Consider the following 72,089-nt stretch of genomic DNA (forward strand, 5'->3'; position numbering starts at 1 on the left):
TCCACTTTCTTAGGGTCCACTTTGATTCCATCTGCTCCTACAATAAAGCCTAAGAACAATTCTTTCACTATGAACTCACATTTTTAGGGCTTGGCGTATAACTGATGCTGCCGCAGTTTCTCAAAAACTCCGCGTAAGTGTTGCTTGTGCTCTTCTAAGGTCTTGCTGTAGACTAGTAGGTCATCTATGTAGATAATGACAAAGATATCTATCTCCAGTCTAAAAATTCCATCCATGAGGCCACAAAATGTGCCTGGCCCATTGCTTAGGCCGAACCCTAAGACTAACCACTCAAAACTACCATATCAGGTACAAAAGGCTGTTTTTGGGATATCTTCTTCGGCTATGCGGATTTGGTGGTATCCTAATCTAAGATCAATCGACTGAAGTACTTGGCCCCGTGCAGTCTATCTAAGAGGTCTTCCACTAGGGGCATAGGGTATTTGTTTTTTATGGTGATTTTGTTAAGAGCCCTATAATCTACACAGAGTCTAAGTGCCCCATTCTTCTTCTTTACAAACAACACTGGGGCACCAAAGGGGGATTTGCTAGGGCGGATGAATCCTTGTTCTTCTAGTTCATGTAGTTGCTTCTTCAATTCCATGAGCTCAGTGTGGTTCATGCGATAGGGAGCTCGGGCCGGTGGGGCAAACCCTGGAATCAGCTCAATCTTGTGATCCACATCTCGCCTGGGTGGTCGACCCTTGGGTAGCTCTGCTGGCATTACATCTTTGAATTCTTCAAGTATTTCTGCCACCTCTGTGTTCCTATTCTGTTGTTTGGGTTTCTTCCCATTTTCTTCTTCTTCAATTGGTCGGATCATACTCAGATAGACCATATCTCCTTGCTTGACTGATTTTTCGACTTGCTTTGCACTGCATGTCATGATACGTGGCCTGATCACGGTCCCTTGGACCGGTGCTTTTTGGATCTGGTCATTTGGTTGGTTTGCAGTTGGTTTTACTGTTTGGCATGATACTCCTGGCTTATTCTCCTTCATTTGCACCTTGATTGGGGTCCTGCCAGGTAGCTGTATTCTTTCGCATGGCACTCTGACGCCTTCTCCTTGCATATCTAGCATCATTTCATTCACACCCTTAGCAAACATTGCAATGACATACTTGTCATAGAATTCTAAGCCCAATATCACTTCAAAATCATCCATGGGGATTACTAAGAAGTTGTGTTTCGCTTTCCACTTGTCGGCTTCCACTTGGACTGCAAAGACTTGTTTTACTTCCTTGGCTTCTCCTTGTGCGAATGTTACTGTTAATCCTTCTGGGGCCTTTGATAGCTTCAATCCATGTTTTGTTGCACACTCTGGTGTCATGAAGTTGTGTGTTGCTCCTGTGTCCACCATGATAGGTTGGTTTCCTTCACCCATTCGGCCTTTGATGTATAGATGGTGGACTTCCACTACCCTGGCTGCCATGCATTGGGGTCAGGCACTAACTGACCCTACCCTTGGGTGGTCCATGCTTTCTTCACTCCCATTTGAAATTTCCTGGATACGCGGTGGTTGTAGTTCTTCTCCTCCTTATGCACAAGTTGCATTCACCCTTGATCCACTCGATGAAGCTGTATCTTCTATTGGGCATCTGTTTTGGTAGTGTGGGACCCCCGCATTTGAAGCATCTGATGCCGGTGGAAGGGCCTAGGGGTCTCCACCATGATGTATTTGATCCTGCAGGCCCATATGATGTGCTAGGGGTTGGCCTGTAGTGATTGTTTCCCCATCTTCCTGCTGCTCCTCTTGGTATGCATTGGGGTCAGGCACTAACTGACCCTACCCTTGGGTGGTCCATGCTTTCTTCACTCCCATTTGTAATTTCCTGGATACGCGGTGGTTGTAGTTCTTCTCCTCCTTATGCACAAGTTGCATTCACCCTTGATCCACTCGATGAAGCTGTATCTTCTATTGGGCATCTGTTTTGGTAGTGTGGGACCCCCGCATTTGAAGCATCTGATGCCGGTGGAAGGGCCTGGGGGTCTCCACCATGATGTATTTGATCCTGCGGGCCCATATGATGTGCTAGGGGTTGGCCTGTAGTGATTGTTTCCCCATCTTCCTGCTGCTCCTCTTGGTACTAATGCGGTTTGTGATACGGCCGTGGTGGTAGTGGTGTTTTGGCTCCTTGTATCTGTGAATGCCCCTCTAGGAGCATTGGGCCTCTGGTTCCATGAGTTGTTGTTGTTGAAGGTGTTGTTGAAGTTGTTGAACTTGTTTTTATTCCCTTGTGCTGTTCCTTTGCCTTCCAGGTCCACCAGTCGTTCGGCCATTCTCATGGCTTCTGCTAAGCTTGTTGGCTCCTGTCTCTCCACATCTCTTCTAGCCCATTCTTGCATCCCAAACAAAAATCCATGTAGCTTAGTGTCTGTATCCATGTTTGGTAGCTGCAGCATGATTTGCCTATATTTGCTGACATATTCTTTCATCTTTCCCTCTGTTTGCTTGAGGTTCCTTCATTCATCTCTCACTTTGAATTTCTCCAGCTTTGGAATAAACTAGTCCTTCAATTCTTCTTGGAGTTCTTCCCACGAACAGATTGTGTGGCCTTGCTCTTGTTCTAGTAGGTACCAACTGGCACTGTCCTCCTCCAAGTAAATGGCTGCCACCTCCGCCTTCCTGTCTTCGGTAATTCGTGAATACTTTAAGTACATGTCCGCCTCTGCGATCCATTTCTTCAGAACCAACCCATCTCTCTCTCCCTTGTACTTGGCAGGTTGGGGCATCTTGAATTTTCCATAATCATCTTCTGAACTACTGCTATCTTCCTCTTCTTTGCGATGGTGCTTCTTCTCCTTCTTCTTGTTTTTCTTTTTGCTTCCTAATTCTACTACTTTCTCCTTCTCCTTCCTTGTATCTTGCGCCCTCCTAGATGTCTCCTCTCTACCCGTTCTATCCATCTCCTCTTGCATTCGGTGTCTTTTCTCCTCTTCTTGTTGTTGAATCACCCATTCTCTATAACCCTGCTCTACTTCTAGTTTTTTCCTCCTTTCTTCCTCCTCTTCTTTCATCTGCATGTTCCTCCATATTGATTCTAGCATGCCTGACGTACCATCTAATTGTCTTTCTAGTCCGGCCACCTTCTCCTCTTGGGCCACTCTCCATTCTTGCCCCCTACTCTTCTTCCTCTCCTCCAGTGTTGGGAGGGTGACGTTCTCCCTTTCATCCTCCATGTGATTGGTGGTGGTGTCGGCGCAGGGAAGCCGTGTTTCGCCTGTGGTAGTGTGGGTCGTGCCGCGGGGAAGCCGCGTCACGTCTTCAAACGGTTGGATGTCGAGGTTGGGGCGTCACGCCGGGGTGACGCGTCGGGGGGTGTCGCGACGCGACGTGGGGCGACACGACACGGGGCGTCGCGCTGTGGGTCGTTACGACTTCGATCTCTTCGGGGCACTGGATCTTTTCTCCTGCTTCCATGAGCACTCCTTCACTCCGAGCAAGAGTTGCTCTGATACCAAGTGTGATAAACCTACACTCGTTACGCACTCAACATGACACAGAAAGGTAACACGATATGAGCTCAAGGTATACTCTTGTATTATTCAATCCAAAAAGCGGGACAACATAGACACATCCCAGGACTACACCCTCGTGACGCCGCACATAAGAGGATTCACCACTAGGCATAAGAAATCACACGTAGAGTGGAAACAAGGCAGGGCTTTGAGTCACTACTACTCCCTATATAGGTGCAATCGGTAGCAACGGCATGGTATAGCTACAAAGCCCTTACACCCCCTTCCCCCCCCCACCAAGTGTGATAAACATGCACTCGTTATGCACTCAACACGACACAGAAAGGTAACACGATATGAGCTCAAGGTATACTCTTGTATTATTCAATCCAAAAAGCGGGACAACATAGACACATCCTAGGACTACACCCTCGTGATGCCGCACATAAGAGGGTTCACCACTAGGCATAGGGAATCATACGTAGAGTGGAAACAAGGCAGGGCTTTGAGTCACTACTACTCCCTATATAGGTGCAATCAGTAGCAACGGCATGGTATAGCTACAAAGCCCTTACACCCCCCCTGGTGCCTCCCCCATGAGAACCCCCCCTAAGAAAAAAAAATTTCAACTTTTTTTACTCCCTCTCTTCCCTAGCCAACTGCATGGCGGAGAGAGAGAGACAGAGAGAGAGAGAAATGAAGAAGGGGGGGCATGCAGCCCCTCAAGGTGGCGGGTGGCATCGTCTTCCCTCCGCCTATAAAGGGAGCCTTTCCTCCCCTCCCTCGACAACGGATACTGAGCGCCCCCTGGTAGTCCGCAGAAGCTTCCCCCCCCCCCTCCGAATCGACGTAGCATTACCCCCCCAGTGTCACGGGGCAGTAGCGGGCCCCCTGTGGCCTTTGTCAAAGTACTCTTTCCCCCCCCCCCCCCCCCCGCCCCCCCATGTACAGTGTGAGAAGAGGGAGAGAAGAAGAGAAGGAGAAGAGGAGGGAGAAGAGAAGAAGAGGAAGGGAGAGAAAGAAGGAGGAGAAGAGAAGAAGAAGAGGGAGCAAGGGAAGGAGAAGAAGAGAGAGAGAGAGAAGAAGAGAAGAAGGGAGAGAAAGAAGGGGAAGAAGAGGGAGAGAGAAGGAGAAGAAGAAGAAGGAGAAGAGGAAGAGAGAGAGAGGAGGAGAAGAGAAGAAGAGAGAGAGAGAAGAAGAAGAGAAAGAGGAGAAGGAGAGAAGAAGAGAAGGAGAGAGAGAGAGAGGGGAGGAGAAGAAGAGAAAAAGAAGAAGAGAGAGAAGGAGAAGAGAGAAGAAGAAGAGAAAGAAGAAGAAGAAGAGGAGAGGAAGAGAAGGAGAAGAAGGGTAGAAGAAGAAGAAGAACATGAAGGGAGAGAGAGAAGGAGAAGAAGAGGGAGAGAGAGGAGAAGAAGAAGAAGGTGAGAAAGAAGAGAACTTGAAGGGACATTGACCGTCCCCCCTCAAAAATGGTGTCCTCTAACCCTTCCGCTATTCTTGTTGCTTTTTGTTCATGGTTTCTCTTCTATACTTAAAGTGCATTATTATGAAAACTCAAGTGCATGAGTTGCATGAAATATTGACTAGCCTAGTACATGAAATATTGTCACACGAAATCTTGCAAATACGGGATGATTGCATGGGCATCAAAGGGGACAAATAGAATGGAATCTACATGGATTGACGCACATGAAATGATAAGGTTTTCATGTGCAAGGATGATAGAGTATATTAAAGTAATAGTTAGATCATGCACATGTCGATATATGTTATCTTGCACACACAATGGGATTGCTCGATAAACATTGTTAGAACAGTAGTTCTAAAAGAAATTCCGTTTAGAGATCCTTGTCCAAACTCTAGCTGATAGATGAAGATTGGATAACCTATGGCTAATCAGGTTGAAATCTCGTTAATGTACTCTTGGTGATGTACTAGCAATATGGGTTAACACTTGGTGACCTGTGATATTAGATAGCTACTCTAGGAATTGGGTTGATCTTCTACCCTAAATAGGTAGCCATGGATCTAGAAGGAACTTGTTAAATCGACCTTGTGAAGCCCTAACCCAAGGGGGAGAGTGAACTTTAGGGTAGTTGATTCATGCTAAGCATGTTGCTTGGAATTGGTGAAATGGTTTTAACAAAGGTTGATCTTGTTAAAAGATGGATTGTTGACCCAAGTTATGCTTGGCTGTTTGAAAAGGTTGTAAAAGTGTTTTGATACATCCAAGTTAAATTCTGGTTGTGCATGCAATGGGATTGCGATGCCTTGAAGCAAGAGGTTGTGCATTCAACTATTTGTTAATGTGGTTTTGGATGTTAACCCAAGTGGGGTGTGGTTGATGATTTCATGGCCGGATTTGTGATGATTGATTGCCATGGGAACAAAAGGGATGTTTTCCCTAGTAAATGTTATTAACCTGGTTGCTTTAGCTGTGGTTGATTTCCTAAAGGGATAATTAAGGAAGGATGGCGCTAGCTACCCCCCCCCCCCCCCCCCCCCCCGCGTGAATCGCCAAACCCTAACCAAGGGGGTTATGAATCCGCACCAGGAATGTGGACCGAACCCGCCGCGAGAGGTCTCTCCATGGAAATTACTTGGCGTAGGAGGACGCTTGGGTGCTAGTGGGGGCTCTGGCCATAAATCCCAATGCCTCCGGGCCCTACACAAGTATTCTACGTGACTCGAGATGGGATCTCGAGGCCTTGATACTAGTTACAAGGCGGAATCTTGGTAGGATAAACCTTCGGGTTTTATTGCCAGGAGATGGAAGGATTTTTCTGGGAGGCAGAAAGGAACACTTAATTCTCATGTATGGGCGGGAGACAAACATTAATCTTAAGATAAGTTAAGGAAGTGTTTGATCTTGTTTTATCTTATCTTCGTGTATGTGCCCTAAATTACGTAAAGGAATCTGTGACTAACGTGTTAATTAAGAAAGCTGCTTTTATGTGTTAAACATAACGTGGTAAGTAATTAGATAACTAAAACAACCCCCGAGGAAAGAGTGATGGATGCGACCAATGGGTCTATCCTACGGAAGGGTGGTCTCGGTTAGCCGAGAGCTTTCCTCAAAGGAAATGTTAACGAGAAATGTTAAGAACAAGTCGGTCTATGACCTTAGACAATGTTAGGGGACTGGAATGGGACTATGCCCTACGGGCAGAGAGGTCGAGTGATGCATCCCTCTCGTTTCCTATTCTCTTTGAACCAAGTGCGGTATGAGTCTGCTTGGGTCCACTTGTGTCTACACAAGGTGGAGCGGTTGTCTGTCGACTGACGCTAGAAGGCTGTTAGGAAGACTTGACTGCTACGAACCCGGACTTCAGGTCAATCTCAGTGGGAATGGCCAGATAAGTTCCGTTGTGGGGCAGACTCGAGAGACCCTAGTTGGCAAACCCCGTGTCATTCCTTGGGAATGCTGGGCGGCGTCTTCTAGATATATCTCTCGATGGATTGCTAAGACGTGTCCCGTGATTTGAGGAGCGGGCACGTTGCAATTGAATCACACGTCCAACTAGCTCTAACCAGTAAATTTCAAAGCTCTAATGAGTAAAACAAATCATTATTACCTAAGCATGCCCAATGGAGCAATGTAATGAGTACTAATATAGTGAAGCAAATTTGAAACGTTCTCTTGGATCCTAGACACGCTTACCTTAATGAAGAATCTAAGGGCCGTATCTTACTACTATATTATTTTACTATAAGTTCGAAAAACCTTGAACATCCAAAGGGCTTCCCCAAACTATCCCCTTTTTCAGACCTTCCTTTTTTAATCAAAATCCCCTTCCCTTCTCTTTTTCTCATGTGCAATATCTCATTTTCTCTTTCTCTTCCCTTTTTTCATTAAAGCCTTCCACCTTCCCCTCTCTCTCACTTACAATCTCTCTCTTTCTTTTTCCCATCCCTTTTTTTATTAAATTCTTCCCCCTCCCCCTCCCCCTCTCTCTCTCTCATGTGTAGAGCCTAGTTTTTTTTCTCTCTCCTTCCTTTAATTAAATCAAACTTCTTTTTAAATCAAAAGTTTTTTTCTCTTTCTCTCACTCACTCTTTCATAATTAGATTAAACTTTTCTTTAATTAAACAATTTAAAAGTTTTTTTAATGTAAAGTTTTTTGAACATAGTTTTTCACACAATTTGAGAGAGAGAGAGAGAGAGAGAGAGAGAGAGAGAGAGAGAGAGAGAGAAAAGAATAAAAAGAAGAATGATAAAAAGAAATAAACACAGAGAGAAGGGGGAGAAATAGGAAAGAGAATAGTCTTTTTTAAATTAAACATTTTTCTTCTCCCTCTTTCCCCTTTCTCTCATGCGTAGGGTCTAGGTTCTTTCTCTCTCCGTGTTAGAATAAACTTTTTAATGTAAACGTTTTGTTTAATTAAAATAAGAAGAGAGAGAGAGAGAGAGAGAGAGAGAGAGAGAGAGAGAGAGAGAGAGAGAGAGAGAGAGCAAAAAAAAGAAGAGATGGAGGGAGAGAGAGGGGGAACAAAGAAAAAGAGAATTATAGAGAGAGAAAATATAAAATTTAAGAGAGAGAGAGAGGAAAAGAAAAAATGAAAAGAGAGGAGAGAGGGGGAGAGAGACGGAGAGAAGAAAATAATAAGAAGAAGAGAAATAATTTGAACACAGTGAGAATTATAGAGAGAGGAAATATAAAATTTAAAAGAAAGAAAGAGAATTATAAAGAGAGGAAATATAAAAATTAGAGAGAGAGAGAGAGAGAGAGAGAGAGAGAGAGAGAGAGAGAGAGAGAGAGAAGAAAAGAAAAAAGGAAAAGAGAGGAGAGAGGGGGAGAGAGACAGAGATAAGAAAATGAGAGAGAGAAAATAAGAATAAGAATTATAGAGAAAGAATTTGAACATAGACAGAAAATTATAGAGAAATGAAAGAAAATTTAAAAGAAAAAGGAAAAAAAAACTTTCTTTATACACACACACACACACACACACACACACAAAGCAAAAAAGGAAGAAAAGGAGAGGGAGGGAGAGAGGGGAAATAGAGAGAAAGAGAATTATAGAGAGAGAAAAGATAAAATTAAAAAAAAATAAAAAAAGAAAAAAGAGGAAAGAGAAGGAAAGGAGAGGAGAGGGGAGAGAGAAAGAAAAAGAATAAGAAGAAGAAAGAGGAAAAGAGGAAGAGAGATGGGAAAAAAGAGAAAAGAGATTTTTTTTTAAAATTTAAATATTTTGAGAGAGAGAGAGAGAGAGGATAAAATTTAAAAGAGAGAGAATGAGAGAAGAAAAATATAAAATTTAAAAGGGAGAGAAGAAAAAAAAGAAAATTAAGAGAAAAGGGAGAAGAAGAAAAGGGGGCGGAGAGAGAGAGAGGAGAATAAGAGAGAGAATATAAACATAAAGAGAGAATTATGTATAGGGAAAATATAAAATTTACATACTTTAAGAGAGACTGAAGAGAGAGAGAGAGAGAGAGAACATATAGAGAGAATTATAGAGGGAGAAAAGATAAAATTTAAAAAGAGAGAGAATAAAAAATAGAGGTAAAAGAGAAAAGAGAGAGAGAGAGAAGAAAAACGCAAAGAGAAGAAAAAGAAAGAGAGAGAGAAAAAATAATTAAAAAGAGAATAAAAAGAGAGAGAGAAGAAGAAGAAAAAAAAGAGAGGAAAGGGAGAGAGAAAGAAAAGAGAGGAGAGAGGGGGGAGAATAAAAAGAGAGAGAAAGAGAGAAAAAAAGCGAGGAGAGAAAAAAAGAGAGAGATTAGGAGAAGAAAAATAAACTAAAATAAAAGACACAGAGAGAGAGAGAAAAGGTATAGAGAATTTAAGAAAGAGAAAAAAACAGAGAAAAAAAAAAGAGAAAGATGAGAAATGGATTGTTAAGCGAAATTGCCATGTCGCTTTAAAGCAACGAAGCTAACACAAAGCGGCCTAGTGTAAAAAAAATTGGGATGGGAAAAAAAGGAGGGGTTGGTCTTCGCAAATTACGTGTTCCTCCACATGTCCCCCTTCGGATTGCCGTCAAATTCACCTAAAAGAATTAATCTAGATCGATGATAATGATAATAACCAAATATAAAAATGCGGATCTGTGGGCTCGCTCTCCGCCCTCTCGTCTCGCTCGCTCGCGTTTTGTCTCTCTTCTCCCATCGTCAATCATCAGTGCTCCATCCAGTGCACAGTGCGCGCACTTTCCTAGGGCTTCATTCCGTTCCCCAACCTGTCCCTGCCAGGGTCCTCTTCCCGAGCTTGGATCGCCATATTTGCCTTCTCCGCCACTCGCATTCCTGCGGCGCCTCTTCAAAATCGTCCTGCATGCCTGTTCCCGTCCCTTTAGAGGTTCCGTTCGATCGCCATCGGTCTTCTTAAAAGGCACACTCACTATCTATGGAGCCCGCCTCTGGAGCACCTGTCACTGCAGTACTGGTAAGTCAACTAACTTCACTCTCTCTGTCTCTCTCTTTTGTCTCTATTTTTTCAACGCATGATTAAGCAACAATATTTGATGAATGCGAATCGAGGATGCAGCCATGACACAATTTCGAAGCGTGTATCAGGTCGGGGAAGCCTTTGCCAAGCAGTATTATAATGTGCTTGAGCTCCATCCTCAGCACGTGCACCGGTTTTACATGGATTCAAGCCGCCTCACCCGTGCTGAATTTGGTTCTCAGGGACCTTCCACCATAATGGCAAGCACTCAAGCTGTAAGACAAAATCCTCTCTTCTGTTGCTTTTCGTTTGACTAGATTATTCAGCAGCATTTGAGCTTTTGCAATTGTAATTTCCCTTTTCTCTGACAGGAGATACACAAGGTGATAGTATCCTTGGCCAATAGCAATTTCCGGATAGAGATCAAGACCCTTGATGCACAGGATTCTTTTGGTGGCTCTGTTTTTGTTCTGGTCACTGGTATAATGTACAGGGACAACAGCATTCAGAACTTCGTGCAGAGCTTTTTCCTGGCTCCTCAGGAGAGAGGCTATTATGTTCTCAATGACATATTCAGATTCTTGGATGCTGATCCTCAATCTGTGCCATCAGAGCACAATGCGGGTAATGGCGTGCACAGCATGTTGGAAGGACTGCACATATCGCAAGATGCAGGTTGGGATCTATGACTAAGATCTAAGATCACCACCAGTCTTCTGATTTTTAGGCCAAGGCTTCAGAGGCTCCTATTATTTTGCCAGGAGCTTTTTAGAATCTTGACCAGGTTCCATTTCATTTATGTAGATAATGAAGCCCTAAGTCATGGAGCTACTATCCATGATGAAGCAGTGGTGAGCGATTATATGCATGGTTATTCTGATCATGATATATACAGTGATCTCAAGGAGGCTGCTATAGATGACAGGGGCCTTCATCAGCAAGAAGAGACATTTGCACCTGAGAGACTTGCGCCCAGGGAGCAGGTTTTTACCAGTGAGGATCTTCAGGTTGGAAGTTTGGAAGATGCCTCAGCTGAAAAAAGATCATATGCCTCTATTGTAAGCGCATTTCTAAAATGTGGTGCAGACTTGATACTGGATTTGCCGGCCATACATGTCCTGTACTAATTATTTGTTGCTCTGTAGTTACGGTCTGCAAAGGAATCAAACATGAGAAGTTCACAAGTTCCAGCCTCAAATCCTGTTCATCAGCAGGTAGAGCAACAAGTTCTATCATACCAGCTGAGTAACTACTCTGCTCAAGTTTCTGGGCGATCCTCAGAGGAACCTGTACTGGCTGACAATGAAGGTGATTGAGGCTCTTGATTAGGATATGATAAGTTGACATTTCTAGATAGTCACAACTGTCAGGTGATTGGGGCTCTAGGTTAAGAGATTATAAGTTGACATTTCTAAATAGTCAAAATGGTTGATTTTGAATGCTCTATTTTTATACAGGTGAGATCAAGTCTGTTTACATTAGGAATTTGCCTACAAGCATCACAGAGTCTGAACTTGAAGATGAGCTGAGAAAATTTGGTTCCATAAGATCAAACGGTATCATATTAAGGGCTCACAAGGTCAGGTGCTGCAATTTGGTTAAAGGTCAGGCGTGTACAACGATTATTGTGATAGTGAGTCTGAACAGTAAATGATGTCCTTTCTCTCTGCCAGGAAGGTGGTTCCTATGCTTTTGTAGAATTCGAGAATGCGGACTCAGCACTAAGTGCTATAAAGGTTTGTTATTTATTTGAGGGGTTACTGTATGCAGCAAAAACATTTATGATTTTTTTGTGAATATAAAGTTGGCATATATTAAATTCATACTTCATGGTCATTTGATTAGCAATGCACATACTTGTTAGAGGTCAAGACTGAAGGCAGTAAGGATTTTTGATGACTCTCTCCCTTTTTTGTTTCTTTAAAGCATTGAATTTCATGGAAGTATTGATTCTCCTAGACAAATTTAAGTTGGTTACCATAAACTCACAGCTGCTGATGAAAGCTAAGTAGAGTTATAAAGCTTGGCATTGCACGTGCTTTTAAGAGAAAAATCCTTGTTTACTGTCTCTATTTCTCCTTTGTAGAACTTTTATATCTGTGACTGGTTTATACTTAAGCATTGCCTTTGTGAAGGCCAAGGAAGGAGCAATGGATGTAAACTTGCGATTTTGCAGGTGGTGGCTGATGAGAGCATACTAGACCAGGGCTAGTTTAATGCTCAATGATCTCATGTAGTCAAAGTGCTAGTTGAGTGCATTTGAGTGGTTCGACATAGGCTGTGTACAAGAGTGACTTTCTTCAGGTTAGGTGTTGCTTGAGTAGAGTGAATGATTAGGAGAATTATTTTTTAATTGAATTAATATCCAAAATGCACTCTATTGTGGTAGACTCTTGACATATTACGCATAGTGTATGAAGGTTTGGCTAAAGAATTAGAACACTTCATACTTAAATCCAATTGTTCTGTAGATTTGAGGGTGAAAAAGTGAAGGTGTGGTGGACATCCATATTTTAAAACCCTCTCATCTTTGCAAAAGTAGAGACAAGGTGGAAAAATATATTTCTCAAGAGTTTAAACTACATGGTATTTTCTAATGAACTACCCCTCAGATTAATCTTTTGCTTTGAAAAGGGTGAATTCCTAGTGCTGTCATGGTTAGTGTGGTATTATTAATAGCACTTAGTTGACTTACAATGAAATAATTGAAAAGAAAATCAATATGTAAACACAAGAACACAACAATAGGGTGATAAGGTTGTGCTCCTTGTCACAAGACAGTTTCTCCAAATTAACTAAAATGAATAGATGTCAATATTGGATAGAAATAGAAGGTACAAGCCCATCCCACCACAATAAATCATTGTTTGCAAATTATTATGGAGCTTCTTGATGAAGTTGCAAATTGCTAAGGAAGTTTTTTGATGAAGTCTTTTACAAAGAAACTTCTGGATGAAGTCACTTGTAAAAAAACTTGGTGAGTCATTGGCTGCGTGACCATTGGCACCGGCTTCTCTCTCCACTAAGGCATGCACTAGATTTGCAAGTGATGAATGATGGGCTATGAAGGAGGAGCTTGAATAAATAGCCAAAAGAATGTTATAAATGGGTGTAGGTTAGCCAACATTTAATATTGATTGGTTGGCCATAAAATGCTAGAAATGTCGAAATAAATGCATATAAAAAGTTAGATGAAATGCTAAATATTGTGGGATATGTCTAGCCCACTTTGGTATGTATAGACTCACACATGAGTTGATAATAGTGCTAATACCCTCGCTGGGATCGTGGGTGATCTGATACAATAAAATGGTTCAATGATAATGACTCATTATAGTGCATATAATAGAGAACCACTAGAATAGAACCATAGATATCCAACTAGTGGGTGATGAAGCCACCACCAAGGTGCCTCGGAGAGAAACTAATGTCAATGTTAATTGTACTAGCTCCTGAAAACAGAGAACCTTAGTATGTCTATGTTTGTTATCAATGTCTTGTAGTAGCATACAAAACTTATCTTGCCAAAAAAGCCTTTGAACATATAAGACCATGGATTTCCCGCCTTTGGTTAATTCACCAAAGTATCCCCTCCTTGGAGCTTAGACTAGGATCCTATCCCGCTCGTTGTCAAATACTAGCCCATCATGAACTTGGATGTAAATTCTAGCTCTAGGGTTTAAACATGCCAGACTTCGGTTGATGCATCAGGGATACCCTTTGGAATCTTTGCACTTGTATACTTGTATAGATGAGGCATGAGTGCCCCATCTTACCACCCTCTTACACTTCCCCTCTAGCATTGGAGAGTTGAGGGATGACCACATTACCTATACTAGAAAGCAAGAGAGGAAGAAGCTACCAAGCCCTTTCCTTGATCTGAAGAAGCGGATCCCTTCCATGCTGTAGACTTCTCCTTAGTTTGAGGATCGGAGTTGGAGTCCGAGGAAGAGGATGACTCATTGAAGGAGTCCACATCCTACTACTTTTTCTTCTTCTCCTTCTTCCGTGAAGCTCTTGACTCCTTGTAGTCCTTTTGCAAGTGGTCCTCCTTGCCATTGTGGTAATACTGGGTCTTCAACATCTTCTTGTTGCCCCTCTTGAAGGCGCGAGAGCCTTACGAGAACCTCCACAATGAAAGAGAAGTCTCCCTTGGAGACACAAACATGCCTTTGCGAAGATATGCTAGGGTTTGCATCGAGAAAACACATGTACTACCAAGATTGAAACACAAAGACTTAGAGACAAAGCAAAACTCAAACCCTAAATGCAAAATGCAAAAACTCAAAACTCAAACTCAAAGACAAACATTGAGAGAAGGAACTTTGAAGTGAATGAATACTGTAAATGAATGTAAAAGTATACAGAATGCCCAAGGGCAGAGCAATGTAGTGTCGGAGAGTGATGTCCACCAAAGACGAATCCCAAGTGTTGTGACCACTAGTTGGAGTGTCGGAGTGCAGGAAATACGAAACACTGATTAGTAGAGTGTCAAGGAGCTGAGGCCGAGTGTTGGAGGGTGGAAAACACCAAATGTTATCATCAGAGTGTTAGAGAAGAAACTTTGAAGTGAATGAATGCTGTAAATGAATGTGACGCCCATCGAAGATGGATCCCAAGTGCTATGACAACCCCAATCGCGAAGTGCTATGACAACCAATCGGAGTGTGAGAAATACCAAACACTAATTACTAGAGTGTTAGGGAACTGAGGCGACAACATGAGAGGTGGTTGCTGATATAGACGTCCTACTGGATAGCAAAAACGTAGGTATTGCAGCACTCCTTAGTGGAAGAGATGGGGCAGCAGCCCGTCGCTTGGCACTAGATGTTGAAAACACAAGTTGATTAGGTGCTATGATGATGTAGCAAATGGAGACCTCCAAACAGCAAGGTGATGGCTGAAAACAGGCCGCCTAGGGTTGGATAGTGATGGGCTCCTGCCAGTGATGGCTGGACAACTGATGGTAAGTGGCTGATCGCTGAAATCTGCACAGTAGAGTGAGAAACTTGCATGACAGGATAAGGCTAAATGTTGGATAGGCTGTCTATTTATATATGTTGAAGGCTGGCCCAAAAAATCAGGGTATTGGGTGACCATTGAAACTCTCTCGAACTGTGTGCTAAGTTTGCATTTTTCATTAATTAAGTGTGTTTCAGAGTTGTTTAAAAATGCTAATTAGTTATAAAGCATGTTTTAGCTCAACCCCCCTCTTAGGCCCAAAATCGAGTCTAAAAGGGAAAATTGGTAATGTTTATCCTAAGGCGTCCCCAAAGCAGCTAGGGCATCGTACAAAGGGTGTAGGCTAGTTCCCCAGTGGCCTACCAAGACTACAGAGGCAATGGTTATTTAACCAAGGGAGTCTAAGTAGTCACCCCATAGAGGATAGGGCATTAGACAATGGGTGCTCATTGGTTGACTAGTGGCCTATCAAGCCGTGCAAAGGCGAATGGAACCGCATTAAGATTTTTTTTTTTTGTTTTTCTTTTTGGGGTGGAAAGTTAACTTTAGGAGTGGTGGTCGATTAAGTAACAATGACTCAAAAGATGGAAGTAGGGATGGTACACTCAACACATCACAAAACAATACAAGCTTATCTAATCACTGAAGAATGTCGATGATGAGGGAAAGGTGATGAAGTATCATGTGAAGAAGAATGGTGGTGTAATCCACCAGTGAAAACAACTTGGGATTTGTCTAGCCCTTGTGGGAAAATTGTTCACTTGCCCAAGCGCCCTAGCACAAAGATGATGAAATCATGCAATGCATAGGTGAGGGTACAATGGGGGGGGGGGAGGGAGGTTGATGTTGAAGACAAGTGTTGAAACATATAGAATACCAAGGAGGGTAGGAACCTCCTATCAACCTAGATGCCGATGTCGAAGAAGAAAAAGGAGCTTGAGGATGTCAGTTTTTATATGGTGCTAAGAACACGTGGAGGAAGAGGACGAATCATCCCTACCGGAAAAGCAATGATAGAAGTTATTGCCATGATAGCATCAAGAGAGATGTTGTATGATCTGTTGTGGGAGAGGAAGCCTCCATGTTGGTACAAGAGCGAAACTCCAAGTAGATGGAACCATGAAAGGAACGATGCGCATCTTGTGTCTCCAGCTCAGAAAGGACTGGTGCAAGCTTGCATGTTAGTCCTAGATTGAAATACAATACCTTGCAAAAGAGATCAAAATCTGCAAGCACATATGTGAGTAGTGAAATGCTCTAGAAAACAAAATTGAAAATAAAATAAAAGAAAGCAAAGCTAAGTGTAATGCAATGAGTATGTAAGTATACAACGGAAGTCTAAAAATAGAAAGGCTAAGTGTGTGGCTATCATTGTGTACGACGAGGTGAAGTGGTCCTAGAAAGTGAAGTGGATGTTCTTAGAATGGATGCGTAAAGTGCAATAGGTGAGTCACTAGTAGACCAATTAGCCAATCCTTTAGGAGTAGTGAAGGAGATAGGTTGCTCATGCTGTTTGTATGCCATTTATCTAGTAGCCGTTGGGATAGTGGAGTAGATGCGTAGCAACAAGAGGCGTAGTCCCACTAGATTGGTTCTCTAGAGTGGAGGCAGTCATAACAATGTGCTGTGGTTTTCTAGGAGGAAGACCTTGGGCCTTGGTACGATACTCCTGGTCCACATGGCCCAACCTCTGGTAGTGTGTACAAAACCTATTTTTCTTAGGAATTTGTTGCTAAGGGGTTGTGTTTCTTTGTTTCCATTAGAGGAAGTGGTGTCACCCTTGTTTTGGCTTGCCTTCGTATCTTGTGAGTTCTTGCTAGTGTTGGTTTTTCCTCTTGAAGAAGAGGTGACCACCCCTTGTCTCTATGAATGGATGTGTGTGGAGAACTTCTTGTGGACTTGATCATGCACCCTCGTGTAACATAAGAATTGACACTCCAACTTGTAGAAGGTGGGCAATCGAGGTAGTGAGATAATGTGTTGGATAAAATGGAAGTATTTGCCGAGTGAGTCGTTTAAGAAGAATGCGACTTGATTGTCATTTGCTGTCGATATTCGGTCAACTTGACTTTCAAATAATCCCCTTAATGGAAAACTTGTGAAGCTCAAAATTGATATTGATACATCGAGTTTAATCTTGAGCTACATTGCGGTCAATGAGATGACTTTGATACTCAGATGCGAGGGGAAAATGTTGTAATTGAGAGTGGAATTGAGAAAGCAACCCTTGCATTAACTCAACATTGGTTGTGGCATTGTGGGCTCTCCATTGATGGATGTGATTAAGGTGAGCTAATCAAGGGTTTGGCATTAACAACGAGGTCCTAAAGTCCTTGAGATTCGAGCACTTGTTGCATGAAGTTCGACCAAGTGGTGAAATTCAACCCATTAAAACGTGTCTTATCCATGACGGCATTTTTGGCTGTTGCAACAGGAGGTAGTGCTAGGAGATGGAGGTGTGTAATGAGGAGAAATAGAAGAGGGTTTTGGCTCATACGACTCAAAAGGGTTATACAAATTTGACACAAGGAGATGGATTGGTAGATGTGTCGAATGTCGTGGTCCCTCCAAGATTAGAGAGATGGCTAGTCTTACCAATTGGCCTAGATGGAACAGTAGCACTCATTGGAGGAGTGTAAACTTCGTGAACTACATGTGATGTGCAAGTACTCCTCAAACTCATCATCTGTAAGATGACCAAAACCAGAAGAATTTGGTAAAGGTGAAGGTGTGTCTATACCTCCTTCTCAAGACCATAATGCCTTCTCAGAGCCTCCAATGATGAAGAAGTTTGATAGGGTGCCATAGGATCTAAAGAAGAAGGTGCTTGGGACATTATGAGTTAGAATCAAGTTGTGTGTGAGTCTCACACAAAGACTAGCCTCCACAATCACCGTAGGATATTCTTTAGAAGAGCACTGGTTTTGATACCATGTGAAGATATACTAGGGTTTGCACTGAGAAAACACAATATGTACGACCAAGACTAAAACATAAAGACTTAGATAGAGACAAGCAAAACTCAAACTCTAAATGCAAAACGCAAAACATAAAAACTCAAAACTCAAACATAGATATAAACATAGAGAGAAGAAACTTTGAAGTGAATGAATGCTGTAAATGAATGTAAGAGTGTACAGAATGCCCAAGGGCAGAGCAATGTAGTGTCAGAGAGTGACGTTCATCGGAGATGGACCCCAAGTGTTGTGACCACAAGTCGGAGTGTCGGAGTGCAGGAAACACCAAATGTTGATCACCAGAGTGTCAAGGAACTGAGGCGACAATAGAAGAGGTGTTTGCTGATGTAGACGGCCTATTGGACAACAAAAGCACATGTATAGTCGCTTGGTGGGAGAGATGGCAGCAGTTTGTTGCTTGGCACCAAATGCTGAAAATGCAAGCTGATTAGGTGCTATGATGACACAAACAGATGGAGACCTCGAAACAGCAAGGTGATGGCTGAAAACAAGCCGCCTAGGGCTGTATAGTGATGGTTTGCAGTCGGTGATGGTTGGACAGCAAATGATAGGTGGTTGATGGTTGAAATCTGCACGGTAGAGTGAGAAATCTGCACAAAAGGATAAGGCTGAATGGTGGGCAGCCTGTCTATTTATAGATGTTGAAGGGTGCCCCAAAAACTAGGGTATTGGGGGCCCACTAAAACTCTCTTGAACCGTGCACCAAATTTGTGTTTTTCATTAATTAAGCATTTTTTGGGGCTGTTTAAAAATGCTAATTAGCTGTAAAGCTTTTTAGCTCAATAGCCTCATGCTCAAGCAACATTGAGGACATATGTATGACGCTCACAAGTGTAGATGATGTTTGTGCCTTCAAAGCGTTGGCCACTCCATCAAACTCCGGGGGAGCTTGTAGAGCATCGTTTCCACAAGATATCTCTAGAAGGGTAGATTGCATGTGTCAAAGCTGGCCTTGTACTTGTGTAACATGGAGCAAAAATGACTGAATATTGTCCTTTGACTCGAACTTCATCTGTTGGAGGTGTCCATAGAGTGTTGTTGCACGCATGGTGGAACGCGCCTCCTACATTTGTAGCTTTGACCATACTTTTGGAGATGTCTTGTAGGAGGTATCTGCCAATAGAACTTCTTTAGAAATGCATCAAAGAAGATCAGAATAGGCACGTTCATCATCGGGATCCCATGCTAGCATAGTTTCCTCATGATTGTCCTCATCAAAATCTTCTGGAATTGGAAAAGGACATTGAGGATGTGGAATAGCTCCACAAACAATGTACTATAATCGCTTTTGCATGAACCAAGTTTTCATAACAGCACTCCAAGTTAGATAGTGAGGGCCATGTAACTTATCATTAGTAGAAGTGCACAGAGGAGCTATTTGGAGAGGATAGGAAGAGAAGATAGAGGATAGAAGGTGGAGAGAGAGAGAGGGGACAGCCAAACCAACAGCAAAGACTGCACAAAATGAGAGTTCACATGCAGTATTCACAAGCTGATCACACAAAATTGACTGGATTGTCAAAAGGTAGTAGATGATGTTGCCCAGCCTCCAAGAGCGACAGATGCGGAAAATGCAGCAGGTACAAGTAAAAAATGCCAGTTAGACAACATTAAATGCAGGCAACCTGCTGATGACCTGCATTAAATGCAGCAAATGGGGAAATGCAAGCGGATGGGGCAAAAACGCAGTTTCCAGAGGTTGACAGATAGGGCGATGGCTGCAGTGGGTAGTTGCTGGATTAGTAGGAGGTAGAGGAAGTCCTGAAATCAGCAGAAGCAAATAGTAGAAACACAAATCCTGAAATTTGATATCATGTCAGAAGTGATGCAGCAATGGAAGCATAAACAAGTGCTGAAATAAATTGCTGAACACAAGACAGAAGAGAAAGAAAGAGGGAACACAGAAGAACACTGCAAATGAAGAGAACTCATAGATGTGTTCGGGAAATGGAATCCATATACCAAACACGAGACAGTCATGTATAATAGTGGGTCAATGGCTACATGGGCATTGGCATCGGCTTCTCTCTCCACCAAGGTATGCACTGGATTTGCAAGTTATGAATGATGGGCTTTGGAGGAGCCTAAATAAATAGGCCAAAAGAATGCCATAAATGGTTGCAGGTAAGCCAACATTTAATGCTGGTTGGCTAGCCATAAAATGCTAGAAATGGCAAAATAAAGGCATATAAAATGTTAGATAAAATCCTAAATAATTTCGGATGTACCCATCTCACTCTGGCATGCAGACTCACACATGAATTGACAATATTGCTAGTAGGAGCAAATACAAATTGAAATGGGACATTAATCATGCTATAGTTGCAAGCATCACTCGGAATTCTCCTCGTCATGATGATCATTGTGATCCTCCTCAGCCTCATGTTGATGGTACTCTTTCTCTTTTGTTTGTTGCTCGTTCCATTCCATGAAGGGTTTGCTTTCTCAATCATGCTTATGCTTGGCACTCACAAAAACTAAATCATTTGCCTTTCGTTTTTCAAGGTGATTTTTCATTTTTGATGCTATATGGCTGTAGGAGCTTCACAACTACTTTAGACAAGATGAACTAACTACATGATCAAGTATATGAATGGCCAATTCCTATAGGTTAGGCCCGTCAATACCAAAATCCTCCCATCATAATGTTGCCCCAAGCTTAAAATGGTCCACAAGTGCATCCGGACAGTCGAAAGAGCCCTCTTGCTCTCTATACCAAGCTAGCCGATTTCCAATTTTTCTTCTTGTATCAATATTAAGCACCATTTTCGCTAGGATAGTCCTCCAACCAACTTACACTTCTTTACTTTTCATTTGGTTTCTGCCCTTAAAACTTTGGATCCATGATAAAGGTTGCTACATGCAAGGGATAATAGTATGAATTCCATCTACTGTAAGTCATGGATGGACTTGCACATGTGGGCTTCGGGCTCTAGATTCTTCAATCTTTGTATCATCCTGTCCATGGCCTCATAGACCTTACCAATGCATGGCTGCATACTGTCCACAAGGCTCAACAAACACATTATTGGTTGTACCATAGCATCAATGCGGTGCATATCCTCCCAAAATACAAGATTCTTTGGCAATCCTTTGCATTTTATTCTTGTAGTAGTGATAGCTAATGGTGAAGAAGTAAACTCATCACTAATAAAGAGTAGTCTTAAAGCACCATTGCATGTGCTTCATCGACCCAACATAAGGAAATTGAATGCGAATCAGGTTTCAAAATATTTCGTTTGACTTCTTGTTGAATTAGTGGTGCGAAAATTGATGATTCGACATAAATGATACCATCAAATTTGCATTGTCAATGGTAGATTGTATGTAGGCAACTTTTCAATATATTTTAGAAAGTTGTTTAGATAGTGAGCCATACAATAATAAATAGTAATATGTGGATAGACATTCTACAAAATAACACATATTGCCTTATTTGCAGGCTCACCATCAACAACAAATCCCACAACAAGATCTTTGCTAATAAACTCCACTGCATTTGTCCACTCGGTAGTAAGTATATCAGCTGACTTTTCTGTTCTTGAAGCATCATGAGATGAAATGTAGTATATCTCACCTTGAGAGTAAGCGACATTCCATAGATAGATCTCTTGCACGAGTCACTCTATCCATTCGCAAATGAGTGACACACCATCCTTTTGCCATGCATGTTTGGTTTTTTGAGTTGCTTGCTCCACCACTTGCGTTACCCTTTCAAGCAATTTGCACCTTAACACCATTCTTTTGACATGCATGCCTTACCCTTTCCACATTGCTTATAATTTTCCGACCTCACAACATTGAATGCAATGTGATCATGAAAAAAAAACCATGCAACAATAGCATCAACTTCCTCTTTTTTTTGTGAATCCCAAATATCCTAAAGAGTGTGTTGTGGCTTGGGAGGATCAATTGATGCTTACCCAACATATGCTCCTATTTTAAATGCATCTTGAATAGATGATGTGTGACTAGCATGAGCACTAAATGGTGTACGAGATCATGAGAGCTTCATTGAATGAGTGCAGTCGCTAAGTGATGGGAAGTGCGAATATTTAGTTGTCTTGTTTGTCCTATCCAAACGGAGTCAATAACATAATAAAAAAGAGATTAGTTGGTCTGTTTTTTAAATTGACTACTAGATGTGATTAAAGGATTAATCAGTCACCATGTTTTTTAATTGGTGATCGATACAACAATAAAAAAGCGGCTTGCAAAAAAAAATTTCGATGATCAATTAATTAGTCACATTACTTGTCACCATTCGTCACATCAGCTATCACTTACAAGGTTGCTTGTCACATTTCATGTCCTGCCCCATCACATTGTGACATTGAAGAAAGTGATGTCACAGTTAGAAGTGTCATGTCCTGTCATGGAACCATCTTGGGGATGGCATCTTGACGTTCTAGAGGTTTGTTTTGTTCGTTACTTGTGACTAGGGTTGTTAAGCTACCTAAAATTGCCTCTTAAATTATCATATTTTTCTTGCTCTTAAAATAGCCCAAAAAGGTATTTTACATTTTAGATGCCACCCTAGACTTTTCAATAGGACAATTCTCTCTTAATACTCGATAAATAGGGAATGTGCCCTCCCACTTTCATCCTGTAGTCTCACATTTAGTGCCAAGCCGTATGTTACCATCATGGTCATTATCTTCGTCATCACCTTGCTCCTCCATCCTTAGACGTTGTTGCTCCCCATTTGCCACAACTGTCACCTAGCTCGTTGCGAGTGCTGCGGCCACCCTCTAATATTGTTGCTCTATCCTTTGATGACCTCTACTAGTTGCATTTCCATCCCTATTGCTTCAACTGTAGTAGTCATCTACCTTTCCAATTGTTGTATTTGTAGTTGATTGGAGTTCTCCGCTTGTTGCCCACACTTCTTAGATAGTCTTCATTGATTGAGGGCTGCTGCATTTTGGTGATTTTAGCCATTTACTCAGCTTCTTGACATCTTCTCACTTTGACATTGGTGGTTTGTTGCACTCATGATTTGTACATGGAGGATAATACTCTTTGGCACTTGCCCTAAGCTTGCTCCACAAGAGACATTGATTGTTGGATGTTCTCGGTTCCTTGAGCTCTTGCAAAATTTGGGCTCTTGCACAATTGTATCTTCATTCATTTCATTATTGCATTCATTCATTAGGTCTTCTTTTCCTTTTTGTGTTTCATGTTCTTGTTTGAGGACATTGTGTGCTAGTTGTGTTTGCATTCTATATTTCCCTTGCAAGGCCTAGTGTATCTTCACATGTATTAGATTTAAAGGTCTTTTAAAGTGTTCTACATGGTTATAGTAAAAACCTTGGTTTGCAGGAGGGATATGCAATTGACTCATGATGTTGTAGTACCTTGGGAGCGTATAGGATCGAATCAGGCCTCTTCTTCAAGTGGAGGCCTTGAGGCTTGCTTAATGAGGACGACAACACATTATCTCCTCTTCTTTAAGTTTACTAGACATTGAGTAGACAACATATGTAGATTTCACGAAATGCATGCTTAAAAGGTGGTGCGGCTACTCTCCTCATTCTTTCCTCTACACCTCGACAATCTAGTTTGGGCATTTAGTTTGTGAGGTTGGCCATCTCTCAACCTGTGAAGGACAACACTCTTGGGACGATTGATGATGCATTGTTTTTGCATTAGTTAGGTCTGGTGTTGGGTTCGTATAATTCATTTGATTTGTATGAGCTGAAATTTCTCTCTATTGCTCCTGTGTGGCTATGTTGGGTATCTCTCTCATGCCCTTTGTACCTCTATCCTTGGCTACTTTGGTGCTAGGATATCCATAATTGCCTATTCACACTACTTGAACCACTCATGCGCATGGATATGCATCCTATGTTAAGGGGCATCTATTCCACTTCTTCAGCTTCCACACTTCATTTAGGGTTTCACACTGACAACCTTAAAAAGGTTTGGTATCCATATTTTGGTCATTTCTTCAATGAGTACCCACTCAGTGGTGCACCACCCTAGACAGCTTACGCTTATAAATAGATGGTCACCTCATTCATTCTTCATCTAGTTTAGTCATTCTTCACCCCTCTTTCTTTGTCACTGTGACACTCTTCCCTCCTCCCTCGTGCCTCTTCATTGCCCTCACACCCCTTTAAGTGGACATTGTGGTTCGTGGTGGGCATTTATCTCTCTCCTCTAGCATGGCGATCTTCTCTTTCACCTTGGCGTCATCTTCCTTTGCTCTTGGTATGTGCGTTTGTAGCCTAGGGGCACTCTATTCATTTGGTGTCATCACTCATTGCCTGGCGTTAGCATCTGGGCTGCTCTCCTTGTGTTTGACAGCTCTTAACACACATCGTGATTTGTGTTTGCTATGCAAGCCATCTCATAGTGTTTGAGGATTGTGCTTTACTTCCTCCACGGTTGGTGATCATCTTCCTCATCTTTGACTGCATTAGAGGATTGCACTTTCCTCCCTCCACAGGTGTCCTTCACCTATTAGTGATTGCTTTGATAGCCCATTGCTCGGAGGATTGCATTTTGCTCCCTTCAGTGTGGAGATTTCCCACAAGTGCTATTGCTTGAGTAGACAAGACAATGTAGTCATCTTTTGAGCCTTGGCTCTACTATATCAACTTTTCTTCTCATAGCATGATTTAGTGCATCATCATTGTGTTCTTGTGTTTTTGAGTTTCTTCTCTCTCAGTGTTTGGCATACACACTTTGTGTTTCTCCCCACAAACCCTATTGTCTCCTTGGTCTCTTAGTCATTTTTTGACATGGTATCAAAGCCAAAGGCACTCAAAATCTAGTATGACATGTCCGATGGTGTCTAATCCAAATTGTTCGATTGTTTTAAATTGCCGGTTTGTGACCATTTGGGATTACTTTTGGGGTGGTTGTAGGTGTTGTTTAGGCTTGGTCTCCCACAACACACGTGCACACATCCCCAATCTCTTCCTCTTCCCACGCCGCTCTTCTTGCAATATATTATTCTCTTCTGCTCTTCCCCCTTCTAGTTTCAAGCTGTCTACTCTCAAACTCTCTCCCCTCAAGCTCTTCTTTGCCCTATCTCTGCTCTCAAGGTCTCCATCATCTCTATTTTGAAGCTCTCCATGTGTGAACTAGTGTAAAGACTCTAAATGTTTTAAGTGCATTACTTTAAGTTCGAACATTAGGTATAGGCACAAGGTTCATACTAGCGTCAAACATATGCCCAAGATTCATCAACGTGATAAGTACCGTACTATTATCAGGCAGTACTAATCAGATGCCATGGAACATGACAACCATGATGCATAATCAAAGAGAGAGGCTGCAATGGAAGAAGGAAATTTGTGTTGAACTTTGACAGAATGCTGAATACAAGGATTGGTCAGTCCTTACGTGCAGCCCAAAGCATTAATGAGGGCATTGGATCAGGCTGATGATAGATGGCAGCACCGGAAGACATAGGAGGGTCTCAAATGTCAAAGTCTGTTAGAACGTAGATTATAGAGTATCTGAATGATTTGTCTCAAACTAGGAGACAACTATATATAGCAAAAAGTGGTCAAAACTAACTCACTAGTTGAAACCAGCCTTCCTTTCATGGATGGGTGGTAATTCCCTGATTACAACTTAGTTACAACAGAAACATTTATTACAAAATTGAAAGATGTAAATTAACTCACAATCTTGGACAATGGACATCTTGTTGGCTCTAAAATTGGTGTCCCTTTCGGTATTTCTTTAACTTAATTGAAGAGGAAGTTGATGTACAATGGGATTTTTCCAATCCCTTTCAGTATTCCAACTCCCCTTGTTGTCCAAAATGACTAACAAGTCTTTAATTTGAATTGCCCCTTGATTCGCAGTCAATTGGCCTTCATCCGCTTGGATGGAGATGGAAAATGCCCCAAATTCATTGATTTGATAGCCCATCTAGTTGAATTTGATTGAAAACAGCTTAAACCCTATGGAATCCAAGTCTTGGAGCTTCCAATTTTGGCACGTTTCTCGAGGCTGTTGCTAAACCCTAATGTCTGTTGTAGATTAGGGTTTACAGCAGAGAAATCTGAAATTTCTCAGCCTCTGGTGATCTCAATGTTGTAAACTTTGGAGCAAGGTTGTAGAAAGGTTGGGAAATGAGAGAGGAAATTCAGACTTTCTTTGCAAATAATTGAAGAAAATCAATCATTTACTACTGTTGCCTTGTCTCAACAGCTTGTAGATGTTGTCGAATGCTGTTGGGAACCCTTTTCTTGCTATCCTCTGCAATAAATGATAGTACTACCATCTCGGATGTTGTCGCTTGCGGTTTGGGAGCCCTTAGGAGGTGTCGCCTGCAGCCATTTTACTCTTTCTTGTTAGAAAATGGAGCAACCCACGATTCACAATAGTAGAATGGTCACGTTTTTCCTCTTCTTCAGCTTCCCACCAACCTTCATGGGCAAGTTTGCCAAATGGTAGCCTTTCCAAATGGTTTTTCCAGCATTATCCATAATTAAATATTAATTTTCAGTCTTTAAATACTGAAAATTAATCTAATAATATTTTCAATGTCCAAAAAAAAAATCCTAACTATCCAATAATTAAATTGGTTAGGCAACTTTCATTCTCGCTTGTCTTTTGTGCCATCTTTGACCATTAGATTGGCGTTAGGTACCATTAAGCACCACTTCTGTAGTGTCACTAACCGACACTTATGGCCAAATGAACGACCTAGGTTAACAACTGGCACTAGATACCACTAAGTGCCTGTGTATCATAACTTATAGCAACCTTTGCTTTTGGCAGCCCTTGATTTCCTTGGGTCTCGGGCTCATAAATTTACTCTAACCCTAGTTACATCTCACATGTGCAACATATACTTAACCATGTGATTAAAAATTAATTCACATGTTAAGTGAGGTTTCAAAAATACATGTCCTCATGATAGCCCTTCCACTTAAAATCCTTGCAATCATCCTCAATTGCACTGCTAGATGCATAAAAAACAAAATAGTGGACTAGATTTTCTACAAGGCATCATAGTTAACACAACATTGTGCTTTGTTGCTCAACCATTTCATATGTCCAACACATGTTGAAAATTACCAGCCAACATAACATGACGTAAGTCTCATAAAGAATCTCAAAAACATTGCCAGATTATCATGTGATGTGTTTATTTCTCATGAGCTGAACTTATCTGGCAAAACCAAACCATACCATACCATAAACCAAGTATAAATCATGGCTAAAAAATCAATGGCATCATAACATGTGCTGCTGTCTACAAAATCAGCTGAATACTAGTGAATATTAATGATTATACATTGAAAACCAGCATTTGTTAATTAGTCCCAAGCGATCATTAATCAATGCAAATGTACATTTTTTGAGTTGTAATGAAAACCATACCCATCTGCATACCAAACATAGTGACTAGTACATTGAATAGTGATTTCTTGGCAAACATTCTCTCAGCTTATAGTACCTTGAATGTATGTTGAATGCATCAATCGGCTACATCTAGAGTTGTCCATCATTGAGGAGCAGAGGTGCTAGCTTCCTTATGAGCATCGAGCAATACTTTGGACCCTTGCTCTGTTCAACCTGATTGAGCTTGAACTAAAGTTGGCTCTAATTGGAAAGCATCAAGGTAAAGTTGCAACAATTGAGGATGGTTTGCCAAGTCATCCTCCTCCATCCATTTGGCATCCATTGGTGACTTCACCAAGTATCTTCTGGAAATCTTATCCTTGATTTTTCGCTCTATGTGTGCCAAAATTTGCTTTGGTATCAATATTTCATTGAGCTCTTCAACCTCAGGTTGAATTTCAATGGATAAATCCTTTGGCACATCATCATGAAAAGGCCTAAGCGAGCTTACATGAAAGGCATTGTATATACGCCCGCGTGGAGGCAATTTCAGCCTATAGCATGTGTCAATGATCCTCTCCAACACTTGAATTGGTCCATAGTATCTCATAGACTACTTTGGATACAATCGCTCTTTGTCCTTCATCTTTTTCAGCCACACCTTTTTAAGATACATCAATACATAATCATCCTCTGCAAAGTGCAGAGCACACCTATGATGATCAACGGTTCTCTTTTGCTTATCCTAAGATCTTTGAAGCGCACACTTAACCTTTTGATAAGTTGCATCCATGCTTTCCACATAGCGATCAGTCTCAAAGATCTTATCTTTAGTGTGCAAAATAGGGGATACTTTCTTACCACCCGTCTATCACTTCAAAAGGAGCCTTACCAGTGGAACTATGCGGTGTACTGTTATGTGCAAACTCAGCCAATGGCAAAGTACTGTTCCCATTGCGCTTTGTGGTCTGATACATAGTACTTCAAAAGATCTTACACTTTGGAATTAGCCTCTTGAAATTGACCATTAGTTTGTGGATGGAAGGATGAAGAGAATTTCAGCATTGTGCTCATGTTGTCAAACAATCCTTTCCAAAACAAACTTGTCATCCGTGGGTCATGATCACTAATGATTGACTTTAGCATACCATGATACTTAAATACATGTTGCATAAAAAGACGTGTCATATGATCAGCCTTGATCTTTTTTCTCACGGGAATGAAGCGGGCTTGCTTATTGAACATGCATATGATAGTCCATATTCCATCATTCCTTGCAGGTGTGTGTGGAAGTTGAAAGATAAAATCCATGGCAATGCTTTTCCAAGGCCTATCAGAAATAGGCAAGGGTTGCAATAAACTTGGCACTTTTGCCTATCACACTATGCATGTCTTGGCAAATTGATCAATATCATGTCTCGAAGCTAGCCAGTAAAAGAAGTGTTTAACTTTCATTCTCGAGTGTCTTTACGTCATCTTTTACCATCAAATTGGCATTAGGTACCATTAAATGCCACTTCTCTAGTGTCTCCAACTAACACTTATTGACCAAATGAATGACCTAGGCCAACAATTGGCATCGGATACCACCAAGTACTTGTGCAACATAACTTATAGCAACTTTTGCCTTTGACATCTCATGATTTTCTCGGGTCTCGGGCTAGCAAATTTACTCTAACCCGAGCTACATCTAGCATGTGCAACATTTACTTAACCATGTGATAAAAAATTAATCCACATGTTAAGTGAGGTTTCAAAAATACATGTGCTCATGACAATTGTTGCAGATTAGGGTTTAGCAGCAGAGAAATCTGAAATTTCTTAGCGTCTGGTGATCTCAATGTTGTATTTTTCAAAGCAAGGCTGTAGAAAGATTGGGAGATGAGAGAGAATACTGAGAGAAAATTCAAACTTTCTTTGCGAAGAGCTGAAGAAAATCAGTCATTTATTGTTGCTACCTTGTGTCAACAGCCGGTAGATGCTGTCGCATACTGTTGGGAACTCTCTCCCTGTTGTCGCCTACAATAAATGATGTTGCCAGTAGCCCAGATGTTGTCGCCTGCAGTTTCGGGGTCCCCAGGAGCTGTCACCTATAGCCATCTTCCTCTTTCTTGTTGGAAAACAAAGGAAAAATAGTCCCAATCAGCTCCGACAGCTCCCCATGATTTACAACAACAAAATGGTCATGTCATCTTCTTCATTCTCCCACTAGCTTCCATGGGCAAGTTTGCAAAATGGTAACCTTCCAAAACGATTTTTCCAGCATTATCCATGATTAAAAATCTAATAATTAAATTTTGGAAATTAATCTAATAATTATTTTGGCGCCCCAAAAAAAAAAAGACTGGCCAATAATTAAATTGGCTAGGCAACTTCCATTTCCGAGTGTCTCTACGCTATTTTTGACCATCAGATTGGCATTGGCATTAGGTGCCATTAAATGCCACTTCTCTTGTGTTTCTACTTAACAGTTATGGCCAAATGAATGGCCTAGGCCAACAATTGGCACCAAATACCACGAAGTACCTGTGCAGCATAACTTATAGCAACTTTTGCCTTTGACATACCGTGAATTCCTTGGGTTCGGGGCTTGTAAATTTACTCTAACCCTAGTTACACCTCACATGTGCAACATTTACTTAACCATATGATTAAAAATTAATCCACATGCTAAGTGAGGTTTCAAAAATACATGTCCTTATGACACTTGCAGTTGAATAATAAAATATTGCAGTTGGCTTGGTCGTCAAGATTGGCCAACCAGCCCAAACTGGGAACAGAAATGTTGGTGTGCTTCTCTAGGATTGGTTGCAATTATTGGGATTGCATAATCATTGACATGGCAAGGAAAAGCTGGAAACTAAGACTGCATAGTGTGAACACACTTGACATTCACTTGAAAGAAAATACAGTGTGATGCATGCCCTAGAAAGAGCTGCCTTCTCCATCAAAACACGACAGGCTGAATATTAGAGTTCCTAATGTCCTTGTCTGACTTAGATTGATGAGGCTCACAGGCAAGAGATGACAGTGCATGACAAACATGACTGCTAACATAGGTGAGCAGGACCTAAAGTTTGAGAGTGCGATAAGCTTGAATACACTGATTTTTCTGCACAAGACACTCATTATATGTTGTTTTCGATCTCAATCACTGATTACGGAAGTAGATCATCAAAATTTCATCCAGCCTTGAATTTTGTTGAACAATTCAACTTTCTATTGGGAGGGAGAATGGTAAGCTAGTGTAAATGAATGACTTTGATGTTAGTGTCATGCTCAATAATGAGAAAAAGTAGTTCTGCATATTCACATTTTAAAGGCATTAGATGATTCATGAGTTTAAAATTTGAGGAAATAAGTGATCTATGAATCATAGGAGAACAATAATCAGAGAAGGAAGGTTTTGGCTCCTTGAACAGGTATCACCTATCTTTATTGGAGGTCAATCTGCCAGAGTTGAGCCGAAAAAATCAACCTTTGGAGGAGGTTTGTGGTTCTTATTTGTCTGCCTTATTCGGAACCAGCAGGAAATATGTTGCTGCTAACATGTATCTGAACGTGTAGGACGTGGGCGTGGACGTGGTCAAGGAAGTAGAGGGAATATACAAAATCTGGGATCCAGATCCCGTGGTTTTAATGCAACTGGGAGTACTGGAAGAGGTGATCTTGCTAGCCGAGCTCGTGGCTCCAGACCAAGTCGTGGTGGAAATGCAGGGGCAAACACAAGGTCTTTCCAGCAATGCTGTATCAAATCAAACAAGAAGTCTTTGATGTAAGTAATGTGCCTGACGAGTTTATCTGGATGCAGGTCATAGTTTTGTTTGGCAATCATGATTCACATTGTGGTTCAAGTGCTTTGGTAGTCCATAACCACCAAAAGTGAACTTCCCCTTCCAGAGTTATATGGAGTTGCTGAAGTTAATTTTTGATGCTGCAGCAACTATGTTATGGGCCATCTTGGATGTCAATCATTAATGTTGTTCAAAATAGAAATGGCCCTGTTCATGGGTGCAATATTTGACATATAATATTTTTTGCCATCTTTATACTGCATTTGCCCCAGTTGCAAGAAATACATTTTCCATTGTCTTAAACTATTTGGTCAATGCTGATGCTGCTGTATCAGCTCCCTTGGTGGCAAGCTGGAAGGCAGAATTGCACTTTATCTAGAAAGTTAAAAGATTGCCATTTGATGTTCATAACAAGAGACATGCGTGGGCACTCTTGTATACATGAGAGGACCCTAAAGAGCAATCTTAGGGTACAAGTTCATTCTTTACTTGGAAATTGATCTGTTCTGTGGGGAATAATACTGACCACATCTCAATGTGGTAAGAGCTCCAGAGCTTAAGCTTACTGACATCTTCTGATTTACGGGGTGTCTACATGCTGAATATTGTACCCTCGTAATGGCGTCATTGGCTTGGCATTTGAACCATTTTCAGGTTTTTGATCTAATAGTAAGCTGAGCTTAGCAACCAGGGGGTGTCTGCATTTGTGTAATGTGGCATGATGTCAAGGCAAGTATCCAATTGGATTTCTGTGCAGAACGCAAAATTTTAAGGAGCAGAAGTACTTCTCGCAACGAATTCCTGATTCTCTAGCAAGTGCCCAGAGATTCAAACTTTCAAGTGATTTCTCCATGCTTGCACATAACTGCTCCATAAAACTGCATTGTATGACTTGAAAGGGTGGATGAAAAGAATAGGTTGGCATTTGATGATCATGGTGCCTTTAGGAAAACTTGATTCGAACATAATATTTATACATATGCAAGCAAGGCACACTATGAACATGCATTAGAAGAAATACTTTTGATTAGCATGGTGGCAAGCATTGTAAGACAGCTGGATTTTATCTGGATTGTGCCAGACATGATAGCAGAAGAGTGGTGATTGCATGCCAAGAGCGTATTTAAGGTTTGGTGTTGCAATTTGTAAAGGAGTGGGAGTTCTTTGGGCAGTATTTGCATTTTGTAATGATGGCTAGGTCTAGATTTTGATATGGCAAATTTTTGTTCTCATCCGAAAAGTATACCTTTTTAAGCTTCAACGTGAATTTTCTCAAACATTTCAAACTCCATGATAGGTAATTGATATGAAGAATTCTAAATGACATGGGAAGGATGATGCAGAACACACACAAGAACTACACCAAGAAGTTATTTGATTTGAGTTCAATAAATGGGGGGTTGTAATACTCGAGGTGTTCCAGAGGTACAATAAACACCCACCCTTTCAACATTTGGTTTGTCTGTAATTTTCATGTTAATGAGGAGTAAATTCAGTTTGTATTATGTAATCTTGATGTGTAAGGAGTTTGGCACTTGTTCTGGGACAGTTGTATCGCTCGACACATCTAGTAGGAGGTTATCTAGCATCTAGATATTCAAGGGACAAAGCTAAGCTACTTAAAAGAGTGTATTTGGGAATGTGAAGGCCAATTGAATCTTGGGAATGTGCAAAGTACAGAATGACTTCTAATGAATCAAGTTTCTAGGGGATGAAAACCATTACCCTTGAATCTATCTATTTGTGTGAAAAAAATTGAGATAGCGATGGTACATAATGATGCAAGATAGGTTTAAACTTGTTAGGTTTGTGCTTTCAAGGTCTCCTTTCTCTAACTAGTGATAACAAAGATAAGTGTCCTTGACTCCAATGAATATTATACATGTTAGAAGGACATTTTTTTCAAGTTCAAGTGAACGGGAAACACACTAATGGTAGGTGTATTAACAATGTTTCCATTTGGCTACATTATTTCTCTAATTGGACTATTTCTTTGTGGCATGCTTTCCAAGTAATGTGGAAATGGTCAAGTATTGTAAGTTATGATAGTTATGACAAGGATAGGAGACAAAAAAGGCATGTGGAGCAGAGATTTGATGGTAGAGAACTCTTTTGACAATCTAGTATAATTTCATTTGGATAAATTGAGAAGAGGAACTCATTCAAGCTAATAACCCTAAAATGTCCAAACATTTGGAATTTCTTGCCAAACCAAATTTATTATAATTCATAGTCATGGCAATGCAATTTCAAAGCATACAAAAGGTAAAGGGGTTATAGCCTAGTGGTTTGGGTGGGTGTATTGAATTCAAACCTTGGGTTTCATATTTCCAATGGCACAAATCATTTTGAATCTAAAAGTTTAAATTATGTGAAGAATAATCATGTTTGAGTAATTACATGAATTTTATGAAATTTTGACATACAATGATATCACAAACTTGGAACTTGAATGGTGTGTGAAATTTGTCGTCGCAAGTGAATAGGAGAAAATGGTATGACAAGAAATGCTAGGACTTGATTGCCTCAATTACGACCAAATAATTAGGTACTTGCATGTGAATTGTACTTTGAAGGAAAATACGTTGATTGTTGTAGTACTCTAAATATCATTATTTTACTTCCATTTTGCATAGTTAAAGCAAAATAGCCATTTCATGTGCTCATCAAAGTAGTGAAGTTTTGAGCATGTAATGCCTTTATGCATCACATTCAATTGTTTGAAGGTTACAATTGGAGTTCTCTTACATTGATTTTTTGATTAACGTGTGAAATCATAAATAATTTCGACAATATACATTTATATCAAAGCATGCGCTCATTTTGCCCTTTCTAAAAGTTTAATGTGACATGAAAATCATTTGTATTTTTACCCAATTGTTTCTCCTAGGCTCAATAAGGCAAATGTATACTCTTGGATAAGGGAAAATAAAGTATATCATAGGCTATCAACTTTGTAATAATAAGATGTAGCGGAATAGCTCTTGCAATAGTTGCTTGCTTTGCAATCTTGTTCACTTGATCACATTCGTTGTAGTGCCAAACTACCAAGTTCAAATTCTTTTTTGTGAGAGGAGAGTCATTTCAAGTCAATTTCTAGAAGGGTTCAACCTTTGTAGTCATGAACAAGTTTGACAAATTAGTGATAACAATGACTGGCATATCTATTCAAGACTAAAAAAGAACATTTTGAGAAAGAATGGTTGGAGACATTTGATTTACAATATGCATAAACCAACCACCAACTTGCATATCATATTTTGATGCTTTAAATTTTTTCAATGACCATTTCTAAGGTACCAAGTTCACGAATTGCAATAAAAGGTGAACCCAAAATAAATATCCAAGTTATGTGAAGGCTACATTAGTGCATGTAATTATGGTTTGTTATAGTTGAGACAATATAAAAGATGAGGACATGGAGTTCAACTTCTCAAAGAAATAGAAGATGTGAAATTGGACTTCTAGTTATCAATATCTAGTGGTACCTTGTTACTTTCATGATCGATAGTAGTGGTAGTTTCAAGTGAAGGACTCGCAATGATGGAGGTTTGGTAGATTAGTCTTGGTAGATTACACATTCTCTTCCAACATCTTCTACTTGCCACATTTCCAATATGTATTGGAGTAGTGGAGGTAAGTTTCTTTTACTACCAATTTCATTCATGCTCTATGCTTCCATTTTTTTGATCTCCTTCATGTCCTTACCTCCCAAGCGAGCATATATTTTGTTGTGATTTGATTAGTTCAAGAGGCGCGCGTGCGCGCGCACACACACACACACACACACACACACACACACACACACACACACACACACACACACACAGAGTTGTACATTACCAAGACCCAAGTGTATTGTATAACCCAAAGGCCATCACATGATACACAAAAGTACCACGAAGATAGTGATAAACGTCATATTCGGCTTGTCTTCTTCAACAATATCCATTTGGTTTTATCCAACAAAGTAATCCATAAACGAATAAATTTTCCTACCCGCTAATTGGTCTCAAATCTCATCAATAAATGGTAACGGATAGTAATCCTTAATAGTCTACTTATTAAGGTCTCTAAATCTATGCAACACCAAATTTAATTATTATTATTCTTTATGATAACAACCAACGAACACCATGGTGTGCTATACCGAAAATATCAAGCCAACTTTCCATAGTTTCATTAACTCCTCAAATAGCCCATCCCTTAGTTCACATACATACATACATACATACATACATACATACATACATACATACATACATATATGTATGGTGGTAATATAGCATCATTAGGCTCAACAATGCTAGAGCGACCTATAGTAATACAAATCTTATGATGATGGTTTTATGTCGATGCCCCATATGACATAGTATGCTTAGCAATTACAAAATTCACTTATTTTATAGATATAATATTTCAAGTAAATGGAAAGAATAAACACTTGAGTAAGCACCCCATACATTGTAACATCCTTAACAATTGCAATATTCACTTGTCTTTAAGACAACATTTTAAAGAAATGGAACGAACAAACACTTCAAACAAAAAACCTAACTTGTCCAAAAATTATAGCCATGGACACAAGAGATGAGATAATTTGAGGGTTGAAGATGAGTGTCTCCTTGGCTTCCCACCCAAGAGAAAAGAGAATAGAAAACCACCCATTATCCACCTTTTCCCCATGATCTCAATTATAATTAGCGTGAGAGTGAGGAAATATTTCTCTCCCACCCAGCATGCAAAAGATGAACAAATGCATAGACGTGCATGTTTATTATGCATTGAAACGCCTTAGATATTTATAGATCAACTTTTCTTCATGGTTTTCTGGCAGTACATTAACATGGCTTCCTCATGATCACGAAGTGAAATCATGTCATGACCTTCAGGTGTTGGAATACCAGTAAAAAGTTGGTAGAGATTGTAGCAATCTTAGAGTTTGATTTTTGACAAGCTAGGTAGACTTCGATGGAGTTTTGTGCATCTCTTCTTCTTGTTGGTGGCCAATAAAAGAAGCAATCAAATGCACTTAAGATGGCCTCTCTTCCTATCTTACATAAGGAGATTCATGAAATTTTTTTAGGCACTTCTATCGAAGTGGAAGAGTGACAAGGGCAATTATTCACGAGAAGTTGCCTTTTATGGAAGAGTATAGATAAGCAACTTGTTTTTGTTAATTAAACCAAATTTCTACAAAAACATCTTGTACATGCATATTTCTGACCTCTTGGAAATCTTAATGATAAGCCATAGTGATAAATGCTATGAGTCACTCTGGAAAGTGCATATGTAGCTACATTATGCTTCCTATGAGTATACATAATTTGACAAATATGGGTAAGAACATTTCTCATCTCATAATTTGACAAACATGGTAAAGAAAATTTCTCCTCTTGCATGTTTCTCTTTTCAATGCATTTTGAGTCTTGAGATACTTTAAGATTTGATCAAAATTTTCAAGAAATTCATTGCCTAAAAGGTTATGCTTCAATGTTTTCAAAGCATGAACCACGAGTAAGAGCCTTTCATAAACCTCATACATTTTCTCCATATAATTTAGATGGGGTATTTCAAAAGCTATGATATGGCCTTCTTGATTGAGCATTACACCATACAACCACAATAAACCTTCACTTCCACCATAAATGGCTTTAGCAACTTCAAAATAGCAAGAATATGTTTAAAAGTAAGGGTTTATTTTGAGTTTCATGAAGGCTTCCTTCTCTTTCTCTCTCTATTTGAAGGAACTTTTCTTCTTTGTGAAGTCATAAAGAAGAGAAGCTATATGTCAAAAATGCTTGATGGAGCAACAATAAGCATAAGCCAAGAAAAGATCGTATGTCATGTACATAATAAAAACCATGGCATCCTTAAACCATGTTGATATTTTAAAATCCATTTGAATCCCTTTCAAAGAGATTACACAACCAATATACTTTATCTTATGCATGAAACATTCACTCGTTTTAAAGAGTTTATTTTATTAAAGGAGTTGGAGGACAATCTCCAAGTGTTAATGATATACTCTTCATTCTTACTAAATGCAAGAAATATCATGACAAATCATATTATTAATGATATCTAAAGATGCAACCCATCATTCGATTGAAGGTGGATGGTGGTTTTGCTAATCCAAACGGGACTACCAAGAATTCATAAGGACCAAAAGAAGTGCAAAAAGTATTTTTCTATACATCTTGTACTCTTTAGTTCAATGGGGCAAAAAATCTTTGAGCCTCTTAGACGATCCAAATTGTCAATTTTGGAAATAGAAAAACTGATTCTTCATAATGATTTTAATGAGGGCTCTAATATCAATATACATCTTGAATGTCCTTCAAAAATCTAAAGAAAAATGGTGAGTTACTTGGCCTAATTAGTCAACGTTTAAGTAGGTATTCCAATTGCTTTCTTATTTTCTTTTTGTTGAAGATAGCTCACATGGTATTGCACTATGTCAAGAGGAGAGATCCCTAGGTTTGTATATAGATATATATATATTTGCCTACCTAAGATTACACATATATACATGTTGTGTATGTGTGCATATGCATACACATCTAGAGTGGTCTTCTAGTCTTTTTGGAGGATTAGATAATGAAGATATTGCAAAGAAAAATCTTTATCCTTTTCCAAGATTTTAAATTGCTCTTGATTTTCAACATTCATATTATCTTTCACTTTCATATACATTTATATAAAGTAAACAACATTGAACACAATCTTGAATTGCTTTGGAGACTTCTTGCATATGGCTTACTATAGTCCAAGTTTCTCAATCAATATAGGTTAGATCTTATGTTTCTTGCTTTTTTTTTTTTTTTTTGGGATTAAGTTCCATCTTCTTTTTCTAGGAAAGGTGGAAAGGATGAGCAAGAATGAGATCACAAGTGAAAGCAAAAAGAGAGAGGTTTTATGTGGGAATTTCAACAATTACAAAGTGTGATCTATCTTGCCTTATTCTATTGTCATAGTAAGATTAAAGAATAAAGTGATAATGGACGGTTGCCACTTGTAGTAGTGTACAAGTAGTCAGTACGAGATACATACAAACAATTAGGCATAGATGGCCTTTAACCCCCAACAACCTCCCACTTAAAGGCGAATGCACTTGAATAAGGAGAAAACAAGAAGAAAGTGATAAAGTACAATGTGTACATATAAGTACAACTGGATGAGGAATAAAGGTCATCTCATTCTATCCTCATGAGCTTCCTAAGGAAGGCATAGCGTCTCATTAGGATACTTTTTAGTGAGTAGATCAACATGATTCTCATCTATAGAGATATTGACAAGCTCTATCTACTTGTTCTCAATCACCTCTCTGATAAAGTGGTAACGAACCTCAATATTCTTGGTTTCTGCATGAAAAGCCAGATTATATGCCAATTGGGAGGTATTCGTACAGTATGAATGCCATGTAGGAGTCATATCTATGTGATACCAAGGTCTGCAAACCGAGCAGCCTAACCATAGGGCCTCCTTGCAAGCCTCAGTAGGTTGCAATATACTCAACCTCGGCAGTAGACAAGGTAATGCGTTTCTGCACCCTAGAAATCCAAGAAATAGTACCTCTAGCAAAGGTGGATATAACTAGTGGTGGATTTCCTATTGTTTGCATGTCTTACATAATCAGAGTCTATGTAACCCATGACTTTGCAATCTTGGATGTGATAGTAAAGGTATAAGTCTGCAGAGCCCTTAAGATAGCTCACGATACCCTTCACAGTTTTTCAATGTCACCTACGAGGTGTTGCTATATAAGGAGCCACAACTCCCATTGCAAATGCCATGTCAAGTCTCGTGGCTATCATTGCATACATCAACCTGGCCACTGTAGGTGCATATAGTGTCATCTTGGCCCTCTCATCATTTGGCTAGGGAAAATTTATCAGACTCACCTTCACATGAGAAGGTAAAGGGGTGCCAATTGGCTTGCTACCCTGTATATGGAACTGCTCAAGTACTTTATAAATGTACTCTTGTGACAAGTAGAAGAGTCACTAAGAGTGATTACATGTAATGTATATACCAAGTATGTGAGAATCATGTCCTATCTCCTTTACCTCAAAGTGCTTCTTGAGTCGAGTCTTCAAAAAAGTACCTATCTTAGTTCATAGCAATCAACATATCATTAGCATATAGTACCAAAAATGATAAGGCTACCATCATTAGCCTTGTTTGTGTAAAGACGTGGATCCATGTCATAGTCAGAATAACCCTATGAATGTATAAAGGCAGCAAAATTATGATATCATTTCCTAGGTGCCGCTTAAGTCCATAAAGACTCTTCCTAAACTTGCATACTAGGTGTTTGTGCTCTTGTCCATAAAGTTGTTAGGTTGCTGCATATAGATGTCCTTATGCAAGTCCCTATGTAAGAAAGCCATCTTAGTGTCCATTTGGTACAAGTCCAGATCTATCTATGCAACGAAGGCCAAAACTAAGCGAATAGTAGTCATCTTGACCATAGGGGAGATATCTCATCAAAATAAACTCACTTTTCCTATTTAAAATCCTTAGTAACCAAATGAGCCTTATATGGTGGCTTAGGTCCACTAGGGGTGCTCTTCAACTTATACACCCACTTTCATGGAAATTCATGTTTTCCATTGGGCAAAGAAACCAAATCTCATTTGTAATTCTTATGTAGTGAATCAAACTTAGAATTCATGGCCCTAATCCAAGAGTGAGTATCACCTCTGTGTATAGTCTCTTCATAAGTAAGGGGCTTACTAGAATCTATCAGCATGATATAATGCTGCATAGAGGGCTCATAACAATTAGGAGGATGTGAGGATCTAATAGAGCATCTCAAAACTAGTTGGGCAGATCTGTACATTCTATCCTCTCTATCCAATATCATGATTATGCACAAGAAGTGGATCTTGAGCCACTACATCATTAGCAGCTCTTGTAGGTTGTCTAACTGGGGTTCACTATATATAGTAACATGAGACTCCTCTTGAAAGATCACCCTTCGCACCTCAATCATTGGCTTTGGTTGCTTATGCATCTTGCCCTCATAAAAGACAACATCATGGTTGAGGATGACCGTTTAAGCCTAAAAATCCCAAAGGTGATAGCCCCTCTCACCCGCATCACCATATCCAAGAAAGATGCATTTGATGGACTTTAAATACATCTTGTTGCATTTGTCTTTGGGAATATGGTAGAATGTCTCACATCCAATGGAGGTTTTTCAAACTATACCTCCTTTGTAACTCTACCACTAAGAGTAGTGCACGAGGATTTATTAATCAAGAGAATGACAATAATAACTATCTTAAGCAAAAATGTATGTAATAAGCCTTCATGACTAAGTATACTATGAACTCTTTCTTGAATAGTCCTATTCATGCGCTCTACAATATCATTTTAGGGTGGGAGTAAGGGTCGATCAATTGACGATTAATACCCTCTCATCACAAAATTACTCAAAAGCACGTGAGTCATATTTATCCCCGTTGCCAGATCTTAAGCATTTTAGTTTATGGCTAGACTTGTTTTTAACCATAGCAAGAAAGTATTGAAAAGTATACAAAACTTTTGACTATTGATTTACTGGGTAGGCCCAGACTTTATGCGAATATTCATAAATGGATGTAACAAAATACTTTGCACCACCCAAGGACTAACAAGATATGGGACTACAAATTTCTGAATAAACTAGAGCCAAAGCCTCACATGTGCATGTAGAGCCATACTTTTTATGCATGTTATGAGTTAGCCTACCATATAAACAATGATCACATGAACCAAAACATGAAAAGTCTAGGGATGGGAGATACTATAAATGAGTTAAGACTTTTATTACTTTGAGTGGAATATACCTAAGATGGCGATACCAAAGAGATACACGTGAAAAATTAGTCATAGTGAAAACATGACAAGTAATGCGAGATACAAGTAAGGGATAAAGACTATCGGTCTTGGCACATCTAGCCAAAATGAGGTTTCCATGCAAAATCACCAAAGGAGACATGATAGCTAACATCATCCAACTGTCCTGCAAAGATAAGCCTCTTAGAAAAAGCTAGCACATAACATACATCATGCAACACAAATTAAATACTAGTAGCAAATTGCAAACAAACATAACCAATGCTAAGAATATCACAAATATGATAATCTCCTAGTCTCACAAAACTTGTCGTAAGATGATATGTATAAAACTAAGCACAATGTAGGGTTCACATGAAAGAAAGCCCTTGAATCAAGCAACCAACACTAAGAGAAAGATAATTGAGGATATCAAGTGAAGAAGCAACCAAAATATACTCATTAGAATTGTATTTCAATGCATTTATCTCCTCAATCTTGAGAATAGACTTTGTGATGCTACGATCATTCGAAGTCTTAGCATTATGCTACATTTTTTCCTTGCCTTTATCTTGCCTATCTCGGTGCATTTTATGGCATTGTGGCCAAATATGACCCTGCGACCTACAATAATGACATGCAAGACATGACTTGGGGCCATAAGATTTACTATGACCCTACCCACAAGATTTGGACTTTGATTTTCCCTGCTATGTATCTTCGCCACTGTGGTCATTACCATATTTTCCATCATGATTGTCTCTAATTGTGAGTGTATGAGAGGTGTGGAATGCATCAATATTCTTTCTATTTACTTCCTCAATCAACAAAGCACCCTATACATTTTTGGGTTTAAAACCATCTATAGGAGCATTAGTACTTATGGTAATGCAAAAGGTATCCTAAGACTTAGGGAGAGTACGAAGCAAGATCATAGCCTTGATATTCTCCAAAAAATGATTAACCCCTTGCGACGCAAGCTAGCTAGAAATTGAATGAATCTCATTTAAATGAGAAGATATAGTAGTGCCTTCCTTCATATACAAAGACCCATGAGTTTCTTAAGCCAATACAACTGTGAAAAAGGGCTTTGCTTACCATAAAGATTACATATTTTCTCACATAGCTACCAAGCACCACCCCTAGGTCTCAAAATGACACTAAAGTAAACCTGCTTTGACAAAGACAATATAGTAGTGGACTTGCATAACTCATCAAGATCAGCCTAAGCCTCTACAACATACTCTTCAAGCTTAGTCTTCAATGGTCTACTTTTGAACCAAAACTTGCCATATCTAGGTCTTTTAATAGTTGAAGTTATTTCCATCCAACTTGTTTACGTTGAAAATGACACTATCCTAGAAGCACATTAAGCAGATGCCATTATGATTGCAAAGCAAAGAGAATGAGCTACTATAATAATAGTGAATTAACCCCAAAACTAGCCCAAAATTGAATGCAAGAGCCGAGGTGCAATAGAATGTATAACTCTCCACATGATTTTCCTAAACTACTCAAACCAAGTGTCTACTCTCAACAAAATGACTCAAAAGTGAGTTTCAACATTGATGTCAATAAAATTGTAGTAAAAGAGCATGCAACTGTAGGCAAAAGTCCAAAATAACAAGTTTACACTAGCAAGGAAATCCACATAGCAATCGGGATGCATAATGGAACTAGTAGTGTCAAGAAAGAGCATAAACCATGATGTTCCAAATACTGTCAAACATACACTGCATCTAAGGTAAAGCCTTTAAGATTTTGCATATCTTTGGAGTATGAGTGTTTGCCACCACATTGCTAACACATTGATTGTCATTGGTGACTTGGACTTGTTGTCAATGACCTTACTTTGCCCTTTGTTTAAACACTCCTTCATTATGTTGCCTATTTGTCCACATTTAAAACATCTTTTTATTAAGGATTGCTTTTGTTCTTCAAAGAGTTACTTGGCATATGGATATAGATTGAAGTAAGAGGATTTGAAAGTCCATAGAGCTTCATCTTATTTTGATTCGATTGCAAATTTTGTTGTTTTTTTTACCCTTCTTTGGGGGGACTAAAGACTTTTCTTAATAAGCCATTCTCTTCTTATTATTCTTTTGGAATGGTTTATTGCCATTATGCTTCATTCCCATGTCTTAACATGGGTTCATTGACACTAGAAACATGATAAATATTAAGGAAAGTACAAAGTTGAAATACAGACCTCCTTAGAACTTAGCTTCTTGGTACTATGGTTTTTTTTGAAGTGCTAAACATGCAAAAGGAGCTCCCAAAACCTCTTTTTGTACTCATCACATGACTCCTCCTTTCATTGCTAGAGCCAATCCCATTCCCTCTTTACATCTCTTTCAAATAAGAATATACTTAGCTTGGTGTTATGTGAACAAAGAAACTTTATGAATTTGGGGTAACATGGCCATATTCCAACCTTGCCCACCCACGCATAGGCTAAGTCAGCCAAATGTAGAGATCCAACTAAATATTTTCTTTTTCTTTATAATTGTAACAACCATTAATATATTTGGAGTGGATAAATAAAAATAAGACCAATAGTTTGTAAACCATCACATTGACTAAATTTTGATATTCTTTTCAAGCAGAGATTGTGACTTAGTCTTATTCTACTTCTGCCTGCATTAATCCTTGGATCTTGATATTGATTTTGTGCTTGATGGGGATAAAGCAAACACCAACACCTTTTTCGACGATGAGGTCTTCTACAAGAAAGATGTGAATCGTGTTTTGTTAACGAGGGACCATTGAAAAATACGCTAGATGACTTTAAGAAGAGTATGGAGTTTGATGCGATCTCTATCTTTGTCTTGAATTAGAATGAGTTCTTTAATTTTATTCAATTTGGCTCCTAGAAGCAGATGAACTTATTGATTGGCTCCTTTTGTTACTATGGCTTTGTTCCCTAGAAGCTAATGGATTTTTTTCGTAGTTTCGTTAGGATTCTCAACTCTTTTTAGTTTGAGAAATTAATTGGGCTATCTAGGTAGAGATGTGTACCATATGGACCAAGAGGACATCCAAATGTACATATTGGTGTTGGTCAATATAGGTAGACCTTTTAAGGAGAATCGTGCATTGGAAATCATCTTTCTTATAGGGTTAATCACCTTTGTTGAAGAGTACTCCTTACAAGTTGAAGGGAAGATGCAAGTCTATAAGGGTGGTACAAGTGCTTTCATTATGAAGAAGTGTAGGATCCATTCTATGCATGTCTAGATGGGGATTCTCATTAGAGAGTGGCTCCACAAGAATACATTGGAGGATTTTGAGCATCAGTTGGAGCTCCTGGGTTTATTCATTAGCTCACAATTTATGATAGTTTGTTGTATTATGCTTCCTGGGATGTCTACTTGATGCCAAATCATCTGGGCATGTTATGCCTGTCAAGATTGTGGGAGAGAAGGAAGGAGTCTCACTTGAAGCTTTCTTGCTTGCACAATGGGGGAATACACACAAGGGTGGAGGCTGAAAACAGTTTTCCTCTTCTTAGTTGTGTAAGTCAAAAGAACTCTAGTACAAAGAAAAAGAAGAACCCTATATATGGGTCTCAAACCAAACTCAACTAACTAAGGTGGCATACTAACTGAGCCACGAACTAGAGTAGATAAGGATAGCTATCATGTAGCTATTATTCATGGGCGATGTACCAACCGCATCTGCAACTAACACAGCGGTGACATAAATACACAACGGTCACCCTGGCGTATCACGAGTGGAGCTCGATATCTCAACACTCCCCCTCGAGCTCAATCCCAATTCCTACACACCAAGCAGGTCTCTGAACTTGCGCAGCTTCTCTGCGCCAGAAGCTGCGCCCAATGCCTTCGTGAATATGTCAGCTACCTGATCCTCTGTGCTGACATAAACTAGATCAATAAGACCTAGTAAAACCCTCTCTCGCACATAGTGATAATGCACCTCAATGTGCTTTGTTCTAGCATGATAGACTGGGTTATTTGCCAAGTGTATACTACTCATGTTATCACAATAAATGACAACTTGCCCATTTGTAGACTGATGCATATCATAAAGTAGCTTATGCAACCAAGCTACCTCACATGCAGCCATTGCTGCACCCCTGTACTCAGCCTCTGTGCTCGACAAGGCAACTATAGGCTGTTTCTTGCTGCTCCAAGTGACTGCAGCACTCCCAAAAGAGAACACATATCCACTGGTAGATCGTCTATCAGAAATACTACCAGCCCAATCTGCATCAGTGTATCCATGCAACTGTATCTGAACCCTAGTCTCATAAAATAGTCCATACTGCAATGTGGACTTCACATACCTGAGTATGCGTCTAGCCGCATCCAAATGTGGTTTCCTTGGAGCCTGCATAAACTGACTTACCAATCCAACAGCATAGCTCAAATCTGGCCTGGTAATAGTCATATAAATCAAACTTCCTACTATGCGTTTGTACATAGTAGAGTCTTCTAGAAGCCCACCCGCATCTGTGCTCAGCTTCACATTCTGCTCCAAAGGAACTGAAATAGGCTTACAGCCTGTCATCCCATATTTGGACAGCATGTCCAATCCATACTGCCTCTGCAAGAGCTGTATCCCACTTGGTGATCTAATCACCTCAATGCCCAAGAAATAACGCAGCTCTCCCAAATCCTTCATCTCAAACTTCTGCTTCAATAGCATTTTCACATGAAGGATATCTTCATCACTGTCACCTGTCATAATCAAATCATCAACATAAATGACAAGTAGCATAATACATTTCTATGTTTTTCTCACATAAAGTGAGAAATCTACCTTGGAAATCTGAAAGCCAATAGTGACAAGATACTGTCCTATCTTGTCACACCATGCTCTAGGTGCTTGCTTCAAGCCATACAAGGCTTTCTTCAACCTGCAAACAAACTCAAGATGAACATCATGCACATAACTTGGTGGCTGCTCCATATAGACCTCTTCTTGCAAATCACCATGCAAGAAGGCATTCTTTACATCCATCTGATGTAAAGACCATCCCTTTGATACAGCCATAGCAATGACTGCTCTTATGGTTGCCATCCTTACAACCGGACTAAATGTTTCTTTATAGTCAATGCCATATGTTTGTGCATACCCCTTGACTACTAATCTTGCCTTGTATCTGTTCACAGAACCATCTGTATACCACTATCTGCATTGCTTTGAGAAGATTCTCCTGATCTCAATCCGCCTGTCCATGGCGAAGAATGTGAACCACTGCTAGAGGACGCTCCAGGTCCACTAATATTTTGTGACTGCTGCTGTGAGTTCTATGCAGCATTACCATTTTGTGCATCTACATCATTAATCACATGTACTGGTTTATACCAGCTACTCATCTCATAAAAAACATCTCTGCTCACTGTAAACTTACGAGTAGAAGGATTATAGCATCTATACCCTTTTTGCTGCAGAGAGTAACCAATAAAGATGCACTTCTCAGCTTTTGGATCCAACTTGGATCTCAACTCATCTGGCACATGTACATAGGCAATGCAACAAAAAATTTTCAAATGAGAAATATCTGGTTTTCTACCAGTATACCTCTCCTCTGGAGTCATTCCATGTATTGCTGTAGTGGGAGTCCTGTTCATTATGTAGACTGCTGTAGCAACTGCTTCAGCCCAATAAAAATCTGGCAAGTCTTTTTCATTGAGCATGGCACGAGATACCTCTCCAATATGCCTATTTTTCCTTTCTGCAATTCCATTTTGTTGTGGGTTATGATTGCATGAATATTGCTGCTTTATGCCATGCTCCTGCAGGAACCTTGCAAACTTATTTGAGAGGTACTCTTCCCCTCCATCTGACCTTAGGCATTTTATCTGCAGGCCTGTTTCTTTTTCAACCATAGCTTTAAGAGTTTTGAAATGCCCAAAAACTTCACTTTTCTTTTTCATAAAATACACCCAAACTTTTCTGTAGTCATCAATAAAAGTGACAAAATAATGACAGCCTCCAAGAGATGCAGCTTTAGTAGTCCATATATCAGAGTGGATTAATTCCAATTGCTTCTCACTCTCTTGATCATGTCTAGGAAATGGTTTCTTGCCTGTTTTCCAAACTGACAGTCTTCACATACCTTATGCATTTCTGCAACCTTGAATTTGGGCAATCCTGCAACAATATTTTGGGCCTGCATTGATTTAAGTCGTTGTACATTAACACGACCAATGCGTTTATGTCAGATATCAATATCTGCAACTACACCAGTCCCATGTGCAAACATTGCTGCACTCAATTCAGACATGTCTGCATCCAATGTAAACATTCTTCCCTTCTTATTTCCTTTTGTTATCAAGCGACCTTTATTTTTCATATTTTCAACAAAGCATCCATGAGGATTAAATCTGACATGTAAGCCCTGCTCAACCATTTGACCAACAGAAACCAGATTCTTGGTGATATTCGGGACATGAAATACATCGGACAGGTATTTCTTTTTCCCATCCTGCATAGACAAAGGAATTTTTCCAATTTGCACAATAGGATGTGTAGTATCATCACCAGTCTCCACAAATCCTGATTTTTTCATTTTCCTTACATCCTCCATCCATTCTGCATGACATGTCATGTGGTTTAACGCACCTGAGTCAACATACCATACATCGTTACTTTCTTCTGCACTTATCACAGAATTATTCATGTGCTGCACCATAAACAAGTGCTCATTTCTGTCATCACCCTGTCTACTAGAAGATGCATAATTCCCTTGTTGCAGTTTTCCATTCATGATGTTATTCTGCTTTTTATAGCAGTCTTTAGCCATATGACCCATTTTACCACAGTAGTAGCATTCAACATTACTGTTTGCATTTTGACCTCTTTGCCATCCACCACGACCTCTTTGGCTCCCCCTGCCTCTAGAGTTACCACGTCCTCCTCCATAGGACTGGTTTTCTTGAGTTTGCTGCATATTCTGATTTCTACTACGGTCTTCAAATCGGCCTCCTCTACCTCTAACTCTACCTCTACCTCTACCTCTACCTCTACCTCTACCTCTTCCTGCATTTGAGTAGAAGATAGCTTCTTTTGAAGTTCCTCCTGAAGAAGATGCACCACCATTTCTCTGCTCCTCAGAAATTAGAAGAGCAATCAACTCCTCAAAATCAGAAAATCTTTCACGAACAGAAATGGATGTTCGGAACTGTGCATAATCCTTTCCTAGACCATTCAAGGTCACCGAGACTAAATCATCATCTTCCACTGGCGACCCAATGGAAGCAAGTGCATCTGCAATCTTCTTTACCTTCATGTGGTAGTCATTGATGCTCATATTTTCTCTTTGGACATTATGCAACTCTTGCTTGAGCTGCATTTTTCTGGCTTGCGTATTTGTGCTATACATTTTTGACAAAGTATCCCATGCCTCCTTTGGCGTACTTGCATCTTGAATATGCACAATCATAGAGTCTGAAATGCTGATAAACAGCCAATACATAACTTTTCTGGCTCTCTCATGCCATGCTTTAAATGCCTGCATTTGCTGTTGATTGGGAACATCAGGAAGAACTGGTTCTTCTTCATTTCCTGCAACAAATTTCCAATATCCTTTTTCCATAAGGAAATTCGTCATTCTAAACTTCCATGCTTGGAAGTTGTTCTTGTCAAGCTTTTCAGTGACAATCTGTGAAAGAGAATCAGATGCCATTACAGACCACTGCAAAAAATTCTGTCACTGCAAAAAACACAGCTTCACCCTCACAAGGGAAATTCTGCAAAACTGGCGAAAGTGGTATTTGACCACAGAGTCACTTCCTAGTGACGATTTTGCATCAATAGGCAACAGGGATGATTCTGTAACTCCCAATGTCTCTGCACACAAGCATACGATGCAATTTCCACAGTAACTTTTCACCGACCTGTAGAACAGTGGCTGCACAGCATAAAACTGGGCCTTTTCCTGAGTGCGTGTAGAAAACTTTCGCCTCCAAAACAGGCCTCGAAATGGCCTCAAATAAAAAAAACAAGGTTGCAAAAGGCTAAAGCTTTTTCCCGCAACATATATTGCCCTCTTGCTTCACCGCGAAGGGCGTCTCAACCTGAGACAATGCACTCCTGCACTTTCCGGCTGTGCTACCTGCAGAGATCTGCTCCCAAAACAGAAAATGAAAGCAACACTGCTCCTCTTACCAGAACACCGCGAGCTTGGCTTGCTTTCTTGAGCTCCTTACCACGAACAAGGCTCTGATACCATGTCAAGATTGTGGGAGAGAAGGAAGGAGTCTCACTTGAAGCTTTTTTGCTTGCACAATGGGGGAATACACACAAGGGTGGAGGCTGAAAACAATTTTCCTATTCTTAGTTGTGTAAGCCAAAAGAACTCTAGTACAAAGAAAAAGAAGAACCCTATATATGGGTCTCAAACCAAACTCAACTAACTAAGGTGGCATACTAACTGAGCCACGAACTAGAGTAGATAAGGATAGCTATCATGTAGCTATTATTCATGGGCGATGTACCAACCGCATCTGCAACTAACACGTCGATGACATAAATATACAACGGTCACCCTAGCGTATCACGAGTGGAGCTCGATATCTCAACAATGCCAATGTATTGGAATGCTATGGGACTGATTTAAGCACTCTTTTTCTCAGTCTTACAACAAAGGTTTTTATTGCCATAATAAGAAGGGTTGAACGCTATCTTATCATTGAAAGCATATGCCTATTGCTCTTGGGTGCTTATCGATTATTTGGGGTGATGTACCAAAGCTTATGGTTCAAATTACATGCTTGGTTATTCTCCTAGATTGCTTTTGAGTTGAGATTGGAGCTTTGAATCTTGACATTGGTTGTCATTCACTATTATGTATGGTTATTTAATGCTCCAATAAGAGCTATATGCCTATTGCTCTTGGGTGCTTATTAGCGATTATTTGGAGTGATGTACCGATGCTTATGGTTCATGTTACATGCTTGGTTATGCTCCCAGATTGCTTTTGAGCTGAGATTGGAGTTTTGAATCTTGACATTGATTGTCATTCATTGTTATGTATAACCGGTTATTTGATGCTCTAATAAGAGCTTTGTAAGTTACTTGGATCAGATGCTCTCGGATATATGCTACTTGGATCCTAGATGTATGAATGTCTTCCACATGATATTTTGAGCTTTATTTGCTCATTTGGCATTTGGCTTTTAATCCAGTGGGAGCCACTACTTAATACTTGGATGTTACATCGAGCATTTGGTTATGCAGTTAAGCTTGAGGTCTTATCGTGAGACTATGGGACTTGGTGACATGTACATGCTCTTGTCATGCTTTATATACACAATTGATGATTAGTGGGCTGATTTGATATTCCTCTTGGGGTCTAACATCTATCTCTGTCACGATGTTACGATGTTGTCAGTGATGTATGGATCTTGGTTGATTATGTACTGAGCTTCTGTCACATTTCTCAGTCCATTGTGCCTTTAGTTGGTCTCTTCTGTTACCCAAGAGACCCACTCTATGCCTTTATCTTAGTATGACACATTGATCCTTTGACACTTCTTGGTGCTAATCGCATCTTTACTCATTACTAGTTGAAGCTATTCCCTGGTAGTTGTAGTTTGTCTTATATTAGCGATTGCCCCTCTTTTGCATTGATTTCTTATTGATGTACTTCATCTTCAACATGCTGTAGATGTAGTTTATTGCATTGTTTATGTGAGCACACTCCATTTGACAGTTCTTTACATTAAGTTTGTAGATAGTTCCTTACTTGGTCAATATCCCTTGTTTTTAGCTTGAATTGCAGTGGTTTTGGGGCTGTTTGTAGTAATTACAACAACCTCCTTTGATAGTTTATGCACTTATTTACCTTCATTATGGCTAGTGGCTCAAGTGATAGTGCTATCCTTGATATTGATAAGTTGGATGGAACCAACTACATCTATTGGAGGGCCCAAATTTGAAAAGTTTTAGTGCAGAAAATGCAGGTTAGGCCTTTAAAACATAAGGGTGTCAAGGCCAAACTTATTGATATAGAGGATTAGACTGAATTAGATGAGCTATGTAAGTCTACCATCATATTATCCCTCTCGAAGCAAGTGTTCTATAATGTTGTCAGTCACTTCTATGTTCGCTCACTTAAATGAGTATCATTTCATTATCAGTCATTTGTCTTTGCATGAGATTGAATTTAAGGGCATACTTCTTCCCTTGTTCCTTTTAGTTACATTGCTTGAATCATGGGATATCTTTTGTATTGCTATGTGTGCCAATATACCTATTGATGGGTTACAATTGCAAGATGTAAAGGGTGCACTCTTGAATGATTGAAGATGTTAATAAAAAGAATGTCAATGCTTCCCACACCTCTCATGCTTTGATAGTTAGAGGCAATAATGGTAGGAGTGGTAATGAGTGTCGTGGGAGAGACTCTCAACAGTCTTGCTCTTAGTCACATGGACAGTCTCGCAATAAGTCCTGTGGCCATAAGTCCTCATTGACTTGCCATTATTATGACAAAGCAGGGCATATTCAGCCACAGTGCCACAAGATGCACGAGGACAAGTTGAAAGAAAAAGGCAAGGGTAAATCACAAGAAAAAATTAATGATCACAATATTGTCCCTAACAAGTTTAGTGTTAAGATTGAAGAGATTAATGTTGTGAAAACTAATTTTGATGATGATTTCATATTTGGAACTTCTTCTCTTGATACTTCATAATTGACTTGATGCTTTGTCAAGGTATACTTTGTGTTGGTTGATAGATTTAGGGGCTTCATTTCATGTAACCCCTCATAGAGAGTAGTTTCACTCCTATCACAATATGACTAAGTTTGTCCGTTTGGGTAATGACCTGGTATTGCAGATAGCCTTTTTCTCTTGATACTTCATAATTGACTTGATACTTTGTTAAGATATACTTAGCGTTGGTTGATAGATTCAAGGGATTCGTTTCATGTGACCCCTCATAGAGAGTAGTTTCACTCCTATCACAATATGACTAAGTTTGTCCGTTTGGGTAATGACATGGTATTGCAGATAGTTGGTATTGGTGATGTCTAATTGTAGTTTGATTTAGGTTGTATATTACTCTTCATGATGTACGTTATATATCAGCTCTTACGAAAAGCCTTATCTTTGCTGGCACTTTGGATGATGCAAGTTATGTAGTTTCTTTTGGTGATTCCTCATGAAAGATTACCCGTGCAAATCTTGTTTGCACGTGGTGCTAAGTCCAATACTCTCTACCCCTTACTTGTATCTGGGTCAGTTGACTATATTTTGGTAGTGGATGCAGTTCCACAAGTATCTCTGTGGCATTGTTGCCTTGGGCATGTCCTTCAAATGAATGAAAATGCTTACCCATTTGCAGTATCTTTCATCCCTTGACTATAAGTGCTTTGAGTATTATGATCATTGTTTATATGATAGACAAACATGTAATATGTATTAAAGGAATGAAAATGCTTATCCATTCACAGTATCTTCCGTCCCTTGACTATAAGTGCTTTGAGCCTTGTAATCATTATTTATATGACACATAAATATGTAATATGCATAAAAAGTCTGGTATGACAAGCAAGGGTAAGTCATTCTCTCTTGTTCATTCAGATGTATGTGGTGCCATGCCTTGCCAGTCATTAGGTGGCACAAAGTATTTCATTACTTTCATGGATAACTATACACATAAGGTCTAGGCATATCCTATTAAGTAGAAATCGAAAGTCTTGGCTACATTTCAATGTTGGCTCGCTTTGGTTGAGAACTAGTCTAGGTATAGGATGAAATGCCTAAGGTTAGATAATAGGGGCGAGTATGTCTCTAAAGCTTTGAGTAGTTTTGTGATAAGAGGAATATTAAACATAAGTTGATTGCCTTATACAACCCACACCAAAATTGTATGGTTGAGCGCATGAATATGACAATTCTGGAGCAAGTTCGCATTATGCTTAGCCAGGTAGGCTTACCATAACATTTTTCAGCCGAGGCAATTACTATTGCCATACACTTTGATAAATCGGTCCCCATGTACTGATCTTCCCTATTAGGTTACATAGAGGTATAGTTTGGAAACCCATCATATGATCATTTGTGTCTTTGGTTGAGGTTTTCTGCCATGTTTCCAAGGACGAGCGCAAAAAGCTAAATCCTAAGTCTAGGAAATGCATCTTTCTTGGTTATAGCAATGTAGGTGAGATGGGCGATCACCTACGGGATCCTAGGCTCGAAAGGTTATATGCAATCACCATGATGTTGTTTTCCATGAGAAGAAAATGCATAATAGCCTGAGCAAGTCATTGAGGTACGTAGGTGATATTTGAGGATGAGCCTCTTGCTACTATACAACCAACTAGACATCCTATCTCATAGCAGTTGATGTCCCAATGGCCTAGATCCTTGATGCTCCACAAGATGTACAAGCCTCAAAATCAATTTTGGGGTGGTCTACTAGAGATAGATGACGGCTTATGCGGTTTGAGTTCTCTATGGATTATGTTATGGTGATAGATACTGACAAGTCTCTTACTTATGATGAGGCCATGCATAGAGGTGTTAGTCACTCTTGAGAGAGGGTCATGTAGTCAGAATATGACTCATTGCAAAAAAATCGTATGTTAGATTTGACTCCTTTGCCTAATGGCAAGCGTGCTTTGCCATGCAAGTGGATGTATAAGTTGAAAAGTATCCCTAGACACCCCAAGCTAGGATACAAGGCCAGATTTGTTGCTAAGGGCTTCAAGTAGGAATATCATGTGGACTTTGACGAAGTCTGTTCTCCAATTATGAAGATAACTACCCTATGCTTGGTACTAGCTTTGTTTGCTTAGCTTGACTTGGATCTTTATCAGATGGATGTCAAGACATCTTTTTTTCATGGGGATTTGCATGATGAGATTTGTGTGGAGCAACTAAGGGCTTTGCAAAACATGGTAGGGAATACCTAGTGTGCAAATTGTGAAAGAGCCTTTATGATCTTAAGCAAAGCACCTAGGGAATGGTATCACAAGTTTGATGCCTTTATGCAATTATAGGGATATTCCCATAGTGATATGGATCCATGTTTATACAAAAGAAGGCTTGTGTTGGCAATCACATGATTTTGATCCTCTATGTGGATAATATGTTAATTGCTAAGAGTGCTCATGATTTGGATGCCTTGAAAGGTCGGTTCAAAAAGAACTTTGAAATGGACATAGGACATATCTCACATATTCTTGGGATAGGCATTATGCGCGATCGCTCTAAGGGGATCCTCTACTTGTCACAGAGGGAGCATATCCAGAAGGTCCTTGAGTAGTTTCATTTGTAGGATGTTAAGCCTATTGGCTATCCTTTACCTTCTCATGTGAAGGTTAGTTAGGCCAATTGTCCGCAATCTAATGTGTAGAAGACCGAGATAACCAAGATTCCTTATGCATCTGCAGTGGGAAATTTGATGTATGCCATGATAGCCACTCGTCGTGACCTAGCATTTGTAGTGGAAGTTGTGGCACGCTATATAACTACACCCGGTAGACGGCATTGGAATGCTGTCAAGGGTATCATGAGGTACTTGAAGGGCACAATAGCTATGTTCATATATTATGGTGGCCAAGATATAGGAGTTGTAATGTTTTCACCTTTGTTGGGGGTGCTGTCTCTTGGATGTCTAGGGTGTAGAAATGCACATCTCCATCTACTACATAGGTAGAGTATGTTGCAACTACTAAGGCTTACAACGAGGCTCTTTGGTTAGGGCGTTTCGTGGCAAATCTTAGCATTATTGATATAATCCCTACATTGCATTCGGATTCTATGAGTACTATTCAATTGGCAAAGAATCCAGTCTTCCATACGAAGGCAAAGCACATTGAGGTGCATTACCACTTTATTCGAGAGGTCATTGAGGACAAGTCCATTGAGCTTGTCAAAATCTTAACTAACCAAAATCCTACAGATCTGCTCACTATAAGTCTCTTAGCAAGTGTTTTACCTTCCTTAGGAAATTGATGGACGTTGGATACGATGAAGTCTTTTCTCATCTTGTTGTACTTATGTACATCCGTACTTTGTGCATGTGCCTAGTTGCTTGTATATCAGTTACACTAACAATATTCGTATATCCACACACCTATACACTACAAGTGGTGGGTACTTATCATTGTCACTTCATCCTTTATTCTTTCACTGACATTTGAATAAAGGAAAGATGGATCACACATCGTGACTATTGGAGTTCCCACATCTTGTGTGTATGTGTGTGTTTCTCTCTCTCTTGCTCTTGCTTTTTCCACCATAGCTCTTACTTCTGTGCTGTGCTTCCACTTCAAGCTCACTCCCTTCAAGAATCTCTTAGTTCATTTACTCATTGTGATGACTATGAGAAGCGATGTTTAAGATGGAGTGGTTGATACCATCACTAAGAATATGATAAACATCTAGTGGGGTGGTTTGGCTCCTCTGAGATGTACCTTGTGTTTCATTACTTTTAGCAAAAGTTCATACTAGTGCTTTGTAAGTAGTGCTTGTCATGCTCAATAGCTTGGGCATGATTCAACTACCTAGAAATTGCATATAATCGATAAGGGTATACATTGAAAATTTTTGTTGTTGAGAGGTCTAAATCAACTAAATCAACAAATTTAAAGTAAAAAACTAAAAAGGTTACTTGATAACGAACATGGGAGGATGTGTTGGGGTTTGTAAAGAAAACACGTATACAAACATGAGAAACAAGTGAACTCACAAAATGAAAATGAAAAATGAGAGAATGAATGAATAAATACAGAAGGAACTCAATGAACAAATCAAATATATAAGTCATGTGATACAAGGACTCATTAAAGAGTTGAGGGTTATTCAACATCTATTATTTGTTGTGTGATTGGGCCAAGGGATAGTAAAGGAGTATATTGTACTCCTACATATCTCAAATGTAGTAAACCACCAAAGCTCACTAGTGCATCTAATATAAGCAATCCAAGTCATGATGATGCTATTAGAAACTACCAAATACACATCCCAAGATGCGTGGATGGCACTAGGATTGAGAAAACACAGTATGTATAGAAAAATACAATGGCTCTTTGATAACTAAGTAGATCAAAACAAAATACAACCAACAAGATGCAAATGACTAGCTATAGTAGCATAGGGCAAAAAAACATGACTTTTAGCTCTCACATTCATGTCCTACAACAAAAAATGCTTTTAGTGGTTATATTCACTTCAATAGGTCCAACTTTCACCACTTCGTCAAATTTAATTCAACAAGTTCTAGAATCCTAAGGTTTGTGGGGACTTATTCAAGGTTTAGAACCATAGCTTGTGGACCCATCTTGTCTTGAGCTAATCATCAATGGCAAATTTGCAATGCAATGTCAAATTTTGAGTTGGTGCAAGGCCTTATGCTTGAGTTTTAACTCCTAATTACAATATTATCCACTTGCATCAACCCATTGAGCTAAAGGGTGAACACACTTTCTCAAATGATCCTCTATCCTTATTTACATAACATAATCTAAAAAGAATACATTTCACACTCACTGCCAAGGAGAATGTCAATCAAAGTCTATGGGATCCTTGAGCACATCAACAATTGGCCAGCCTAATCCCTCTTGGCAATCAAGAGGGGGTTCCATTTTTGAACCTCTCCACTTTTACCTCATCTATGCTTGATTGGCTAATCCATTGAATCTACTACAATGCACTTCAAATTTTGTGCTTATCTAATGTCCATGGTCTCTCACAAGACACCACACTAGTTATATCTTCTTCTTGTAGCTACCTATTACAAGAGGTGGGGTTCAATGGTGATTCCATAGACTAGTCACCTATTAGAGTCCTTAGGCTAGTTAGTTTGGTCATCCAATAGGATCCTTAAGCTAGTTAGCTTATTTATTCTCAAGCTAATCCTTGATGTTGAGCATTTGAGCTGGTTTTACTTTAGACTAAGAATGTTTTTTGAACGTTTCATATTCTTTTGCTTCATATACATGTAGATGTACCTTTCATTTTCCAAGGTATGGCAAAAGCATCTCAATGTGAATTCAGCATTGGCATGTGAAAATTCATTTGATATTCTTCTAGCACTTACATATTAGCTTGTATTTTAGTTAAGGATCGACATTGCACGGCCTACTACCAATTCTAATTGGGCTGAAGATGTGAATTTTGAGGCTTCTCCTCGGTGCCTCCTTGTTTTCTGTTTGTTGAGCCCCTCTCGACGCCGAGTTTTAGGCACTTCAGTTGGTTCGCCACAGCATAGCTCACAATCACGGTCCATGGTAGCAACATGATGGGAGACAAGGCTCTGGGCTTCTCTTTCGCCTTCGTAGTGAGAGGGGGGGGGGTTCCTATCGCTCAGCACATTCATCCCAAGATTGGATTGTTTTCTTTTGTTTTCAATATCCACATCCTTTCCCGTCATCACTCATAAAAGGACACTTTGGTCAGTGAACAATTCCTCTGCAAGCACCCTGCTCCAGCAAGGTCTTTAAAAGGATTTCCCTTCAACAGCAGGTTATAATGTTTTTCTTCCCCTTCTAGGAATGCCTTCTATGAAAATCAAAATGCCTCCAGGAGGCCTCTACAACCCATAAAAAAGGCATTGCACGTTGGCGCTAACGATAGGAAGTGAAATATAGGAGCTCTATATACATTAATAAAACCATAAATAGATCATAGTAGAAATTGGAGATTCGATGATGGAGAACTTTACATATGGAAATATGTTATTAATGCTACACATTCATATGTGGCCATAATCAACACGCCAACATTGGAACATGTCACAGACCATACAGACACTCTTCAATAAGCAGTAAGAGTTCCATTTGCAGATTGTGGGAAAACTTTGCATTCTGAAGATTACTGGACACCCATGTGATGCTTATCCTATTCAATAATAACGAAACCTGACGGGAATTCTCCAATCAAGGGATAGTTTTAGCATTGGACTTTAACAAGTGCCTTCCTAGAATGTTGATTACAGACATGAAAAAAACTCAATTGTGCTGCATTCTCGCCAAATTCGACGCTGCTCTCCCATTACGGATGGTTGCCAGCATCTTTTGGGTTTTAGGATATACTGTTAAGCATTGAGTTTGCTTCAAGCCGCAACACAGAATAAGCATATGAGCAGTCATTATGTTGATACACTCAAAAAGAATGTGGAAGGGTGGGAACTTTTTCTTGCCTGAGATGAATATGGCAGGAAGTGAAGTCCTACAATTAGTAGCTGTTGTCACTCTAACTCAGCATTCAAAGCCTCCAATTGCTTTTGCAAATCATCCAGATCTACATTGACTGTGACAAAAGCCTCTTCTGAGGGTGGTTTCTCCAAATCAGCATTTGGTAGTTCCCATGTTAATCCATCTGGCAGTTTTTCTGATAAGATGCACAAGCATTATCAGGGCTTTCTTAAGGGAAACATGAGACAAAAATGCCCGGGGGAGGGACGGGGCGTGTGTGTTGTTGTGCAGGGCCAGTAAGGCCACTGTTAATTATTTAACAGTGTCCAAGTCTCAACAATGTACACATACAGGTGGCGCAACATGTCAAGTCCTCATTATTGCACACCTACAAGTGAAACCTTTTTTCTGTGGCATGTACACAGCCACATAGGTGCTCAGGTGCTTGCTTGTGTGCTCTCACACACGCCACACATGTTTTGGGGGTAGAGAGAGAGAGAGAGAGAGAGAGAGAGAGAGAGAGAGAGAGAGACCTGCTGTTGTGGGGCTTGCTTTTGACAGTGTAGCCTCATAATCGTCTCCTACTACACTGTCAACAAACTTCACACTTATCAGGACCTTAACTTGTCAAACATAATTACATAAGAACATGGACTCTACTTGGTCGCTAACTCATGAAGCCAATAAACAAACAAGAAGAGTTAAAACTGAGTACTATCAGTTCTGAGAGAGCATATTTCGTCTGATGCAGCTATAATTGAGTAAACTCACAATGAGGCAGCAATCTTAGCAGGTTACACCATCAATACGATCAAACACACCCTCATTATGAACAATCATAAGAGGGGAACTTTTGAAAAAGCTTTTGTTCACAACATTAAGTTCACCTTATATTCCATTCATTTTCTGCATGCAGAGGAATGCTGGCAGACGCTTCTGCTTCAGCTTTCAAAGCTTCTAATGCAGCTTTTGCTGCATCTCTTGCAGGCTTTCCTGCATTGTATTCTTTCTGCCAATTTATCAAACATCAAGAATCTTCATTAAATTTGATAAGTTTATTTGATCGAGTTTAAGCAAAGAAACTATTTAAAAAGCTCAGGGGTTTGATCAAAAGACCCCTACTGGCTGGTCAATGATAAAGAAGGTTTTTGGTATTATCTCTGTAGGTTGCTATATAAATAAATAAATAATAAATAAGACTGATAAGGCTGTAATAAAGTCCTGATTGTTCTCCAGAGAAAAGTAACTGTGCACCTGGCGATCTAGGCAAGCTTGATTTGAGCACTGTGGGTTTGGTCGCATCTCCATTGCTGGAAAATAATCTTTTAGTGCAGTATAACCCTATCCATAACAAAATCATGTTCATGAATAAGCTTGCAATTAAAAATCTTTGGTCACATCTCCATTGCTGGAAAATAATATTTTAGTGCACCATAACCCTATCCATAACAAAACCATGTTCATGAATAAGCTTTCCTTGAAAAATCTATATGTTGACTCTCTGTCTTCAAAATTAGCACCTAAGGAATGAGTTAACAAAATGCCAGAAACATGACCATTTTGGTACATGTCAATGAGCAAATGTCTTACAAAACTTGAACTTGCTCTTTTCCATAGGGTTGATATAAGCATATGAGATGAATTTACCAAATACTTTGAAACATGGCCAAATCCAAGTAGGTATTTCAGAGCATTCTGCACTAAAAGCCCGGCTACAATTCCCTGCACAGAGCCATTCCATTTCCAATTGTGAAGGCTTGGAGCGCGTATAAAGCTTTGATAAACACCACAAAATACTACAAAAAAAGCTCTCAAAATGGTCTTTTTAAGGGTAGATGAGTAGACAATATCACTTGAGAAGAGGGAGCACAGAGTATAGCCTCAGGCTAGGTGTTTGGTTGAGGACCTTCAAGGTTGTGAAAGTTAACTACTGACCTTTGTGATTTGCAGAAAGTGACTGATTTAAACCTTAAACTCTTGCTTTAAGCATCGACTTGCACTTCAAAAGATAGACACACAATTCTGTCACAGTAAAGTCATAGCAGCTAGACTGCAGGACACCACATTGACATGGAATGGCTGGGTCCCTTCCAAGGAAGATTATTCTCACCCACAGAAATGATTAACTCTCTCCACTCTAAAATTCCTAATGATAAAAATGAATCAAGTAACTTAGTAATGTATCCAAGCTCAGAAAACTAGATTTGTCGACTTGATGTGAGAAGGTTGGTTGTTTCTTTGTTCTCAGGTCACCATCCCAGAGTTGTTCATAGTGTTGTTTGCTTCAATGACAGCGCCACCATGTACCAATTCCTTCTCCATCTCTCTTCTTCTCTTAGGTACTATAGCATGACCAAAGAGATCCTAGACATCCAATGCCTTACGGAGAGTATCCCTTTCTGCATTGAGGATCATGAAGGTATCATCGGCCAATGATTGTGCAATAAAATGTTGTCCAAAAGGAAGGGACATACCAGACAACTGCCTAGTGACCACCATATGAGATAACGTAGTAAGCACCAAATGAGTTGCCAAAGCACAAAACAAAGGACTCGGGAGGATGCATTAGCACTGATCCTGATATCAACTGGGACATGCATGGCCCAAATCCCATGATATGCATAAGTTATGCAATGAAAGACCAATCTAGATAATCGAATGCCTTTTCCAAGTCTAGTTGGAGTAAGACCATGTTTTGGTTAGAGTGCTTGGCATAGTTGATCCCCATCTATACATCTAGTACATTATGCAATATGTTCCTGCCCTTGATGAATCCATACTGATTGGCTGCACAAAGTTAGTAAGGCACTTGTGGAGGTGATTGGCCTAGACTTTGGAGAAGATTTTATACATCGATCCCATTGGAGAGATGGGTCTCCAATGTTTCAACATGAAGGGAGAGGACACTTTCAAGATCAATTTAATGACTCCCTCTTTCCGTGATGTTGGCATAAGTCCTGTTTCCCAGACCTATTGGCACATGGTGGTCAAGGATTTCACCAAACTGGTGGCATAAGTGTCAAAAAACTCATTAGTGAGGCCATCCCAACTAGGACTTTTATTCGTGGGTGTAAATGCAATAATACATCCATCACCTTGTCTTCATAGATGTCACTTTCCAAGGCATCATGGATGCCGTGTGAAACATGATCCTTGACCAAATGATAGAAAGCTGCACAAGGGTCACATATTTGTGCAGAAGGGGTCTGGGCTGAGCCAAGAAGATCCACACATTTGAATAATAGTCTGCAGATCCATGATCATGTTGCCCTTTGAGTCCTAGAGTCTAACCATATTCTGCTGCGTGGGGGAAGGGTGCAAACCTTGCAAGAATTTCTAGGTTTGGCAAGAGACATTTTGCAAGTTTTCAGTTAGAGATTTCAGTTTCACTTGCTGGTAAGATCTCAACTAGAATTGCCGAATAAGGTCAACCAATCCTGTGGCTAATGCGGGCAAAAATGCATCATCTCGTGACTCAAGATGCAATGAACAAACCAAGGCTAAAAGTTCCTCTGATACCTACTTGCCATGTCCACAAAGGGATGCATGGTAAATACCTTATTGTTGCGCAACCTGCTATACATTACTGATCAATTGCTCAAAGGAGCGATTGCTGCTCGATGGAAAGTCTAACAAGAAGTAATCAAGCAATTGTCCCATGTAACCATTAAAATCCAAGTGTTTCAAATAAAGGGAATTGATGCACAAAGGAAGCTTTTCCAAAAATTGTCTAGAAGGAATGATAGATTGTGAATTGGCCTTTGAAAGCCCAAAGGGCAATAAACCACATTCTAGCAAATACTTAATTCAACTTAATAGTAAATTCAATAAGAAAACTCCACACATAACTGGAGCTAGAGTGCTCCTGCACCACACATTCACACTTGTTGGCCCTAAAACTTGGCACTTCTTTTGGTATTTCTTAGATTACTAAAATAGGCACAAAATTGGTTACAAATGGTTGTATTTCAATGATTTCCCATGACACAACTAATCCATGTGTGCACAATGGCCTTGATACCTTCACTGCTAGTCTCTGGCTATAGAGTGTTCAAAACTACAAATAAACACTTCAGCTTGCCGAATACTAAAAATGATAGTAAGCATTTGAACCCAATTTCGCGGGGCATTTAATAAGATAATAGTTCTATATAATCCCCATGCAGTCCCACAATATTCCTCTCACAAAAGGGGGGACCTTCTTGCAATGAAACTGTGAGAATGTTGCTTTCTTTGCGACAAAATTGTGTAGAAAGTGCACTAGGTTTTGAGATCTTGAAGGAAAAAAAAGGATCTCAACCCATAGTGCTGTCATAGCTCGTTTTTTTGATATTTAGCTAAAAAACAACAGCATACCTTGTTGTATATGGAGTTGATGAGGCTGCCCAATGGAGTCCTCATGCCAAGAGGAGAAAAATTGATAGTTGTCCACATTTTATCTATGATGTAAGCCCATTTCATGGCTGAAATCTGCAATTTTCTACAGCAAGAAAGAAAAGAATAGCAATCTCCAAACTTGGCTTGCTCCAAATGAAAGAAAAACAGTCCCAAATAGCTAAGATATGCTTTTCAAATGAGTAACCATTTGCTCCTTAATCATATCACGTTTTTGATTAAGGGCTAATTAATGACTTAGTCATTAATCATAAGTGAGCTACTCACTACATAAAACTTTAGTTCAGGGCTTACTTAATAACTTAAGTGCTTTAAGTGAGCTGTTTATTGGGTGAAACTTTCAATGTAACTAAATTCTAGGATGCAAACTTTCAATTTAATGAAAGTTTCACATTGCACCTTGTTCCTTTAGCCTTAGCTATGTATCACGTGTCCTGCATACTTGTCTACCGCATGGCCTAGTATCAAATCCTTCACTGTTGGTACAATGATTACCATACCAAGAACTAAGGATACCAAAATTAAAGTTCAAAATCTTTGTGAAGTTTTATTAAATCATTAAGTTCGTTTCTCATTCTCATGACATACCCTCCTCTTGAAACGTCGCAAGCAATCCTAATTGCACATAGTTAAGATCCAACATACCATAGTAAATAACCAAGTAACCACGTATGCTGCTGTTACTCTATGTACTACCAATGTAAAATTATCCGTATATGAGACATTGCTATTATGCCATATTCTAGTAATGTACATTAAAAAAAAAGATGGTAGTTACTGTATTAGTATACAACCAATCACAATTGTACAGATCCACAACTATGAAAATGGTACTCACTGCACTAGCAAATAACCAGATATAACTGTAGAAACATGTGTCTAGTAGAATGATCATAGACGTATCTGTATGAAATTTGAAAGATCTCAAAACAACCTCTAGATATGTGAGTATATCTGTACTAAGGAAGTAGAAGCACCACCCCCCTCTTGAGCATCATGTAATGCTTCAAATCTACGCTTTGTTGAGCTATAGACTGAAGTCTGCTCCAACTGAAAAGAATCAAGGTAAACTTGTAACAAATGAGGTGATTCTACGAAATCATTCTCCTCCATCCATTTTGCATGAAGAGGTGCATAGTTTTGAAACCTCACCAAGTAGCGACGGGAGACTTTACCCTTGATCTTCCTTTCCTTATGTGCCAATATTTGCTCAAGAACCAAGATTTCATCAAGTCCCTCAACCTCTGGTTGCCACAATGTTTTCGGTAGCTTCAACCTGTAAGCTATCTCATTGATTCTTTGCAACACTTGGAAAGGCCCATAATACCTCATGCTAAGTTTAGGGAAAAGATACCCTTTACCCTTCATTTTCTTTAACCTAGACTTTTCAAAGCGTAACAAGGCCCAATTGCCCTTTGTAAATGCCAAAGCTCTAGGGTGACGATCAACTTTTTTTTTTTTTGGTTTTGCTTGGGTCTTTTGGAGAGCTATCTTTACTTTAGCATAAGCTTTATCTAAACTCTCAACATACTTGTTGACTTTAAATATCTTATCTTTTGTATGCAAAATGGGTGGGACTTTCTTCCCCCCTTGCACAACCTTAAATGGTGTCTTCCTAGTGGAACTGTGCATTGTGTTGTTATAGGCATATTTCATGAGAGTCATAGTAGTATTTGCTTCTTTAGACTACCAATCTGTTTGTGAATGAATAGGGTGATACCTATATTCTCAAAAATGCCTCTCCAAAAGAGACTCGTCATGTGAGGATTCCAATCACTCACAATAGACTGCTACATGCCTTAATATTTAAAGATATTCTGTATGAACAACCTTGTCATATGATCCATAGTTATTTTTTTCCTCACCGGAATGAAATGAGCCTATTTGCTAAACTTGCAAATAATGATCCATATACCATTATTTCTTGTAAGTGTCCTAGGAAGATCCAAGATAAAATCCATGGCTATGCTGTCCCATAATCTATTAGTAATAGGCAAGGGTTGCAATAAACACGATATCTTCTATTGGCCAAACTTCACCTTTTCACATACAATGCATGTGCACACAAAGTGATCTACATCATGTCTCAAAGCTGGCCAATAAAAGAAAGTCCCAATTGCTTCCATTGTAGCTTCAATGCCATGATGCCTTCATACGGAGATGCATGAATTTCAACCATAACCTTGGCCCTTAACTGCTTTGTTACACATAATCGACCATGCATCATAAGAAAGCCCTCTTTAAGAGTATAATACTCATGGTATTGACCATCTAATAATAGATCATAGACTCTAGCAAAGTCCTCATCTTCTGATATTGTGTCTTTATCTCATCTAACTCATGATGATATGCTATAGACAATGCTGAAACTTGTGATTTCCTAGACAATGGATTGTGAGAAGTGAGAGAATGTACAAAGATCAAAGCCCAATTGAGAGTATAGTAGATAGTGAAGAGTGTGTGTGTGAGTGAAGACACGACTCGCAATGGAATAATCAAAGAGTGTAACGTGCAAGTACGAAGTATAACCCTTAAACTTGAGGGTCGCTAGAGTGTGTTCACACTCGAAAGGTGTCAAACACAATAAGTTCCCAAACTGTGTAACATAGGCACATAAAATAAAAGAGAATAAATCTGGGGGAAAAAACCTTTTGTAAGGAGAGTAAAAAATGCCCCAGTGTTCTATCGAGGATCACCGACACTTCTTTGTGAGCATAGGCGTGAGTCAAAGCCAACAAAACCCCATGGAGTAAAGAGAGATCAATATACAAGGATCATCCACCAAAGGAGATCAAGTTTAAAGCATTGCAGATTGCTTTAAATTTTTCACGAGGAAGAGCTTTGGTGAAGATGTCTATCACATTACTGGTGGTAGGACAAGAGACAAGGCTGATATCACATGCATGTAGACTCTCTCTGATAAAGTGATAGTGGATCTCTATGTGTTTTGTGCGTGCACAAAACATTGGGTTCTGTGCCACTGCAATGGCACTCTGACTGTTAGTAAACAAAGGAGTAGGCTCCATGACAAATACATCTAAATCAGTCAACAAACGTCTCAGCTATACACATTCAACTGTGGTAGTGAAAGCTGCCTTGAATTCAGCTTCACATGACGATGTAGTAATAGTGAATTGTTTCTTGCTAAGCCAAGAAATGCAAGATGAGCCAAGAAAGAAACAATTACCACTCGTAGAGTGACGTGAATCAAAATCACGAGACCAATCTAAATCATTGTAAGCATGTAGTTGCAGTGGTCTCCCCTTGGCATAAAACAAACCAAGAGTCCTAGCACCTTGCAAGTAATGAAAAACAAGCTTCACAGCTTGCCAATGTGACATGCGAGGCTGGTGCATATATCTGCTTGGGCTGAAGCTGCAAATTGAATGTCTGGCCTTTTGTTGTATAAGTAAGTGAGACATCCAATTACTAGAGCATACTTATGGATATCAAACAAATCACTGTCATCATGCAAGGATAGATTGAGTTTAGGTTCCATTGATGTACAAACTGGCTTGCAATACTCTAAGCCAAACCTCTCAAGAAGTTTACCAATGTATCTAGATTGTGATAATCCAATACCTCTAGCATCATGAATGAACTAAATGCCCAAATAATAGTACAAAGGCCCCAAATTTGACATCTCAAAAGTTTGTTACAAATTTTGTTTGAATGCTGAAATCTAATTAGCATGTGTCTCTTTAAGTAAAATATCATCAACATAAAGAGATATGACCAATAAGGATCCCTCCTCTTTACATACGTAAAGTATAGACTCTAATGATCTGTTAATGAACCCTTGGTTAAGTAAAAAAGCATCAATTTTTGCATATCAAGCTTCGGGAGCTTGCTTTAAAACATACAAAGCCTTTTTTAGCTTATATACCAAGTGTTTGGATCCCACAACTGCAAAACCAATGGGCTGCTGTACATATACTTCTTGTTGAAGTTCCCTATGTAAAAAGTTAGTCTTTATATCAAGCTAGTGCACAATCCATCCATAATGGGCAGCCAAAGCAACCATAGACCGAATGGTAGCCGTGCAAGATGTAGGAGCAAATGTCTCCTTATAGTCAATGCCTTTCTTTTGTGCGTAGCCTTTGGCCACAAGTCTAGCCTTATATTCGTCAATGGATCCATTTGCATTTCTTTTCAGCTTATAGACCCACTTTGTACCAATGGCTTTCTTCCCAACAGGCAAGGACACTAAATCCCATGTGTGATTCTTTATGATAGAATCAAACTCAAGTTGCATTGCTACCATCCAATGCATACTATGTTATGCATTCTCAAAACATTCAGGCTCCTCACATCAAGTGTATTTGCTGCCATAACAAACTCCATTGTATGTGCACCATCATGCAGATGAGCTTGCCTTCCAGTACGACTAGCAATAGGAGCATCCAAATGACTATCTTTCATAGTCTGCAAGTACCATCTAGGCATTTGCCTAGCTTCCTGACTGTGTACAAGCTTTTGCTGAACTTCAAATTCAGCATCTTGCTGAATATTTAGATCAGCCATAGGCCAATTTTCTGCATTATCCAATGAAGCAGTTGGCTGAAAATTAAGTTCACTTGTTGAAGCTTCACCTGTATCACCAAAAGAAATGGGCAGCATCCCTTCAAATACATAATTGGCAGCTTGATATGTATCAAAACCAACAAGGGATAAATCTGATTTTTCCATCAAAAACCACATCCCTACTAATAAATACCTTCTTAGAGACACGATTATATAATCTATATCCTTTACTTTCACTGCTATATCCCATAAAAATGCATTTAACAGCCTTGTTATCCAATTTCTTTCTTAGTACCTTGGGAATGTGAGCATATGCAAGACACCCAAAAGTACAAAAATGTCCAATAGAAGGTTTCTAGCTATTCCAAGCCTCAAAAGGCGTGACATTCTTTAATGCCTTGGCAGGACAATTGTTCAAAACATGGCAAGCACACATAATTGCTTCCATCCAAAAACTATGTGGCAAACTCTTTGCTTTCAGCATATATCTGGCTATCTCCATGAGTAATAGATTTTTCCTCTCTACAACCCCATTGTGCTGTGGAGTATAAGCAGTAGTGTACTGATGGACGATGCCTTTCTCCTTCAAAAAATTATTTAGCATAGAAGATATGTATTCCCCCCCTCGGTCCGAACAAAGAGTCTTAATCCTGTAGCTAGATTGATTTTCAGCAAGTGCTACAAAAGCCAAAAATGCACCATATACCTTTGATTTTTTCACCAAAGAGTAGACCCAACAAAAACAAGTAAAGTATTTAATGAAGGTGACAAAATAGTAATAGCCACCCAATGACTTTGTCTGTATAGGGCCATATATATCCGAATGCACAATCTATAATCTGATAGTTGCTCTAAAACCAACATCACCAGGAAACGAAAAATGAAGTATTTTTTCCAAAATGCATCCCTCGCATATATGCTCAAGAGGTCTCTCCAAGAGAGATAAGGCATCAAGCATCTATGTACGCTGCATAAGCACCAAGTTGCCATAGTTTATATGTCCCATGTGAGCATGCCATAACTCTACCTGTGACATAGTAAGAGTCAGAGTAGATGCTAGATAGACTGACCGATCAATTGAATAAGCATCTAACCCATATAACCCATGACATAAAGTGCCAATCAAAACCAAAGTCATGTGTTATTTATCTCTGGCCATACATCTGTTATCAAATGTGACTTGTAGATCACACTTTACCAAAGAAGAAATAGATAACAAATTCTTCTTTATACACTTGGCATAAATAATGCATTTTGCAAATGGAGAATAGAGCCATCAATGGCTGTCAACACAGTCTCCCCAATACCTCTAACAAGGTATGACGCATTGTTGGCACATTGCATAGACTTGCCAATAGGAGCTACAATAACGGAGGAAAACAAATCCCTGCACGATGTGATATGCGTAGAAGTATTGCTACCAAAGAACCATGTGCTCGCATTCTCAGTATAGCTAAATGCTCTATTAGCCCAAGAAGAATCATAATTGCATGTATAGAAATAATAGTCACAGTTTGCAACAAAAGATGTGGACTCCGTGTAGCAGTGGAAGGTGGATAAAAAACAAATATCTTTGACTACTTCTTCTCCTTGGCTATGTGCTTTCTACATTCTGTGATGTAACGACCTGGCTTCTTGCAATAGTGGCACTTGGCTCTTCTTGGCTTGCCCCCCTATTTCTTGCTGCTCTGTGAAGTACGTGAAGTCCCAGAGCTTTACGGAGCATTTTTTGCTTGGCTGCCCTTACCCTTCTGCCTTGACATAAAAGCTTGCTCAGAGGTTATAACATCCACCCCACTGTTCTTTCTTGTTTGCTCTTCTTCTAAGAGCAAACTGACAAATTAAAGGAAAGTAAGTGACTGTGAGAAAATCCTCATAGTGAGATTCAAGGCCGTATGAAAGGCCAAATATGAGGGCGGCAATGAATTCAAAGTAGTAGAGATCAACTGCACATCTGAGTAATACCCATCTACATTCATAAGCTACGCATGTAAGGTTAGCCATGCTTCTCGTGAAGAAGCTACAAACTGAATGTGGGGGATGATAGACCATTGAACTGCCAATGCAATTAGCAACAATACCTGAGCATCCTGTGTGTCCCATGCAGGTTGAGTTGCCCTTTGTCCATGTTCTCTTGGAGGAGGTGTAGCAGGAGCCACAACTCCAAGCTGAATTTCTTCACTGCTGACATAATCCCAAATATTATTTGCAATCACCACATTTTTCATCATAAAAGACCATAGAGAATAGTTGTTGCTATCCAACCTATCCTCCTTGGACACATATGTGAATACATTACCTCCCTGATTCGCCATGGTAAATGTCGTTGATTAGGGAGCACAAGAGCAATACATCAAGCTGGACCAACTTGGAAATCTGAGAATTTCTAGAAATTACAGCAAACAGCTTGCTGTAATTAGCAAATCTAATCAGAATTTGTCGAAACTGTTTGATGTACATGCCAGCCAAGGTGCAAACAGTGATCAGTAGTACAAAAAAGCGCAAAAGCCCCAAAATGTTTCGTTCCAAACTGCACAAATTCAGTCTATTACAAATTTTCATTGATGTACATTTGCCAATCTCTGAGTTGACATCAAAAGCCCCAAATTTCTAACTCGAAATTCACAAAATCTTTGTGATAAACGTGTCCTGGACACCTACAAGAACAAAAATATGCTACTCAAGCAAAAGCCCCTTCCAATAGATTAAATTTGACTTATAATCGACAAAAATTTTCTTTTACCTCGAATTGAGCTGTGGTGTTGGACTTGGCCGTACAAGTGGCAGTTCGGTGGTGGCCGAGCTAGACGTGTAGGTTGCATAGAGGGTGAGCGCTAATTTGGGCCAGGCAGCGTAGGGTTGGCGGGGTGTCTATGGTGATGGACTAGGGCTGGCGAGCGTGTGTGGCACTGGTGGCATAGACAGAGGGCAGGCATAGGTAGATTAGCGGTGTAGACAGAAGTGCTGCTTAGGGCAACTACGCACGGAATTGGTGGCACATGCACGCACGAGCTATTGTAGGCGACTAGAGGCTAGTGGGTGAATTGAGCCGATAGTTGGAGCTGGACTGGCGAGTGAGGCTAAATGCCGAGGAGCTTAGCTAGAGATGATGGCCACTGGCTGAGCTAAGCTGAGGGCCAACTTTTATACCGAATGCGAGAAGTAAGAGAATAAACAGAGATCGAAGCTCAACTAAGAGTACACTTGATAGTGAAGAGAGTGTGTGTGAGTGAAGACATGACTCCCAATGCAATACTCAAAGAGTGTAAGGTGCAAGTACAAAGTACAACCCTTAAACCTTAGGGTTGCTAGAGTGTGTTCACACCTAAAAGGTGTAAAACACAGTAAATGGCCAAACTGTGTAACGTAGCCACACAAAATAAAAGACAATAAATTTGGGGGAAAAAACCTCTCGTAAGGAGAGCAAAAAGTATCCAGTGTTTAGTCGAGAATCACCAACACTACTCTGAGAGCGTAGGGGTGAGTCAAACCCAACATTGATCTCGGCTACAATGTTCTTTTTGCTTTACGTACACTATCTGAAAGTGAAACATGGATAAAAAGTTGGTCCATCGCATATGCTTCTCAGATAGGTTGGTTTGAGTGAGAAAATATCGCAAAGTTTGATGATTTTTTTGTACAAAAAAATCAGCCCTTAGCAGATAGTATTTCCAAGTGAAAAGAGCATGAATTACAACACGTAACTCTTTCTCATAAACCTGCAAATTTTTCTCAACACCTTGTAAAATTCTACTCTCATATGCCACAACATGGCCTTTTGCCATTAGAACTGCACCAATGCAGTCCCCACAGTGAACAAGGAAAGCTTTTCGAAGATCTGGCAAGATTAACATTGCATCCGAAGTAAGCTTTTCTTTCAGCTTATTGAATGCTGCAATTTTCTTTTTAGCTCATGTAGATGGAACTCCCTTCTTTTGCAATGCATAAAGGGGTGAAGCGATTTCAGCAAAGTGGTGTATGAACCTCTCTAGTATGAACATAGCCCCAAAAAGTTGTGTACATCATGCAAGATTCTCAAATGAGACTAGTTGCGTATTGCTTCCACTTTGCAAGATCCATTCTAATACCATCTTTTGAGACAATATGCCCTAAGAAGTGAATATCTGACATGAAGAATTCACTATTTTTGCATTAATAACCAACTTGTATTTTCTAAGGCTGGGTTCAGATGAGCGGCGGCAGAGATATATCAAAGGGGTGTGCTTTTGATGTGGCATCTCCTAAATGGTTGAGACTTCCTTTCTCTTTTCGCCGGACCTACCCTCTTTCTACCGACCCTCCCCCTCGAAAGATCCTTGGACTAAGAAAAAACCTCTCTTGACCTTCTTGTAGCACATTGTGCCTCCGGCTTTATTGTTCACACAAAGGTGGCGGAAGGTTGGTCATAGTTTGTAGTGCTGCCGCATCTGTTTGACCCTGGCCTAAGTTTCTTAAACAAAATAGTAAAATGCATCCAATGTTTTGTCTCATTCTTTGAGGAAATGTGCCAATGAAGGACTTGTAGGGTCGAAAAATTCGATCCATCATGCGATTAAACATTGCAGGTGCATTTGTAAGTCCAAATGACATAACCAAGAACTCATAATCCAAAAGCGGTCCTAAAAGTTGTCTTGTGCACATCTTTTGGCCTTAAACATATTTGATGATACCCACTTTTAAGGTCTATTTTGCTAAAGATTGCACTTCCCTCTAACCGATCAAGGATATCATCAATCCTCAGTATAGAAAATCTATTTTTAATGGCATTTTTGTTCATGGTGTGGTAATCAATACACATTTTCCATGAACCATCCTTTTTCTGCACAAGGAGTATAGGTGACCAAAAGGGTGATGAACTGGGTTGAATCAACCCTTTTTCCAATAGCTCATTAACCTAACTCATTATTTCTTGTTGTTGGGCAACACTCACTCTATAGGGTGGTCTATTTGGAGGTGTAGTACCAAGCACAAGGTCAATAGAATGATCCTCTAGCCCTTTAGGTGGTAATTCTCTAGGTAGGGAGCCAAAAAAACAAACAATCTTGGAATTCTTAAGAATTCCGTCCACTCATTATTCAGCATTGAAACACTAGACTTAGCATAATCTTTACTAACATCTTTTGCAAAAACTAAGTACGCGGAAAGATGATTTGTCATTACTGAAGATATTGCTGAAATAAACACAAGAGGAATATACTCTCCCTTCAACTTTATATCAAGAACATGTTGCCTTTCTTAATGAGAAAGAGCAATTTTCCTATTATATGCATCAATCATTGCATGCACTCTATGACACCATGAAATACCTAATAAGACATCGCAACTCTCCA

General features: G+C 39.7%; 2 protein-coding genes across 8 annotated transcripts in view; one reads left to right on the top strand and one right to left on the bottom strand.

The window, feature by feature from the left end:
• Nucleotides 1–9,519: 9,519 nt before the first annotated feature.
• LOC148040532 (nuclear transport factor 2-like) lies at nucleotides 9,520–32,210 on the top strand. Of its 3 annotated transcripts, none has more exons than XM_087700451.1 (10): nucleotides 9,520–9,845; nucleotides 9,948–10,123; nucleotides 10,220–10,523; nucleotides 10,653–10,906; nucleotides 10,994–11,156; nucleotides 11,306–11,427; nucleotides 11,522–11,584; nucleotides 30,523–30,589; nucleotides 30,668–30,875; nucleotides 32,192–32,210. In XM_087700451.1, exons 2-10 carry the CDS (start codon nucleotides 9,950–9,952, stop codon nucleotides 32,193–32,195), a joined length of 1,359 nt encoding a protein of 452 aa, XP_087556577.1. In that variant the 5' UTR covers nucleotides 9,520–9,845; nucleotides 9,948–9,949; the 3' UTR covers nucleotides 32,196–32,210. The 3 variants fall into 3 exon arrangements, with proteins under 3 accessions (XP_087556577.1, XP_087556567.1, XP_087556585.1); XM_087700441.1 differs by having other exon boundaries at nucleotides 9,977–10,123; XM_087700459.1 differs by lacking the exon at nucleotides 32,192–32,210 and adding an exon at nucleotides 30,912–31,197 and having other exon boundaries at nucleotides 9,521–9,845; nucleotides 9,977–10,123; nucleotides 30,668–30,830.
• A 25,103-nt stretch (nucleotides 32,211–57,313) lies between these two features.
• LOC148040533 (NAD(P)-binding Rossmann-fold superfamily protein) overlaps nucleotides 57,314–72,089 on the bottom strand; it is a 164,743-nt gene continuing 149,967 nt past the window's right edge. For 2 of the 5 annotated variants that reach the window (XM_087700490.1, XM_087700497.1), the window contains exons 10-14: nucleotides 59,488–59,562; nucleotides 59,095–59,181; nucleotides 58,728–58,849; nucleotides 58,374–58,429; nucleotides 57,314–58,036 (exon numbers count right to left, since the gene is read on the bottom strand). In XM_087700490.1, the coding sequence (XP_087556616.1) occupies nucleotides 57,894–58,036; nucleotides 58,374–58,429; nucleotides 58,728–58,849; nucleotides 59,095–59,181; nucleotides 59,488–59,562 (483 nt within the window). In that variant the 3' untranslated portion in view covers nucleotides 57,314–57,893. The remainder of the gene's footprint in view (nucleotides 58,037–58,373; nucleotides 58,430–58,727; nucleotides 58,850–59,094; nucleotides 59,182–59,487; nucleotides 59,563–72,089) is intronic. The other 3 variants (XM_087700505.1, XM_087700481.1, XM_087700471.1) reach the window with 3 other exon arrangements.

The sequence above is a fragment of the Lygodium microphyllum genome, chromosome 2 (assembly GCF_053477565.2).
Source record: "Lygodium microphyllum isolate KBCC chromosome 2, Lygodium_microphyllum_v1.1.10, whole genome shotgun sequence".
In the NCBI taxonomy this organism is placed as follows: domain Eukaryota; kingdom Viridiplantae; phylum Streptophyta; class Polypodiopsida; order Schizaeales; family Lygodiaceae; genus Lygodium; species Lygodium microphyllum.

Coding starts and splice junctions, on each gene's coding strand:
- LOC148040532 (XM_087700441.1), top strand. CDS start 9,807: ATGGAGCCCGCCTCTGGAGCACCTGTCACTGCAGTACTG. Junction 11,157..11,305: donor TGTACTGGCTGACAATGAAG/GTGATTGAGGCT, acceptor ATTTTTATACAG/GTGAGATCAAGTCTGTTTAC. Junction 11,428..11,521: donor TCATATTAAGGGCTCACAAG/GTCAGGTGCTGC, acceptor TCTCTCTGCCAG/GAAGGTGGTTCCTATGCTTT.